Source organism: Mesocricetus auratus, unplaced genomic scaffold (genome assembly GCF_017639785.1).
Source record: "Mesocricetus auratus isolate SY011 unplaced genomic scaffold, BCM_Maur_2.0 Super-Scaffold_100023, whole genome shotgun sequence".
NCBI lineage: Eukaryota > Metazoa > Chordata > Mammalia > Rodentia > Cricetidae > Mesocricetus > Mesocricetus auratus.
This window is the reverse complement of record NW_024429204.1, coordinates 13,663,294-13,735,382: the sequence shown is the minus strand read 5'-3', so window position 1 is coordinate 13,735,382 and position 72,089 is coordinate 13,663,294. Positions and strand designations below refer to the sequence as shown.

Here is a 72,089-nt window from a genome sequence, read left to right as displayed (position 1 = left end):
TTGGTAAGTGATAACTATCCAGAAAATTGTCCATTTCTTTTTCATTTTCCAATTTTGTGTAGAACGTGTTTTCAAATATGACCTGAAGATTCTCTGGATTTCCTCAGTGTCCATTGTTATGTCCCCCTTTTCATGTCATTTTGTTAATTTGCATGTTCTCTTTCTGCCTTTGGTTAGTTTGGATAAAATTTTGTCTGTCCTGTTGATTTTCTTGAAGAAGCAAGTCTTTGTTACATTGATTGTTTGTATTGTTTTCTTTGTTTCTACTTTATTGATTTCAGCCCTCAATTTGATTATTTCCTGTCATCTGCTCCACTGTTATGAGTTTGTTTCTTTTTGTTCTAAACCTTTCAGTTGTACTGTTAATTCTCTAGTGTGACTATTCTCCAGTTCCTTCATGTGGGCACTTAGTACTATGAACTTTCCTCTTAGCACTGCTTTCAAAGTGTCCCTTAGGTTTGGGTATGTTGTGCCTTCATTCTCATTGAATTCTAGGAAGTCTTTAATTTCTTTCTTTCTTTCTTTCTTTCTTTCTTTCTTTCTTTCTTTCTTTCTTTTCTTTCTTGACCCAGGAATGGTGCAACTGCACATTGTTCAATTTCCATGAATTTATAGGGTTTCTGCAATTTGTGTTGTTCTTGCATTCTAACTTTAAAGCATGGTGGTCTGATAAGTTGCAGGAGGCTATTCCAATTTTTTGTACCTGTTGAGGTTTGCTATGTTGCCGAGCATATGGTCGATTTCAGAGAAGGTCTCATGCAGTGTTGAGAAGAAGGTATATTTTATGTTTGAATGGAATATTCTATAGATGTCTGTTAAACCCAATTTGGGTCATAACCTCTGTTAGTTCCTTTGTTTCTTTGCTAACTTTCTGTCTGGTGGTCTTGTCTAGTGGTGAGAGTGGGGTGTTGAAGTCTCCCACTATAAGTGAATGAGATTTTATATGTGATTTGAGTTTTAGTAATGTTTCTTTTAGGAATGTGGATGTCTTTGTATTTGGGGCATAGATGTTCAGAATTGAGACTTTTTAGTTCTTATAGCATCTTTGCTTTTCTGTATACATTTTAAATGCTTAATTAATTCATACAACAAAATCACTTGTATTTTGATAGGGATTTTTAAAAATTTTATATTGAACCCAGGACAATTGATGTCCTAATGGTATTTAATTATATAATCCAGGAACAAGATATAGCTCTACATACAGCTTTAAATAGATGTTCAAATTATTAAAATACAAATGCTGGGCCTGATGAGATGACTCAGCATTTAAAACCATTTGTCATACAGACCTGACAGTATGAGTTGGTCCTCTGACCCTATCCACTACCAGGAGATCTCCAACTCATGAAAATTGCCTTCTGACCACCTCAGAGGTTACACACGGGCACTTATCCTCAGATACACCCAATAGCGAAAAAGTAAATTAAATATATCAAAAACAGTAGCAATTTACTTACATTTAGCATATTATAGTTCGGCAAAATCTAGAGACTTATTGTCCACATAAGTTATATCAATTTTTGCTCGTCCTTGTAGAAGTTGTAATATTTCATTTATATACAGTGAAACATCACCCAAGCTGTAATTTTTTTCCTTTTTTGTCTGTGTATGTGTGAATGTAGCCTGCATGCCTCTGCATAAGCATGCTTGCATGTGTGGAGACACTTGTGATGGGTTTGCCATTTGAAGTTTTCCTCTATTGTTTTCCATCTTATATATTGAGATAGAGATCGTCTCCTCTTAAACCCAAGACTTGCTCATTTGGCTTGCCCAAGAAGTCAATTTTTTCAGTGGTTGAATTTCTATCTTTTGAGCACTGGTATTACAAGGTCACCATTTCCACTGACATTTACATGGGTGTTTTGGATCCAAATTCCAGGGCTTTTTTTTTCAGTAGTGATAACTTCTCCTTAAAAAAAAATAAAAGAAACACATAATCTATGGTACATATTGAGATATTTACCACATTGTGGCTTTACTTTATTCCCAAAACTCATGGTTTTCCTATATTGCCTGTCTTTCAATCCTAACCAACATCAACATTATTTATTCCAACTGATTTACTTGTGACACATTTGCAGTTTCTTTACAACTAAGAATGCCGTTCTCTCTGTCTCACTGAATTCTCAGGATTCAGGAGTCTGAATTGACAGACATTTTCTTTGTGCTGTTTGGCGATGTCAGTCCAGCCATCATCTATGTTATTTTATTGTAAAGCTATTTCCCTAAGAAAGATTAGATAGTTCACAATTTATGTCAGTAACAGAAGTATCTACTGCTCTGCCCCGCCCCCCAGCCCCGCTCCCATCTCCCTCTGTAGTGAGAGGCATGCTGCTCTTTGTGACTTTCTACATGTGTCTCTCTCAGATATTGACTTACAGTGTCCCAACACTTGGAAGATGAAAAGTTTCATATGCCCTTCTATTTTCATTAGAAGTTGCTGAGTTGATAAGGATCTGTGGATAGAGCAGAGAGTACATGCTACCTGGACTATTACATAATTTCTTCTTGATACTTTGAAGTCACAAATTTAAAAATACTTCACAGAAAATAATATAGGAAAGAAATTTCACAAAGTTTCCAAAATCTTATTATTCTACGAATTAATGTGTGCACAAATTCAAACTGATGTCTGTTGCACAGAAGACCCAGAGGGACAGGGAGCTTGCTGTGAAACTGTGTCTTCACCAATGTCAGAAGCTAAACCCATTTTTTTCTCACCTACATGACTATTTAAGTATGATCTGAACAAGAAGGATGCCAATAGACAGGCTAACAAGATAAGGGATGCTCACAAGATCTCAAACTTAGACAAAGACCTAGAAGTAGCTAAGAATAGTGAGAGTGGGAGACATAGTCTTCTGTAAGAAAGAACCCTCCAACTCGTTATTCAATGCTAAATGGTCAGTTCCACAATGGTATACATATAAAAGGCCATGAATTTGAAAGAAAGCAAGGTATATGGAAAGTGTTTAGAGGAAGAAAAATCTGACAGGAAATGATGTAATTATATTATAATATAAGAAAATAAAAATGGTTTTAAAAATTGTCTAAATGCTGGTGACTTCCTGTGATATTTATTGCAAAAGAAATTTAAGTAAGTGGTAAAACAATTCAGTTTCATGATTAAAGTTTGTCAGTCATATTTTGAAATGCAAAAGTTCTAAACACAATCCCAGTTCTAACAGGAGAAAGTTAGTGTAGTCCGTTCTTTCCATATCAGTGAAGTGTGAGGAAGTTTTGCAGGAACTGCACAAAATGAATTCTACTAGATCATGTGGAGACCAAACACAGTGAACCCTCTCTACCTATGGAGATTGTTTACCCTCCATATGAATATTGGGACTGAACAAACTATTAATGAACACTATATTTTCACTGTCGGTGTGACTGTTACTTACTGGACTTCTCATTAGTACTGGATGTTTACAATAGGATCACTACTCCTTGGTAAATCTTAGGCACTTACCTTCATTTGACAGTGAGAGAACAGAGGCTTGTAGTAGAAAAGGAAAGTTGCTCTATGCCAAATAGTTAAGGTGTATCAAAGGCGAAATTCGAACTCAGATGTATCAGCCTCCCAAACTCAAGCATTTTATCTTATCATACCTTTGAGGGCATCAACACTCACTGGAAACAGAAGCGCTGTCGGAAAAAGACCAAGCTTCTAACTGTGTCTGATATGATTAATATAAAACAACTGTACTTTAAGCCCTTGTCCATTCAAATTAATTATAACAACACAGAAACCTAACAGAAAGAATAGCGAACTCCCGTACATTCATTTGTGTGTGGAAATGACTTATTTAAGCAGTAAGGTAAAATTTAAACCTTACTCATATTAGATGTTAGCCGTCTAATATGTTACACAAGTCTTTAGGGCTCCTGACAGAGATGTAATTTACATACATTATTTTAATAATCCTCATAATTTTTCTTCTGGGAAGGTAAGTAGCAATTATTTCTCAGATTTCTAAGATAGTGAAACAAAAGTAAAAGGGAAAGAAATCTCTGCAAGTTCGTCTCAATAGATCTCAAATTTTATTTTTAACTTGGGGAACATTTTCTGTATCTGAGGACAATTATAACACAATGTGTCTTAGTTTTAAGTGGAAAAAGAATGACTAACTCTAGAGAGATATTTTGGGTTACCACAAAACTGTGAAGGGGGCCTATCAACGTGTGTGTTCTTTCTACAACTACAGAAAACAGGCAATAATTACTTCAAGAATATGAATGACTACACTCATCAAACAAATCATTTTAGTTACCAACCAATACATGTAAAGTGCTATAAAATGTTACTGACACAACCATCATGTTTCAAAATAGAAGAGGATACCTGCTATCTGTTCTACCTCATGGTGAAAGAGGCAGCATAAGAGTATTCATTGGGATGCTTGTTGTGGTACAGGAAGTCATCCCTGGGTGGGAAGAGACGAAAGGGTGTGTGTGAGAGAGAATAAAACTTCAAGCTATGTAGAGGAGGAAGAGATGATTGTGGAGCTGCTACATTTTTATTTGAAAACTTATCATATGGTTTTTATGAGTTTTCAAACAAACCAGAAGGATGAAAACAAAATGGAGTCAAGGAAATCTGATACTGCTCATGAGTCACTTTCTGTTTGAAGGACTGTGCCAAGCAGCGCTTTAATGCATCTGTGATGAGCCAGTGGTAACTTACTTGCACTAATTCATTGCAGACTTTTCCTATCAGTGGCTTATTTAGTCATCAGATCTATGTTCCTTGTCTCTGAATTGTTAAAGCTATGATTTGTCAGAAGGTTATACTCTTGATCTTTTCTTTGGTAAAATGTCATAGGATTGAATTTTATCATAGAGAAGCCAGAGTGGCATATGTGTACATAACAGAAAAGTAACCATAGGAAATAATTTTGCTTGGTCAAAAGGCAAATATGGATACAATGCTAATCTGTATGCGTCATTAATGCTTCATGAGCACAAACCATATGTTGGCACTTCAGATAAAATGCTAGACAAGGACAGTCACAGACTAAGGCACATTAACATCTAGAGGAAACTACAAGCATGCAGCAGATAGTGATACATATCACTTTAAAATTAGAAAAGAGGTGAGGACTATGCAGTTATATACTGGAATAAATAGCAGGATGTAAGGGCTTCGGCTATATAAAACTCCCAGTAAGAAGACAGGCTTGCAATGTAGTCTAAGGATGGAATGAGAATCCAACAGATAATCTAAGAAAAGGACTCTTAAGCAAAACTTTTTGCATGGATCCTTGGAAATCTTATTGCATGCTAGGCAACCAAATGAAGTTCAATATGGATGAAGCAGAAGCAGACAAGAATATTGCAGTGTACAAATATTTTTGCATTCAGTTGCTGTCAGGATACCACTGGAGAATTCTGTTTGTAGGTATAATGGGTGAACAAAGAATAGAATTACCCTCCTGCTTCTGACCCTACCCAAAGGGGCAGTCTTTAGGAAAACATAACAAATGCTGGGAAGCTGGTGGACAGGAAGGAGCTCTCTTCACTGAAGGTGGGTGAGAAGGCACAAGATCCCAGACTAAATCAACTTGGACATTTCTCAATAAACAACAATATGACCCATGTCTACTACTCCTAAATATTAACCCCTAGGACTCAGAGTCACCATGTCGCAGAGAATCTGCTTTGGGTTGCTGTTGGTATTGTTGTTTTGCAGTGTTTTTTTTTTTCCATGGGTGTTTGTCTGTTATTTTACGGCTATAAACAATAGCTAAGTTAGGGGAACAAACTTGGTCCTAAAACCATAGCAATGGATAAAGTAACTGTGTTATGTAGAGTGAAACATTTTTCAATAATAAAGAATGAAACCTTTCCATTTATAAGAAAATAAAGGCAACTGGAGACAATCATACCAAACGAAATAAGCCACTCTCAAAAAGGCATATGTTGTATCTTTTTCTTTCATTTGTGGTTCCTGGAATTTATGTAGATACATAAAATTATGTATGCATATGTGACTTGAAAGTAGAATGATGTTATGTTATCTAGCATCTCAGAAGGTAATAATGGGAGAGAGGAGTGGAAATAAAAAGGGGGTGTGGGAGTTATGGAAGGAATATGCTCAATGTAGAACATATACTTCCATAAAAATTAGCAATAAAAGTTAAACATACACACACACTCACAAATGGGTGAGGGTGTAGGAGAAACTGCTGGCCAGCCTACCCAAGCCTCAGGTGCCCAGGCCAGCCTGCATGACCATGTGAGGCAGGCATTTCCTCCCTGAGTCAAGCCTGCCTCTACCCCAGAGACTGCTGACCCAGAGACACCAATGAGGAAAGGACACACAGCAGAGTCAGAGCCTTAGCCAATGGGACCTTGGGAGGGGGTACAAAGTCAGGCCTAACTTCCTTAATAAACGAGTCTGCAGCCTGCTCTGCTACTCACTGACTCCCAGTGCCTGAGTCATTGGTGCTGGGTCTTCTCACCCCCTCCCCAAGGGGTGTCCGAGCAGGGTCACCAGCAACATGAAGATAAATAAAATAATGCTGTCTCAGAAATTGGGCAAAGGTCAGCCTGGTATGGAAGCCTCTAGGAAAGAGAATAAACTAAATGAGTGTATTCTTACTGCCCATCCTAGTGCACAGAGGTTTTCTAGGCTACATGAGTCCAGGGAGAGTGAACAAAAACAGAGCCTGCAGGAGCACTAACTTGAACAGACAGAGTTGATAAGTTGGATAGAAATAAGCACTGACAATGAGAAAGCCATCCAGAATAGGGAAATCCAGACATTGAAGTGGTGTGAAAATATATTCAGATCTAAATAAACTACCTGAGTCAAAGAAAGAACAACCAAGACCGCCAGTAGGTGCTTCGGGGCCTGGAAAACTCCTGAAATAGCTCAGAGAAATCAAAGTAATTATGTATAAATACATAGCAATGTCCTTTGAATCTGTGTGCTGAAACTACTCAGAAAGGTGAATGAATAAGCTTTAAAGGATCTAAATAAAGAGTTGTTTGTTTTATTGATAAGAAAACAATATTGATAAGATGTCATCTTAAAATACACATCCCATACAACCTCTATTTAGCCAAGTGAATACCTGTGACTAAATAGGTCAGGGACCCGATGAGAGAACACACTCTGTTATATGATCCAAGTATTAAAGTACCTGCTAATGACTTATTGTTATACCCATAGGTCAAAGCATCTCTCAATGATCAACAGAGTACCTTCTCCTTGAAGTAGAGGGCAATTAACACAAGGACCCTAGGTATGCAGAGAGTAAGACACGGTGGAGTATTCAGCTGCAAATGAACCATGCATGTGATAATCCCCTCCTCATGGTTTATGGATATGTGAGGAAGAGGGAGTGAAAAGTGTACATGACTTCAAGGAAGCAGTGTTTTCTTAACCAAACAGGAGTGTTACACATATGAACTCACAGTGACTGTGACAGCATGAACTAGATCTATGCAAGCTACAGTCAGACAAAATAAAAAGCCAGCATGGAGGCAGGGCATGGGCAAGGAATCCACTACTAACTCAAGAGATGTTGGTCTTTGAAGGTTTCTGGGAAAGTAGGGTTTTGTTTTCTTTTGTTTGGTTTTTTTTAATTATGTGGCCCTTGATAGGACCACCACATTCTAGGGTTGGCTCTATTTCCCCAAGAGTGGGTGAGCAACATAAAGTAAATTACATGAGGAAATAAAACAGAAAAAGAATAACAGAAAAAGGAAACTCAAAGTTGAGGAGTGTCTTAGGGTTTTCATTGCATTAGCAACCTGTGGCAGGAAGGGTTTGTTCCAGCCTACAACTTTCAGGGCATAGCCACAGTCCGTCATTAAAGGAAGACAGGTCAGGAACTCAAACGTGGCAGATAGTTGGAAGCAGGGTCTGATGAAGAGGCCATGGAGAAGTATCGATCACTTGCTTTTTCTTCATAGCTGTTCAGTCTGCTGTCTCATAGGACCCAGGACCACCAGCCTGGCACCGCTCACAATAGGCTGGGATGTCCCACTCTCACCAGTCATGAAGAAAATACACTATAGGTTTACAGGTCTTAAGGAGGCATTTTCTCTATTGAAAGTTCCTCTTCCCAGATGATTCTGGCTGGTGTGGAGTTGACATAAGCCTAGCTAACACAGCTGGGCAGGGAAGAGAAGATAATGAGAGTGGATATGAGAGGGATTGGTGGAGGGAGGTGAATATGATCAAAATACCGTATAAGAAATTCTCAAATAATTAGTAAAATATTATTTAGAATACAGAAAAAGGCTGATGCTGATGGTTTTAAATAACTATATGTCTTCAGAATTTATGTGAAGAAGATAAGGAACTAGACAGGTGAGACACAATTATTCTTAAAAGGGAGGAAAGGCTGGAGAATTCATGCTTCATATTTCATGACTTTTTATCGGTCTACAGTAAGATTATGTGATATTAGTCAAAGGACAGACACAAAGACTAATAGAATAGAATAGCATATGTGATCTATAAATAGACCCTCAAAAGTACAGTTGACTGAAATTCTACAGAACTTCAAGCCATTTGTAATTTGTCAAAGCCAACCTTTCAACAAACAGTACTAGAATGATAGGTTGAATATTTGTAGAGAAAGGAATTGTATATGTGCTTTATATAGTATATAAACTCAAAATCATGAATTTATATATATATGTACTTCAATAAGCCAAAATTTCTAGATATAACAGCAAAATTTCAGTCTGTAGAAGGAGAGGTGGCCCATTGGTCACAAAGGATCAAAAGAGAAAGTAGAAGTAATTTTGACTCAGTGAAAAGAAAATGAAAACACAATATTAAAATGTGCAGGTTATCATATAAACAGAGGAATGCAACCCTAATAACCTATAACAGAAAAGGGCAAAAATTTCCAATCTCTGATGGGTGATTCTACCCAGAGAAACTAGAAAAATAAGTTGTAGTGTTGAAAAAGGAAGGACATGAAATAATATAATAATGTAAGAACAAAAATAAAAACCAATCTATAAGAAAAGAAGAAAGCATCTCAGAAAAAAAGAAAAATCTAGAAGGTAAAGAAAAGTGGGAAGCGTGCAAATTACTAATGCAGAAATGAGAGGTGGCGATGCTTACACAAGCATTACAAACATAAATGAGAAAATGACGTGTTGTAGTAATGGTCATGTGCAAATAAATTCCACGACTTAAATGGTACATATCCAGTAATTAAATTTGATTTTTCAAACTTTTCTGAAAAGAAAATCCCTGACTAGAGCGGCTTAATAAATTGCTTCTATCAACTCTTTACCTAATCGTAACCTTAACCTGGGGGTTAGAATCCATCCCAGTGCCAAGGCTACTAAACTGTTGCAAATGTTGTCCAGAAGTGTCATAATTTTTTCTCTTTTATTGTGACAAATACTCTGACAGTCTTAGGCTTTTCATTGCTGTGAAAGAGACCCCATGGCCACAGCAACTCTTACAAGGAAAACATTTGATTGAGGGGGTTCCCTTACAATTTCAGAGGCTCAGTCCATTATCATGATAGTGGGGAGCATGGCGGCATGCAGGCAGACATGGTGTTAGAGGAATAGCTGAGAGTCCCACATCTTGCAGGCAGCAGGAAGTGGACTGACTCATTAGCTGGTATTTGTAGCACAAGAAACCTCAAAAACCCACTCCAACAGCAATACACCTCCTCCAACAAGGGTATACCCACTCCAAAAAAGCCACACCTCCTAACAGTGCCACCCTCTATGAGATTATTGGGGGCCAATTACATCTAATGTGATTGATCCAGATTACAAATTACAAACAGTGATCCAGAGAAAGTTGGGGGAAGAACAGGTTTATTTGGCTTCTGTTTTCATTTCACAGTCCCTGTGTGACTGAGCAAATGAAGAGCAGGAACCAAAGGCGGGAACCTGGAAGCAGGAATTGAAGCTAAAAAGCATGGAACCCTGCTTCCCGATTGGCTCTAACACATATCTGGGACCACCTGCACAGAGGTAGCATTGACCAAAGTGGGCTAGACATCTCTCCCATTCTTCATTAGGCTAGGAAATGCCACAAACGTGCCGGTAGAACTCTGATAGAATTTGAGATTTCTTCTTACTGTATGACTCTAGCTTGTGCCACTGCAATGGACTCCTTGTCAACCCGACACACAAAAATATCACTATTGAAACATAATTATCTGATTGTTTTGTTCCAAGTTTTCATGCTAATATCACAATATGAAATGAAGTTCAACTTCAGAAAACCCCCAGTCTTAAAAATAATCTACCACTTTAAATTTCAGGATCTCATTGAGGCAGGACCAAGGTACCCCTCCACCTGCCACACCCCTGGGTCTAGGCTGAACAATGCATCTCTCCATCTAGAATGGGCTCCACTAAGTAAGTTTGCTCCTTAGAGTTAGATCTTAGACCCACTGCCAGTGGCCTCATCATATTGCCAAAGCCACATCATTGCCACCTACATTAAGGGAGTCTAGTTTAGTCTTAGGTAAGTTCCCCATTTGTCAGACCATAGTCAGACTTAGTAGACTTCCTAGCAGAGACCTTATCCCCTCTTAGGAACAGTTGGGAGGTCGGGGGTTGGGGGGGATTGCTCTGGAGGAGTGGGAAGACAGGAGGGAGGGGAAACTGGGATTGGAATGTAAAAAATAAATAAATTAAGAAGAAAGAAAGTTCAGGGTCTTTTGACAGAGAGCTACAATTAAATCTAAAGAAATTTAATACTTATTGTTTCAATACTCACAGTTAAATTTGGATTAAATTTTAATCAAAATCTACCAAGTGTAAAATGCTCACTGATACTTGGGACTTTACGTGTGATCTTCTGGCTTAAAAGAGCTCTTGAGCAGTTCTGCTTATCCAGCTAGTCCTGTGCAATACTCAGCACTCAACGTGTGGCATGCTACCAGTGCTACCTCAAGGCAGTTGCTCCTATTCTGCATAAGAAAGCAAGACCAACAAACCATGGAGAGCAAGCCAGGAAGCAGAGTTCTGTGATTCACAGACTCAGGTTGGTTCAACTATACACCTTCTGGAAGGTCAGGGCTGTGTGTCTCTCTGACTGTTTGTGTCATCACAGATTGTGACAGTGGTAGGGTGTCTAGCTCTACGAACTGGGAAGCCTGAGGATAAGGAAAACACTAACAGGTCAAAATTCAGGTGAAAGCTACCTTCTCTATAGAGGAAGGACTCGGTGTCCTTGCCAGGAGAGGGGTGAAATAGTAAGTTGAACTAGTCACTGTATGAAACTCCTTTTAAAATAGCTTTAATTGCATTTGTTAAGCAGAAGCCATCAACATTTAAGTAACCCTTAAAGGTTCACTCAGTGAATAACATCATATTTCCAAAACCTGAAATTTGGAGAGGACACATGGGAACCAATATATCCTGACATCAAGATAAAAAATATAATGAGAAAATTACAGAACATTATTACAGATGGATATGATTGCAAATGACCTCAATATTTTTAAAAATCATTTCCATCATAACCAAATACTTTCTACTTTCAGTAATGTAAGGTTGGTTTAATATTTTAAAATCATAATAATGCTATAATAACAAATTAAAAGAGAAAAGAAAAGAACACATGATCATCTCAGTATCTGGGGGAAAACATTTAATAGAATTTAGACTCATGGTACAGACCTAAGGCAAACTAGGAACTACAATGACCAAAGTTTTCACTAGAAAATCTACAGCTACTGTTGTACTGAATCATGAATCACAACATGTTTGGCCCCTGAAAACAAAAATACTAAAATATCCAACCATCCACTCTGTTTAGCATTGGATCAAACATCCAGCAAGAAGGCCATCAGTAAGATGAACAGGAATTTAAATTGCTGTTATTCCGATACTACATGATTTTCTATACGAAAATCCTAAATGCTCCAAAGCTAACTAAAACTACTAAGTCAATTTTCAATTTTACAGGCTTAAACTTTTGTGTATGAAATCAATTGTATTTCTTTTATGTTGGCAATAAAACATGGAAAGCAGACTAAAAAATGTTATTCACAATTGCATCCGTGTATGAAACACTTGGAATAAAACGTGAACAAGAATATGTAACATTAGTTTTCTGAATCTCTAAAACACAGATTAGAGAAATTCAAAACATAATACACAGATGTCCCCTATTATTGATCTGAAAACCCAGTTTATTATAATGTCGTTTTTTCCCAAATTGATCTTCAATTTCAAAGTAATTGCAATCAAATTCTGAGATGGTGTTTTTGTAGAAGTTGGCAAGTTGATTGAAAATTTATATGAAAGTCGAAATGCCCTATAATATATGAACTTCGAAAAACCAATTTCAGGACTTATACTACCTTACTTCACAACTTGTTATAAAGCTATAATAGTGAAAGCAAGTTATTACTGTTGTAAAGAAATGTATATAGAACAATACATCAAAAGTAAGCACACACACACATATGACTAAAATCTTAAGTTGTTTTAAAAATCAGAGTTCAGTCAGCTGGATAATCAGGGAAAAATTATATGTGCATATTTTCTTCCCACCACCTGGTGATGCATTTTTAAATTAATCACAGACTTAAATATAACAAAAAATATAAAATCTTAAGAAAAAGAAAACCTCAATTATTTTGTTAGAAAAGATTTATTGACACATTAATGAGACAAAAAACATGGGAAAAGGTCATTAAATAGACTTTACTGTTCTAGTGTACAGAAAATGTAGGATGGGAGAATTCTTTTAATGCCAGTATCTGACAGAGGGATTAGAGTTTAAAGTTGAAGGTGATGGCCCCCAGCTCAGCCAGATGTTGCCACTGAGTTTCTACTATGCTCTTTGCTGGGGTTGCCATGTGTCATAAACAAAAAAGTATACATTAAATCTTAGAGATGTAGTAAAAATCAAATACTGCATTGTTAAACCTTATATTTTACCATGTATTAATATTAGAATATATTTGTATGATTGGCTAAATAAAATTTACTAATATTATTACCTCGATTTTTCACTGTCATATTCCGTGACTACTAATAAATGTAATAATACACACATGATTTACATACATAATGTTCTTCCTGGACAAACTTTATCTAGAATTCACAAATAATACCATATAGTAATGTGAAGTCAATGAACATACTGATGCAAAGACAGAATAATCAATACGTACTTCAGCAAAGAAACTAACTTGTAAAAAACTCATGGTGTGATGTCAACCTATGAGCCATCTGTAAGACAAAATGCAAAATGAAGTTACTTTGCCTGTCTTCCAATCACTGAAGGATTTGTTTAAAGCAATAGTCACTAAAAAACATGGAAAATTATATGTCATTTACTTCTAGTGGAAACTGAAAACCTCATAGCTGCTTCAAGTGATGACAAGTTTTATAAAAGTGAAAATTCGATATGCTCACACAATAGAGAATTGACATTCTGCTCTTACTTTTAATCTGTGAGAATTATAACACAAGCCCACGCAAAGTCTCTCCTTTCCTGTGGAAATAAAATCACGACTTCTTTCCCAAAGTAACATATATTTTGACTTCCATTTTGAAGTTAGGACATTTTTAAATAAGTAGGTTAGTTTAGTTTACCCATTTTCATAATACAATATGTTTAAGCAGTGATTGTTCCTTCATTAGCAACCAGAAAATCTAAAGACTGCACTATAACATACATAACCCAGGCTCTCTGAGTATTTCCCATCTTTATGTGACTTTATATTTTTATTGCTTTATTCCTTTTTTAAGGATTTTATTATTTTTTATCTGTTTTTTATCACAAGCCTATATGCATACTTTAAACATACTGTAACCTGTCAAGGGTTTTTTTTTCTGTCTGGATCTCTTTACAGAGCATCTGGTTTGTTCTTTGCTTGTATGAGACCAGTCTTAAACTGTTATGTTAGTCGTCAGCACTGCTCAATATCCCTGTTCATTCCCTGAGAGTGGTAGTACTGGCAGCAACCATGTTTACAGCCCTGAGAAGTTGTTGAGTCCACATTGTCACTGAGTAGTTCATGCTTGCTGCTCATAACTCCCATTTAAATGTTTGGTCCCCGAGCCTCTTAAAAAGCCTGTGTTTCAACCTTACTCAACAAAGCAACATCTGGAGGCATCAACCATCCCCGACCTCAAGCTCTACTGTAGAGCTGTAGTCCTGAAAACAGTTGGGTGTTGGCACAAAAATAGACAGGTAGACCAATGGAATCGAATTGAACACCCTTATATTAACCCATATGAACACCTGACCTTTGATAAAGAAGCTAAAAATACAAAACGGAAAAAAGAAAGCATCTTTAACAAATGGTGCTGACATAACTGGAGGCTGGCATGTAGAAGAATGTGGATAGATCCATGTCTATCACCAGGCACAAAACTTAAGTCCAAATGGATCAAAGACCTCAACATAAATCCAGCCACACTAAACCTCGTAGAAGAGAAAGTGGGTGGTACCTTTGAATGAATTGGTACAGGAGACAGCTTCCTGAACATAACACCAGTAGTACAGACAGTGAGGTCAACAATTAATAAATGGGACCTACTGAAACTGAGAAGCTTCTATAAGGCAAAAGACACAGTCAGCAAGACAAAAAGGTAGCCCACAGAATGGGAAAAGATATTCACTAACCCCACATCTGACAAAAATTTACAAAGAACTCAAGAAGCAAGGCTCCGAAACACCAAAGGATCCAATTAAAAAGTGGGCTGCAGAACTAAATAGAGAATTTTCAATAGAGGAATCTAAAATGGCTGAGAGGCACTTGAGAAAGTGCTCAACATCCTTAGCCATCCAGGCAATGCAAATCAAAAGAACTCTGAGATACCATCTCACTCCTGTCAGAATGGCTAAAATCAAAAACACCAATGACAATTTATGCGGGATAGGTTGTGGTGAAAGGGGAACACTCCTCCACTGCTGGTGGGAGTGCAAACTTGTACAGCCACTTTGGAAATCAGTATGGAGATTCCTCAGAAAAATGGGAATAAACCTACCACAAGACCCAGCAACTCCACTCTTAAGCGTATATCCAAAAGATGCCCATTCATGCAACAAGGATGTCTGCTCCACTATGTTCATAGCAGCTTTATTTGTAATAGCCAGAACTTGGAAGCAACCTAGATGCCCCTCAACCGAAGAGTGGATAGAGAAAATGTGGTACATTTACACAATGAAGTACTATTCAGCAGAAAAAAACAATGGAATCCTGAAATTTGCAGGCAAATGGATGGCACTAGAAGAAAACATCCTGAGCAAGGTAACCCAGTCACAAAAAGAGAAACATGGCATGTACTCTCTCATATATGGATTTTAGACATAGATCTGGGGAGTGCCAGCCTACAATCCCATGGCCAGAGAGTCTGGGAAACAGAACCTTCATTCAATGGCTGATAGAAGCAGAGGGAGACTCCCACAGCTAAACACTGAGCTGAACTCAAGAAATCCAGTGATACAGAGGGAGGACTGATGAGCAAAGGTGTTAAGACTGGGCTGGTTTAACCCCCCAGAAACAGCTGACCTGACAGGGGTTAGCTCTTGAATCCCAGACTGATGGCTGGGAATCCAGCATGGAACTGATCAAGACCCCCTGAATGTGGGTGTCACTGAGGAGGCCTAGGTAATCTATTGAGCCTTGGGTAGTAGATCAGTATTTATTCCAGGTATACAAATGGACTTTGGGCACCCATCCAACAATGTGAGATGCACTCTCACCCTGGACTCGTGGGGGAGGGTCTAGGTCCTGCCCTGGATGAAATGACAGACTATGGACACCCCCGTGGAGGGCCTTACCCTCCCTGGGTAAATGAGGGGATATTGGGGGGGGGTTGGTGGGAGGGCACGGGAGGAGAGGAGGGAAAGAGAGAGGGACCCAGAATTAACATGTGAAGCAACTTTGTTTCTAATTTAAATTTAAATTTAAAAATAAAAATAAAATATAAAAAAAACATAAAAAGCCTGTGTTCGCCTCTAGCACTGAGCCAAGTCTTGAAGGAGCTGCACCTCTGTTGCTAGTATTGAGTTTACTTGAGGAAAGATAGTCATCAGGGAACTATATTTGGTTCTTTTTTGTGAGCATGCTTAGAATCTTTTATTTTTTAGGTCTTGTTTTGTTTTGTTTGAATAACCACACTGAGACTTACTATTAATTATAACTGCCAATAACTCAGGTTTGTTACCAGCTAACTCTGACATTTTAAATTAACCCATATTTTTTAATCTATGCTCTGCCATGTGGCTTGGTAGCCTTTCACAGAACAGCAAGTTCATCTCTTTCTCTCCATGGCTCCTCTTGATTCTGAGACTCATCTCTTCCTCTTCATGCTCTCTTCTGTCTGCAAGTCCTGCCTCATCTCTACCTGTCTAACTGTTGCCCATATAGCGTATTTATTAACCCAATCACAGTGGCACATATTTACAGTGTAAAGGAGTGTTCACATCCATACTTAAGAACACTTCAAATATATTAATTCTACTGTACTACTTCAAGGAAATTATAATTCGGTAGAAAAGACCAAGAACATTTGCCGTACAGGTTCCTTCTTTAATACATATTAGAATAATTTATAAAAAGAATGGGGACCAAACCTAATCAAAATTGTTTTCCTGAATTTTGATGAGCCTAAGATCTCAGTCTTCAGAGATATTCAACTAGGAAGACTTTGTAGAATAAAGAATTACATGTACAAAACAGACAAGCCATATACAATCACATATCAACGTAAAGGTTGGCACAGTTTCATTCACAAGGCAAAGAAGACAAGAACCTGTCTCCTTCGCTTCTGTCAGTTGTGTCTCGATTAAGTCTGGACTATCTATCTGTCATCATCAATAGTATAGCTATTTCTCTTAGAATGCAAACTGGTCCATGTAACATACCTGTAAAATGGGAGCTATCTAGTATTTCCTTCCTCGTCAGCATTAAATGAGATAGTCCATGTAAAAGTGTTAGGACAGTCTCAGAGAGACTATTACCATCTCACATAGTCATGAACAGCTAACTACTAGTTAGAGTGCTGAGCACTGTGGTATGATGAAAGGATACATAAATGAAGGAGTTTTATGTTTGTTTCTGTCTTTAGGAATCTTACTGTTTGGTGGAGAAAACATGTATCCCACAATAATTATTATATGAAATATTTTACTAGTCATATCCACAAGACTCCATGTGGTAATACTGTGATACAGTTGTATACGAAATTACTCATCATTTTTCATCCCACATGTGTCTTTAAGGCTTCTTACCTTGAGCACGTCTGGGTTAATGTTTTCCTTGAAGTAGGTTCACTAGAAAGACAAGATGAAAACTCGCATTCTAAACAGAAGAACAGCTGATGTATAAGTGACATCATAACAAACTGAGGCCTACATGTAGGTCCTTTGATCAGTTCAGAAGGGCTAGCTAATAGACATATGTAGATAATGATAGATAATGGCGTTGAACAGAGAGGCAGAGGGCAGAGAAGCATTTTTGACTTTACACATATTTGAACTTGATCTAAGAGTCAAAGGGATCTTATCAAGTCTTAAGTCATTAGAAGAATTTAAACCCCGGTATGGCATAATCAGACATGTCATATATACACATCGTTAAGGCAGGAAGCCAAAATCTCAATCCTGTCAAAAAGGAGGAGACTAAAGCTGTCAAGGTGGTTTGAACCAGGTTCCGGAGAAAAACGCACACCAAGTCTTTGGCTGTATCAGTAAGTGATGCATTACATGATTTGTGAGCAACAATGCTACATTGTAAATGAATTTTTAGATGAATGTTTGCCAGAGATTTGCCTCAAAGCACTAGACAGCATGAATTGAAAGAAAAATAAGTAAAAGGAATACAAATATATAATGTCCCAACAATGCCCTGATAGAAATACATACAGGAGTCGGTTCAGATGTGACTGGGAAGACACAAAAAGAAAAGATTTGCGCCGGGTGGTAGTGGCGCACGCCTTTAATCCCAGCACTCGGGATGTAGAGGCAGGCGGATCTCTGTTAGTTCGAGGCTGGGCTGGACCGACAGCCTCCAAAACAATACAGAGAAACTTTGTCTCGTAAAAACCAAAAAAAAAAAAAAAAAAAAAAAAAGAAAAGATTTGTACCAAGACATGTATCTCACCAGAAACAGACATGAGATAATATATCCAAATATCAACCCTGGGGCTCTGAGAAAATCCACTCCATTCCAGTCTAGCCCTTCACGGTGACCAGGACAGCCCTTTAAAATCAAAGTAGGGCCAACCTTGATCATCTGCACTCCAGTGCCTAGCAATATTTGGCAATGAAGAGCAACCCTAAAAGTGCTCCACAGAGAAGATAAACAGATCAGGGAATGGGAACATGAAAGACTGATGAAGTATGATGATTGGAAAGGTTATCTCTCCTCCCATAAGCTCTGTATCCAGCCAGCGATGTCTTTTTTGGGATGTGCCTACAGGCGGACCCCACTGTGTTATGAACTCTTAAAGGCCAATGAGGTGACACTAGATAATTGCTTCTCCTTTTCCAGTGGCTTGGTCATGGCTGTTCAGTGAACAACCAAATGGGCTGAGGTGTCTACATACAGAGTCTGAGACTAAGCCTGCCATTGGAAGGAAGTAGGTGAGAACGGGTAGGCTAAGTACATAAAGCACATGCCAAACCTCCGTGTTGATACACAAATCTCCACCGTGTCTGATAACTCTGCCTTTGAGCATGGCCTCTCAGAAGATGGGAAGTACATCTGTCAAAATATACAGATAGGATGCATGTTGTTTTAACCAATTCTTAATTTGACTTATAACTTCCAAATGCTTGTATTTATGAGGAGTGGGCCACCATTCTGGTTCTGGCCCTTCAAATGTTGGAAGGTGGCCTTTTTATTAAAATATTTATAGTAATAATATTCACTATAATAACTCCTATGTGTCTAGCATGGAAGTTAAACTGTTTTATGATCGCTTTTTCTGCCGTCAACTCTTGAACAAATAATTTAGATATTTGACCTGTGTCATATTGGCAAGTCAAACAGTTCACCACAGAATTGTCAAGCAGCTTCATTCCTCCTATCCTTCCACTGAAAGACATCGTTTCACAGCCCCATCTTCTTCAACCGAAGGTTTCACTACGATTACAATTGATGTAACATGCATGTGTTTACTCTTGTGGGTGAAAATTTCTTTGCATCAAATATGCATCTTCACATGGGAAGCGTTTCCTCTTTAACATTTCTGCTCATTTCCATCCTGTATCTCAACTATCAGCTGCTTATATTTGAAAGGGAAGCAAAGGCTCTGGTTGCTGGTTTGTGAAAAAACCACAAAAAAATTAGAATTTTGCAATGAGCGCAGAATGCATGCCATAAACCATTTACACCTGTTACTCTGACCAATTATTGGCTCTTAGCAAATCAGCTATAACGCGTGTTGTTTGTCTAAAAATGGTGTAGCTGGCAGTAAGAAAACTTTAAACGGATGGATTCAAGGTGAGCCAGTTCTCACACATGCAGTAAGTGTTAGCTCTCAGAAGAGCAATTACTAGTAAACCCCGGGGTTCACTTCAAATGTCGTATTTCCCTGCCTAGTCTCTACCTTCTGAGGGACACTTCTACTTAGCTTTGGATGTCTTTGGCATTCACAGCTGAAGAAAAGTGGCCTAATTAAAAAAAGTCTGCCTTTAGAGGGGAAATCTCCTATTCCACAAAATGTAACTATTTAGAGATAATACACTCCATTTTTTTGGCTTTTTAGCCTTTGCATCGCATATGTGGGGGCCACGCTAAACTATGCGGCTTTACAGGGTTATAATAATGTCTCAGCGACGCCACGAATGTCAACTGATAACCAGCCATCGTTTTATATTTTTTTAAATTATCCTAGCATCCTGTGTCTGATCAGAAGGTACAGCTGCACATTGTGAATCGTCGCACTTTCCTAACAAGCCTGGCTTAGAAGGTGACACGGGGCCACTTGGTGATTTTGAATTTTCCATTTAGGTTCAATTCCTCTTCAGTTGTGTTTACTTTGAGGCCAGGGACACACACACACACACACACACACACACACACACACACACACACACACACACCCGGGGGGTGTACTGTCTACATTAATGCATGAATATTCTCCACCCACACGTAGTCTAGAACACGGCCTTGCTTATAGCGTTCTGCTTCTCCTCCCTCTCCTCATATTGGCTTATAAGCCTTTTATAAAATAAGAGTTTCGCAGAATAAAGAGCAGATAGAGATCAATTATTTGAGGACCCTGTGGGAAGAAAGGGACCACTACCCAACCTGAGGGCTTTGGAATCTGCAGTTCGTAAAACATTCGGCCTTCAGACAGTTTTTAGAAGTTGGGAGCCCTCCAGGTTTAAGGATCCGAAAAACCAGAAGATTCTGTTTTTAGCCATGAAAATCTGCATTGTTCCACCTGGTTGGGGCATATATTTTCCTTAAACTAGTGAACTTCCCGGCAGGTCCCCCCTCTGCCCAGATGCAACCCAGCTGGCTGGCAGAAGAAAATGACCACCGCTCCTACCCCACTGTTCACCCTGCTGGCAGAGCTCCAGGCCTGGTGCCAAGGTCCTGGCAGTTTTAAGGCTGTTTCCTGGCAGTCATTGGCTTTTCTAGGCCACGTGAATCTGCCCCTGTCTGTCTGGATTTTGCTCTGGGTTTCCTTAGGGCATGCTTTCTAAACGGCACCGGGAGCAGCAGCAAGAGCCTGGGGATTCGGCAAGGCCATGTTATCCGGGAACCTTGGATCCCTGGGCTGTCCCAGGCTCCCCTCTGCCAGCCGCTTGCTTCAGGGCTTCAAAGGGAGGCTCGGCTGCAGTACCCAGCATGCTTTGCTGCGGCTGCCACAGCCCCCTTTTGAAGCACCATGGTAGCCAACAGAGAGGATTCTGTGTTACGTACAGTATGACCCTGGAGGAGCCAGCCAGCTGCTGTGACTCAGCTAAAAACAGGGAACTCGCTGTAAGCAGGAGGGCATAAAGGGGAACGATGGCTGAGGGGGGCAGGGAAACCAGGAAAAGCACCAGCAGCTTATGATGTTCAAAGTCTGTCAGAAGGCTCCCTTCTGAAAGTCTTCTCCATGGACCAAAGGAGGCCCATCTCTGCTACTCCAGAATCTGCTTAGGGTTCGTATTGTTTTATATCTAACGAAAACAAGCAGGGCAAGGATTAGGGGGGGCATACTAAGAAAATACATCTCAATTCTCTCTTGTCTTACTCCAAGTTCCCTGAGGAGTAATTGGATTTTTCAGATACAGTCTGGGACCAAACACACTGATGAGGAAGGAAGGAGGGAAGGAAGGAAGGAAGGAAGGAAGGAAGGAAGGAAGGAAGGAAGGAAGGAAGGAAGGGAATAATTATCTAAGCACCGTCTTTCTTTCTATTTTCTTCACAGAGAGAGGGATTATGGTGGCTCAGTTGTCTATTCCGAAAGCACTTCTGAACTAAAGTGTCAACCGTGTATAAGACAGTACAGAATAAGGGAGACTTAGGTACACTTCATGGTTCCATCTTCTTTGGCTCTGGCCAAGTGGTTGGGGCAAGGATGACCAGTTAAAAGCAGACCTTCAACAACAAGCCCAGTCTTGCTTTGTGAAACATTTGCTAGAGTGCTTTGCTCAGTTCAAAGGTAGAAATTTGGAGGTGGAGGGAATGCAAACTGTAAAAGGTACTTTAGCTAAAGAAAAGTGGGTTTGGGGGTGCTTAGGAACAATCTGGAAATGAGAGGTCATAGAAAGGAGGCAATAAGAAGTAGTTATTAAATGAGCGTTTAAGTGAAGATCTGGGTATATGTACTGTGCCCAGCATCCTTGGATACTAAGGTCGAGACAATACAATGAACTGTGTGATCTGACAGAGAAGAAAAGCAAGTTTGTGTCTTGTCAGCCCATCAGCCTAGACCTGGGCGTGCCCCATGTTGGCAGGGTTTCTCAAGTGATAAAACCCTGAGCAAGTGGTGGCAGCTACCCTCTGGGAGAAAAGCCCGTCTACAGATTTCCCTCTAGCTGTCAGGAAACAGGTCAAACTGACGGGGATAAGCTCAGCCTCAGAAGCTCAAACCAAATGTCAGGCGTGAAGTCCCTATTTTTAGTATTTGTTTTGTCTGCCTCTGGTTGCTGTGTACACCAGCGGGCATGTTTCATTACAGAAAAGCCATTTTGAGATACAATTCACCCATAAACTTAGCTTACTCCAACCGGCTCCTCAAAGGCGCTTAAGAGGTGGCTCCAAGGGGCAAGAATGCTTGGTCTGAAAGAATGAGGACCTGAGGTAAGATCTTCAAAACCCATCCAAAGTCTACACATGGTCAAACGTGTGTGCCTGTAAACCTGGCTCCTGGCTCTGTAGGCATGGTGCAGAGATAAGGGGATCCCTGTCTCAAAGGGTTAAAGGAGAGACTGATGGGATAGGGCATCCAACTTCCTTCTCAGACTTCTGTCTGCCTCTAAATGGGAAACACCTGTGTGTAGGTGTGCACGCATACTCACACACACTCAGGATACTTAGCTGGCTTCCTCGGCAGCAGACTTCTTTGCTGTGAAGATTATGCTATTGATAAAAGACATCTGAAAGACTATGAGGAAACAAGTACTTTTGGTGAAATTTCCAAACTCTCTTTCCACCTAAGAAGGATCTCTTTAGCAGACGTTTGTGTGGATGTTTAAATCAGGATGAAAAAGAACAGTGGTTGAAAACATAGGGACTCGTAGCAGGGCCATGGTGGAGCACGCCTTTAATCCCATCACTTAGGAAGCAGAGACAGGTGGGATCTCTGTGAGTTCAAGGCCAACCTAGTCTACAGAGCCAGTTCCAGGGCAGCCAAAACTGCAAAGTGAAACCCTATCTTGAAAATCCAAACAAATAAACAAACAAAAATAAGGAATCATACTTCAGTTCATTTTAAATGTTCATAAATACATTCACTGAACCAAGTTGAAAGAAAGGGTATTAATCAGACTATCATAGGAAGGTTTTTAAGGAAGACACAGAAATGTCAAATTGAGAATTTTTACTGGGTGCCATTCTTCTAAATACCCAGCATAATGATATTGACTTGGGAACAAGAGCGCCATGACAAGAAGCAAAAGTGTGGATGAAAGGTCATATGACATGGCTAGAAGCCAGATCAGCTATGGACCTAGGATACCAGAAGACTTTGGGTTGACTGGAGTTCAGTACCTGACCACAGGACTTTGGATCCTGATTCATTCCAAGATTCATTTGCTCATTCTGTTAGTCATCAGCTGATCCTAGATCTTGTGTCTGTCTGTGCCCTTACAGGAAGCTTCTATTCTAAGTAATTCTCTTGGAAGCTTTAGAACTCTTGACTGAGTTGAGACGGCCCCTCAAAATTATGTTCAACCTGTGATCATGACTTTGGATACAAATAGATCTTCACAGACGTCAGTGAAATTTAAAATCCTTTTGGGTTAGTTGAGGTGGCCTTACATCCACTGACAAGTATTCTTGGGAGAGAGGAACGTGTCCAGAAATACACAGAAGGTGAAAGCTAGGTGAAAACTAAGACACACACTGCATCCAGGCACCCATAAGCCAAAGAACACTAAGGCCTGCCAACAACCACCAGAACCCAGGACAGTCAGGGAACAGGCTCTTCCCCAGAGCTTCTGAGGAGAAGCAGGGCCTGCTAATACTTTGATTTCAGACTTAGCATTTTGAGTTAAGTTTCCCTTTGTTTCTGCCACACATTTAGCGGTAATCTGTAAGACAAACCCTAGAAAACTAAGACAGGTCTTTATCAGCTGTGTGCTAACTTCATCACTAACTGTGCTAAAGACACATAAAATGGAGTAACATACAAGTGTTTTAGTTAGCCCTACTAGCACACATAACTATCAACATAACTATGTTCATTTTCAAAATACTCATAAGCCAGTTGGAACTTAAAAACTTAAATCTTGTATCAATGGAGCAACTGTTAATGTGTAGTTACAGGGCAGTAAAGACAACAGTTCCCTGCCTAAGGATGTTTATAATCCAACTGTGTGCACACATGACCAGAACTGCAAGGGAGATGGAAATTGGACTTTGAAGGATAGTAACACACTAGACAAAAGTAGTTCTTTGCAACGTCTATGAGTCAAAAGAACATTTATTTTCCTGTGGCGTTTTTCTAAGAAGGTCGCAGAGTGATTGGAGTATTTTGAGGTTGAGGAGAGGGATGTGAAACCATGTCATGTGACTACATGCATGAGGCTGCAGTTCCTCCTTCCCAGGAAGTAAGGATCTCAGGTAGATACTACATAGTATTCATTAAATCACAGATACATTTCCCTGATGCCGCACATTGCAGAGAGGGTTTTTCAGTGAGTACCAACACTCCTCTTTGTGGGTCTCTTGATCAGTATAGACAGCTCTGTTGGGAAATTCAGAGCTCCCGAGGGTTTTGGTAAGACTTTGAACTGGTGCTATTTCCTTGACTCTCACTTACCGGTGTTCTGTATCCTTGACTCTCACTTACCGGTATCTCTTCCAAGGTGCTGGCTGCTGTGCAGCCTCCAACACTAGCATTGGAAAGGACCCATCAGCACGATGGGGGAAGCCCCCGCTGCAACATGGGAAGTTTGCTCTTTTCACAGCCAGCACTGCTGTTGCTTTTGCCTGCTGGCTTACAGGAACTGGCTTTCACATTTCCTAATTTAGACCCTAGCAGTATGGAGACTTACTTGATGCATGTATATTTTCTGTCTGAGGCGAGCAGCGTTTGTCGTTGCAGAAATGCGGATGGCTGCCAGGTGCTTTGTGAGCAGAAGCAGTCCGCAGGCATTTCACGTTGGAGCTGGAGCTCTGTGCATGGGGAAATCCAGAGCTTGCCTATGACTCAGCTGGGACTGATCCCCTTCTTGGAAGAAATCTAATTAGAAGCCAGGATACTCAGGCTATAGTAATTATTCTCATTCCCAAGCAGTGGAGGTGACTAACCTTTCTACTTGTCCCGAATGTTTGAAGGGGCACCCGTTCATCAGAGTTGCCAATCCATCTAGCCAGTACTAGCACAGGGTAACTGATGCTGTAGCTACATATGTCCTGAGCAAAATACTGCAACACAATTGTAAAACCATTAACAGCATCAATACCATTACTAGAACTTAGAGTTATGTTTTATTTATTTACATAATGTGTACATATGTGTGTGTATGTGCATGCATAAGGCACTCTGTGCCTGAGGAGGTCAGAGGACAACTTGGTTTTCCTTTCACTCCTGTGTCTTCAGGGATTCAACTCATGGGGTCAGTCTTGATGGCAGGCACCTTTACCCCCTGAGTCATGTGACCAGCCCCAATCTCACTTGAACAGATAAAGCGAAAGCAAAGAGAGACTAAATAACTTCAAACGTCTTAGGTCACATTTGTAGAAGCAAAATGAAACCGGTCACTTATTTATGGGAAGACCGAAACTTCAGGTAACGTCCACCCTCACCTTCCTCCTATAGAAGACCAAAGCACACAAGGGGCAAGCGTCTACACGCCAGGTTGTCAGTTGGGCTTGGGTTTCCAAGAGAGCTCTCCATTTCTGATAAGGATATTTAATAACAGGGCAAGCTTGGCTAGATTTAGTAATCAACCTTCACAGCAGCTGGTGACAGGTGCTAAGTCCACCAAAACGGAATCTCGGTAGGGCAGGGGCAGCATCCTCTGCCGGCACTCAAGTGGCAGAACCTGAGTTCAAAGACCTTGTAACTCACACTCAGGGTGTTAAGGCTGAACTATCCAAAATCTCTTAGGGAGCGTCGCCTTTATCAGCTTCCAGAATCCAAGGAGTACACAGTTCTCTCTAAACCCCCCAAGAGGGTGTCTATGTGATTTCAGAGGTTTTATTTCGCAGGTCCAAATAGCTTGACCTTGAAGCTCCTCTAGGTGTTGAACATAATTATGCATCTTCACACAGCCCTACAGTTCTTGCCTGCGCTCCGCTATTCTCCTGCCTCCTACCTCCCTTTCCCTTTCTCCCTGAAGTCCATGATGAAGAGCAGACCCTGGGCAATAGCTTCATTTGGACATGTGTGCCGCTGCTCCTTGCAACTAGCAGTAAACAAGAAAAGAGGAAGAGAGAGGAAAACTTGTTAGCACCATGCTGTATCTAAACAAGCAATCCCAGATGGCATCCTTCATGCCTTCTGCCTCCTGCCTCCGATAAGGAAAGATTGAGCAGGAAAAATAAGCAACAGCTGACAAGCCATACCCAGAATGGAGACCAACAGGGAGAACAGATCCCCGCTCTGTGCACTGTCCTCAGTCATGGCTCGGCACCCAACCCAGAGACCTGCCTGGCTTCATTCAGATGCTGTCGGCAAGGCTGGCTTTTATGGAGCCAGGGAATCATGAGAGTTTGCAGGGCAAGCATTTTTCTTTTTAATTTGATCTTTCGTTTGCCGATGAAGACCAGGGCATAAATGCAGTAATGTATTTTATTTAAAGACATTGTGTTGTTAAAAAAAGAGAGACAATAAATAAAATTCAATAACTCTTTAGGACTGCTCAGTGTTTTTCCCAGAAACCCATGCTAATTTCTCCCTTAAAATGCTTTATTGCGATGCACGTGTCAGTGTGTGTGTGTTGTGTGTGTGTGCGTGCGTGCGTGTGTGTGATTGTATATGTGTGAGAGAGAGAGGGGTGTGCACGTTCTGATTTGAAGACATTATAATAACAACTTCGCCTGAAATATTAACAGCCATCTCAGTCATCCAAACACTTAGGACTGAATCCTTGCTTGATTGTTTTGTCCTCAGACATTCCCTGTACAATGGCAAATAGAATTTATCAATTCGTTCGGTGAACATTCAGTGAGAAAGACCACATGCAGATCTAAAGCACAGGAAGTATGCCTAGCATATACTAGACATTCAATGAAACCCATCCTTACTTTCATCTGTTCATCAACTCAGGAATAGAGGCACCTGTCTTGCTGTCCTGTGCTCTGACATAATCTGGAGCTCCAAACATCAACATAATCATCATTTTCATCTGCAAAATCCAGTTGTTGGAAAATGCCATCTTGGAATTAAGTGTCACTGATGATGCTTTACTATTTCAATGTGGGTGCTGCTTGTGGGAACTACAAGGTGGTTTTAACAGACCACCTGCAGAAGCCAAGTCAGCAAGCGTGTGTTTATTATTAAGGGCATGATGTTGCAATGAATCAACGGAAATGCTCTAAAATGAAATAGGAGGAGTATCCAAATGAGGCCACTAGGCAACCCATTGACGACAGTATTGCTATGCTTCTTGGCCAGTTGTTGTTTTCACAAATTAATAAATGTGAAATGCTCAGAGAGCGGGGTGAAACAATGAAGGCATTTTTAATGGAAACCCTGATACCAAAAGCCACCAGCCACAGTGCAACTTTTCTGATAGAAGAGAAACCACCAGGGTCCTACCCTCTGTGCTTCCTTCTGAAGCAGAGGATGGCCAAGGCACGGAGATCAGATGAAGACTTTTCTTGTAGTCAAATTCCAGAAAACAAAGGTTAGGAAGTCACAGATGACACAATTGCTTAGTGTGACAATGTAAAAATGCAGCCACTCTTTTAAAAAGAGCTTAGGATAATGGCATGGAAATGAGTCAGAAAATATGCAAATTAAATTCACTTGAAGCATATATGCCTTTAAAAATTAAGTGATCAATTGCTTTGTCAAACGATTTTTGTGTGTGATTACCACCCGCTTACCCCATATTCAAATTCTAGTTTAAGAGGGCTTTCTTAACCTCAAATTCATTATTTAGCAGACCAGAAAGGGTGAAGGGGAGACATGCTTCCATATATGAGTAGCTGTGTAGCCTTCAGTTCTGTGTAGAGGAAAGAAAAAGGAAGGCCATATAAAGAGAGCAGAGGTCGAGGAATCATGAAAATTCTCGTAACCTGGCCAGAGAGAAAGGACGCTGATGCTGTAATGACTGCAGTGTAAGACATTTCTTGAGATTAGTGAGAACTCTTTGACTATGCTACTCTCATTAGCTGTCATAAGGCTTAGCAGACTGCCCAGGCAAGAAGCGCTTGTAAGTGCAACATTTCCATAGATCTCAATGCACACCTTCACCACAAGTTGTCCTTACAGTTAAGCTCTATTTCTTATAGCTTCTTAGGAGATTAAAGTCCACTTGGTTTGAGAGATTGCTTACTTGAAACTTTTTAAATTATGCCATGTCTTGTTGATACCCATTGGAGGCCTGCGCTTTTCTGAACAGTAACAGAGGAAGGGTGGATTGGGGGGCTAGAGATAGGGGGTGGAGGGAATGGAATGAAAGGAGGGAGGGGAAACTGTGGTTAGGATGTGAAATAAGTAGGTAAACTTAATTAATAAGAAATAAATATATAAACATTTCGAATTGATAGCTACAGCAACTAATCCTTTCTGGGAAGAGCTATAACCTGGCCCAAGGAAGCAGTGGATAAGAGAAGCTATAAAACTTCAAAGGGTGTATAGAAATAAAGCTAAACCACGGGTGCAAGCCAGTTAAAGACGGTTAAGCTAGTACAAACTTCAGAAAACACGAAGTCCCAAGCTCAAAGGAGGCAGAATACAAGACTGAAAGTCAAAAGTATGGGATACCACAAACAGAGGGGGGAAAGAAACAATGCCCACTGAAGATAACACATGAGGAATCACAGCTCTGGTAACCTGGCAACAGCAATTTTAACCATCAAGACCTGACTCCCACAGGAAGCTGTTCATTACAGTCTTGTTTCAGTAGGTGCAAGAGACAACAGCAGAAGGAGGAGCAGGGAGAGGAGGAAGAAAGAAGAAGAAGAAGAAGAAGAAGAAGAAGAAGAAGAAGAAGAAGAAGAAGAAGAAGAAGAAGAAGAAGAGAAGAAGAAGAGGAAGAAGAAGAAAAGAAGAAGAGGAAGAGGAAGAGAGAGAAGGAAGGGAGAAGAGAAGAAGGAGAAGGAGGAGAAGGAGAAGAGGCAAAGGAAGAGGAAGAAGGAGAAGAAGGAGAAGGTCAAAATCTGCTGAAATCTGACAAGTCCCAAGTCCCTTCCCTCCCTTGCTTCTGACTTAGCACATTTAGTTATTGTGGTGGAACTGGTCAGCATATCCTGACATGTTCCTTGCAAACTGATGCACGCTTTCCCATTTACAGTAAATCCCTAGAATGCTGATAATGACTTAACACTTGTCTGAACTGAAAATGACTGATTCAGATTTCTCAGGATGTGTCCTCCTTTCTTCTTTCTCTACACATGGCATTTGGAGTACATGAAATACATTCCCCTGCATAATTTCTCCCTGTTTGCTCTGGCAGCAACAGTCACACATCTTTGAATTTTGTCACTGAACTTTCAGAGGTCTTAGCATGCCAGTGGATCAGAGTATCGGTCTCAAGCACAATTTCCAGACTTATTCTCTCACTCCTTTGAGCTAGTGGACTCAATTATTCTCTTGGTGAAAAACCAGAATTGCACAGGGTAAGACAAGACAAGGCTTTTACTGTAGTCAGATCAGTTGTCTGTACTATTTAAAACATCTTCCAGTTTAACAAAACGTCATTCATGTAGGAGAATGACGATTCATTGCAACGTCTTTTCCTCCCTGTGCTGTCAGGAAGTTCTTATGATCACAAGGTTTGATTTCCTAGAGTGTACTATTGAACAAGCTTACTCTACTTAAGTATAAAACATTTACAATTTATCTTTTTTTTTACTTATGGGTGCCCATATGAGTGTATGGTACACACGTAGCTGCTGCAAAGGCCCGAAGAGGTTTCAGGTCCTCTAGACTAGGACTTGTAGGTGTTTGTGATTCACTAGGCGCTGGTACTGGAAACTGAATGACAAGAAGTACTTTTAATTGTAGAGACATCTCTCCTGTGTCAACATTTTTCTACATAAATCCTGAAGGTATTCCAAGTCATTTGCCAATTTGACAAGTATTTTCAACAAATGCCATGTAACCTCATCTCTGTAAGTCCTGGCTGTCAGGTTTTTTCCAAAGTTTGGTTACCACTTTCTTTGAGCCAACTTTTATTTCTCAGCCTCCTCATGAAAACATGTGGCCAGAATGAACTCTCTATCTCAGGCCCAGCCTGGGAATTTGATGCCCTTTGTATGGGAACACTGTCATTGATGCAATCCGTGATTACATTAATTCTTTTGGCTTGGCATTGTACTGTTGACTCATTGAGTTAGTAATCATGCTGAATCTTAACTTCTCCCCCATCCACTTTTTTAAAAGGATATTTTTGAGTGATATATTTTCCTTCAGGTTAGCGGATTAGATAGATGGACAATTAATTAATACATTAAAAAATACAAGGTTCTTGAAAGTATACATGCTTTCCCTCAGCCTAAGTATAAGATAATATTCAAATAGGAGCAAAATAGAGGGAATATATTTTTATAATTAAAGTTGGTTTTGTGAAACCACACACTGAAATTAGTATTGATTTTCAAGTTCAGTAAATATGTTTCCTGATTCACACTGACTTCTTACATTCAGGTGGGTCTGATTTTTAATTTATACTTGAGGTCACTTACTTGGTGAGGTTTTTTGGCAAACTACCATGCTCAACCTGTAAGTTAGTATCTTTAGGTCACAAATTTAATAACAAACTAAATTTCTCATTTGTCAAATAGATTTGAGTTTTCACACAACATTGGGAGTCTATAAATTAGAATTTATTTCTGGAATCTCTGGTACACTTTGGTTGGAACTGATAAAAGACAATTGGTTTAAAATTTAGTATTTTAAGTGTGTGTGCATATGTGTGTGTATCCGTGTGTAAATGTGTGCACCTGTGTGTAAATGTGTGTGTAACTGTGTATGTAAATGTGTACGTATATGTGTGTGAAAATGTGTGCATATGTGTGTATATAAATGTGTGCATGTATGTGTGTAAATGTGTGTATGAGTGTGTGTAAATGTGTGCACCTGTGTGTAAAAGTGTGCATGTGTGTATATAAATGTGTGCACATGTGTGTGTAAATGTGTGTACATGCATGTGTAAATGTGTGCATATGTACCTGCATGAGTTTATTTTACCACAGGCATAAAGGTGCTTACAGAATTCGGAAGTAGGGATCACAGTTACCTAATGTGGGTGTTGTGAATTGAATCTTGTTCCTCTGCGAAGGCAGTACCAGATCTTGGCTGCTAAACCATCTCTCCAGTCCCTAGTATTTTCATCTTAAACTTGGAAGCAGATGTATTGATAAGCCGGAAATCAAGCACTTGTCTTATTATTTGACAGCATAGGACTACTCTGTTGTGTTGGACTTCTGTAGCTATAACAGAATACTTTATGTTTGCCAAACAGTTCTCTTACCTTGACTCGGGTCACATGTTTCAGGTCATCAGGGCAGGCGGTGTGTGACAAATAGGGGCAGCTCATATCACAGCAGCCAAGAATGGGGGCGTGAGGGGGGGAGGGTGGTGAGAAAGAGGTGGAGGGGGGAGGGAGATAGATAGATAGATAGATAGATATAGCTGTGTTAGCTTGCTTTCTCCTCTTCCCCTTTTATTCTATTGCAATCCACAGTCTATGAGGTGATACCACCGATACTCAGGACAATTGCTCTCCATTAGATAATTCTTTTCTAATATGCCCTTGCCGATGCACCCCAGTAAACTCTCCAATTTGCCTGTGCTCTTCATAATCTAACCAAGTGACCATCAAGATTAACTGTCACATGCAATTTAACTCTTAAAGAGACTGGGATAATTTCAACGTGGTGTCCTTAATTGCTCGTAGGCTAAAAAAGATGGTATTTTATAAAAAGATAACTAAAATAGTAAATCTGGTTCCTAACTCAGTAATCCCTTTTTTAAAATCTACAAAGTCTGGAATGGTAGAGGAAGGGTGATATTTCCCATTTCTGTATTTCAAAAACATGCATCTTTGAGTCTGCAGGATGAAAAAGGAGGATTGGATAGACAGGTCTACAGGAGAGAGACCATGGAAGACACTCTCCTAACTGGACATGATCACCCTCTATTTTGTTTAAAAAAATGTTCACAAATAAGATTATATGAAAAAAATCACTCTGGGCACTGAGCAGAGTTACAAAAGCTCAGATGTCCCTTTTTGCTGTGGGAACAGGACAGTGCAGCTCACTTCTGTCGCTTGATGAGTAATAATAGTATTCACTTCCACAGGAGCCATCACTCCTTTGGAGCCCTGTCAGTCAAGAGTAGAAGACAAAGGGAGGGGATCTGCAGATGCGCAGTTCCACAATGCACAATGGCTGTAAGAGATGCTGTAGAATGATCCCATTGTAGAAGAATATTCTAATAAATGTTTCCAGTCTGCGGATATGTCTCAGTCTGTAGTGTCGCATCCTCACATGCAGGTTAATTACATATCTCTAGATTTAATTTGACCACATAGTCCTATCGTGGGAGAGCAAGAGATAGGAAATCTGCTTGACAGTTGCAAGTGTCAGGAAGGGCCTTGAGCTGCATAATGAATCGCTGTTGTCAAATGAAATCGCACAAACCAGCTATTATTCTCTAGATAAAGGTGAGGCCATTCTGGCTCTTCAGGTGATTGCAAACAAGCCTTTTGCAATGTCCTGGACCAAGAGCAGCCAACAAAAGAAAGAACAGGTGTGAAGCTCCCGGGCTGTCTGACCACAGCCTGAGATGGAGGCAGAGAGAGAAAGATCTGCTTGTGAATCTCCTTCCACATTTACTGAGCCAAAGCACGGTGCTGCCCACGCCCATTGTCTTCTTGACTGGGAAAAGGTATCCCAAGTGGTCAGAGCTCCTTTCATCTGCTGCACTTACTTGCTTCATCGGGGGCCAACAGAAGCAGTGTGATCCCAAGCTCTAAGAGGAAAAGGGGAAAAGGGAGTGTACCACGTGGTGCTAAGCCTTGGGGGCGGAGGAGTGCATCCAGAAATGTCGAAACAGCTGTATTTGATGAATGGGCAAGGTATGTAGAGAATGCCGCTAAGACTAGCCACAGTTTCCTCAGTGGTATCCTTTGTAGTACATGACAAGGTAGGTACCAGCTGCCTCTGGTTTAAGCTTTCTGTGAAAGGGACTAGATGTCCCTGCCATTGTCTTTTGAGGATCAGAATATCTGGAAAAGTGAAGAAGCTAGTACAATCCAATGCTTGCAACTGGGATTTGATGCTTGAAGACAAGACGGTGACTCGGAAAACGTGACTCAGAAAACACTAAAGTGGACAACTAGCAGTATGATTGAAAAATGTGAATTTTTATGCTTCTCTCTACCCAAAAGCCAACTTCTCAGACCCATGAATTTCTGCAAGGCTTAATAATTATGAAGGAGTGAATGCATTGTTAGTATCCTTTGACTGATATGAGCTATATTCTAGACCAATACAGTAGTCATGAAACATGCAGTTATTAAAATTTAAATCATTAAAAAGTTAGCCATCATGTATGAGGAGCTCATTGTCCCCAGGGATTAACCTACAATTATTATTCTGCTAAATAAGCATAGCCTCAAGCTGACCTCTAAATTCTCACCTCTCTGTATTTCAGCTATTGCATCTCTCAAGTCTCATCAGAAAAATGTCTTTTTGTGCAATTGGTAGTATGATCACAGAAACAACTGGTTAAAGCCCAAAGAATAAGTGTCCAGCCACAAATGTGACATCTATATAATTACTGCCCCCTAAGGCCTATGGGACGTCACAGAAGATGGGGCATATAAACTGTAAGAGCCAGGAGTAGAATGAAACATTGAGTTCTGGATACGACATGACTGTTACACTCCTGAACTCAAAACAGCTGTGGTTGCCTGCACAAGATCTACACAAGACCGAGCAACTAAACTTTCTAGCATGGAAGGGGAAAGGGTTCACAATCCCCATCACTTACTGTGGGGTAGGGAAAGCCAGTTCTTTTAAGTGTTTGGCCCCTGTTTGTTGACTCTGCTTCAGTGGATAGTCTCACACCCAGGAGTATAAAGTGGAGTAGATGGATTCTTCTTAAAAAGGAGAGATGGGGGTGATGTTGGAGCGGTAAGGACGGTAGAGATGGGTATGGAAGAAAGCAAGGAGAGATGGGGGTGATGTTGGAGCGGTAAGGACGGTAGAGATGGGTATGGAAGAAAGCAAGGAGAGAGTGAATATGATCAAAATATAATGTATCAGATTCTCGCAGGGTTTGCAAAGATGGCTCAGTGAGCAGACAGTGGTACTTGCATACAGACCCGGTGACCTGAGCATAAGCCCTGAATCCTAAGTGGTGGCAGGAAAGACCTAACTCCTAGTTGTCCTTTGACTTGCACATACCTGTACACACACAGAGCGAAACACACATACATAAATCCACACTAAATAAAAGGGATAATCAAAAAGCATATAAGGGAAGTCAGAGATGGGTGGTTTTCTGGAACTCATGGGCCAGCTTGCCTACTTAAGTAGTGAGATGCAGACCGGTGAAAGCCTCTGTCTCAAAATACTGCACAAACATCTGCAGAACATCAACTAGTTCTCTGTTGACTATGTGCATATGCATAACCATGCATTACTACCACTCACACAGACACACCCACACAAAAAGAATCTCTCTCTCTCTCTCTCTCACACACACAGATACACCCACACAAGAAGAATGACACACACATAAACACATAGACATACCCACACAAGAAAAATCACATACATGCATAAACACGCAAATACCCACACGCACACACAGACACACCACACAAGAAAAATACACACACACAAACACAAGAAAATTTAAAATTGAATTCCTTAGCCTTAGCTCTGTGTGTGTGTGTGTATTCTTATATACATAGTTATATATTAAAAACATCCTACCAAGAAGTATTTTCAAGACTTGTGGAATTCCCTGGATTTTTATGAACAGTTATAGGAGACATAGCAATGAGAAAATGGGTGAAATGGGACTTTTCCATCAATACTCCTAAAAACTGGTGATGCTGTATGAGAATTTTAAACAGTTGAAAAAATACTACATCTTCTAACTTCTCTGGTAAAATCACAATATGTGAAGTTTCTGAGACTTCACAATGCAGAACCTCATCTACTATTGATTAACCCAACACGTACTTTAAAAACAACCTTAACACGTAGCCCTTATTTATAAGTCATCTATTAACTTTACCTAAAACTCAGCTTTCAAGGAGCAGTTTCTGGAAGAACTTCTCCAGGAAGGGCGTTTGTCTCAAGCCTCTAGCCATTCATCCACCTAAGGTCACGGCACACAATCAGGGAAGTTGTAACTTTGAGCAGCTTGGCTAAGGTCAGCCTGGCCAGAACATATGTATGTCTCCCGATTTGAGAAAAGTCAGATCATCAGGAAGAAAGGAGGGAAGCAAAGATAGGATCATGGATTCGGGGGGCTTCTTCTGGTGCTATTCCTGGAGTTATGACCAGGGAGAGGCAGCTCTTGCTCCAGTAGGTTGCTCATTATTAATTTAACATGAAGGCCTTCAAGTGACCCCTCCTGGCCTTGGTTCCAGCAGTCCTGTGACATGAAGTTGTCCGACTTCACAAACGTTTTGGATTTTGCTTTGTTGTTTTGTTTTGTTGAGCCAAACATCGTGTCAAGGTGGTAGCCCTCGTGACATTTTTCTGCAGACATGGTTGCCAATTTTTTATGTCCTCAGTGGACAGGCACTTAAGGTCTCTTAAGAAAAAGAGCAGAGTTCCCGAGGAAGCTGTGTTCGACGTGGTTAAACAAAGCGCTGCGTGAAAAGGAGGAAGGAGTACGCAGAGTGGGCATGCTTAGGTCCCCTGCGGTGGAATGGTTTCCTTCGTTCCGTGGAACGCGCCAGGGTCCCATTTTGTTCTCCAAGGTCTCATCTCTTACCTTATCTTATTTTTCTCCACCTTTCCTATTCTTGTGTTTTTAATCTCGTCTTCTCCTCCTCTCTTTTCTACCTTTCCCTTCCATCTCCCAGATCTTCCTTCTTCCGGTTCCCCTCTCCTCTTTCCATCCCTTTCCTATCCGCCCCTTCCCTAGCCTTCTCCTCATCTCCTTTTTCTCATTTCTTCTCCTCCCTTCTCTTCATTCTTCTCTTCTAGTCTTATTTCTAGTCTCTGCTGCTTCACTGGGTTATCTGTCTCTGCTGGGATCACTGGATCCAAAGGTCATCATTTTCCACAGTAGCCTCCTTTGAAGTACATTAGTGTGAATCAATTGTTGTTTAGAATCTTCCCTAGCTACATAACCAAAAGTTCCAGACTGACAGGCTTTTTCTAAATGATGGCAGCATTTGTATTAATAACACATTTGGGCACTTTGACTTAAAAACATCTTAAGGATTGTGTTTTCAAAACTAAAGGGTATATATTAAAAGAAAACTCAATGAAGTCTATGTTCATTGGATAAACTTATGTAACACCTGTGGTACCATATACATTTGGAGATTTAAAAGGTAATTGTTTAATTCTGACATGGGAATTTATAACAATATAGATCTTTGTACATTTCCTATTGCTATATACAGCTATAACTCTGAAGAAAATATTTGAAAATACTTAATCATTCAATAGTAGGTAATCAAAGCCTACTAATAAAATCATAGCAAAGGCAGTATCAGTATGGATAATACTATTAGGAAAAAAATCACTCATTCGTTTCTGAAAAATATTAGACAAGTCCAACTATCTTGTGGCAGGGAATTTCTTGAACTATCCCCATACTTTCTTCTGTGGTACTGACATCAATAAACACTGTCTCCCAGGAGCTGCAGATTTTCATATTTGAAACTATCAAGAATGCTGAAATACAACAGTTTCACAAGTCTCATTTGACTGTTGTAGCCACGACCTGGACCTGAATTGAGCTGGAATAAAAGCAACCACAGAAATCTGTTTCAAGAAAAACTCCACTAGCTTGCCCATATAAAACGACACTGAAAACATAAATATGATGTAGGGGTTAATGCCAAGTAACAGGAGAAAGTGTCCATTTCAATGGATGCCTCTTTTTTTTCTGCTTTTGAAGTCCTTGTGTGTGACAATAAACTCAATCTTCTATTTCCTTCGTCTGGTAACAGAATATTACTAGATTCCTTAATTTCAGAGGGCAGACTACACCTGTTTCATTTAGAGTCTTGAAGATATCTTCTACCACCTCACTCTTAACCTCACTTCCCAGGAAGCCCAAACCTTCTTTAATTTCAATTGCTTTCATACATGTTACATATTCCATAAAAGGAACAAAAGAAGCCAGGAAATGAACACTAAACATCACTTTGCCCTTTGATTTATACAATATAGAGCAGAGCCCACCAAGGAGAAGTCTTTGTAGTTATCGCTCATCAACTGCATGTCTCTGTATTTCTGCAGATACATTTAGCATTGCAAGGGTTCCTTTCTTGAGTCCCTCTTGCATAAGCTTGGTGTGGATCCTGGAATCTTCACTTGTGTTTTCATCATCCTGGTTCATGCTGAGGCTGCTTCTTGGCTAGCTCTGTCTTAATTATTAACCCATTTCTATTAATCTAAGTATTTCCATGTGGTCCTATCTTACCAGAGAAGGGTTGGAAACTTTTACCCCTTTGTGGTCTCACAGGGCATCTGCTAAGTGTCTCTGCAGAGAAGAGAGCAATTTCCTGTCTCCCCCTGTTTATATCCTGATTCTGCCCAGCTAAGTCACTTCCTGTCTGTTTGTACAGACCTCTGGACCCCTATAATTAGCTAGTAGTGAGTTTCTGCCCAGTTATGTCACTTCCTATCTGGCCAATCAGCCAATCGGTGTTTTATTCATTAACCAATAAGAGAAACAAGCACACAGAAGAACATTCCCCATCACTTGCCTGGCTTTGTTTACTAACAACTCCAACTCAGCACCTATGCATCTGTAGGACTAGACTTGGAATCATTTCCCATTTTTTGTAAATTCATCTATTTAACACAGCCAGGGTCAAATGCCAACACTACCTTTAAGAAGCCTTTTGATCCAACTTAAAATGAATTGCTAGTCTCTCTCATATATATATATATATATATATACATATATATATATATATATAAAATCTTGCTTGAATCTCATCTGAACCCTCCAAATAAGAAGCCTTTCTAGATGTTTTCATTAAACTAGCATTGACTGCATGTCCACAATAACTAATCACAGTTGTGTTGTGACTAGTGTATTTGCCCAGTTCACTTAACTCACTACAAACTTGAGGTCAGTATCCAATGTTGTTCAAATGTACTCTACAGGGAAAAACAAAATTAGATTTCTATATTAGTCTCAAAGTGAGAATCCATGCAGGATTACCACAAAAATACCTCATATACACTATGTAGTCTCCACTTACAATATGTTAACAGCCCTACAGACACATACAAAGTGTCATTGAATTATAAATAGCTTTTCAGTACTGTGTGATTCTTACTTAAGTTGGGTACATATAAGGTCTTTAGCCAGAAGTCACTGATTGAAAGATAATTTTTGATTCTATCTGTCATCCTGCACACTTACAAACAGCTTCAAATTCCTGCTGTGAACCCCATAAGAAACAATACTACCCTACATGTTTTTAAGGGATGATGTTAAACTTTTACAATATGCCTAGACTGATATTCTAGATCTAACTGGCCAACTTTAAACGTGTAGTGTTTCTGTAGAGACAAGCACTCCAGTTCCCTAAAGAATTACAGGAGGACAGGAGATGTCAAGTGCAGCCTCGGTTCTTAGAAATTTGTCTTTATAAGTCTCATAGTATTCTTGGTGACTGTTGAAATAACTCTTCTACAGGTCATGTAGGTTTTCGGTGTTGACTCTGTGAAAATGGATCTAAGATAACCAGGATGATGCCCCCTGACTTCAACTATGATTGAGGTTCTGTGTTTTCTATCTTATGCCTTGGCCTTCCTGAGATCATTGGCCCTAGCTTCTTAGCACGCCATGGGGCTGACGGGGAAGTGACAGGGCTTTGAAATTGTTCAGATACATTGTGAAAGGGAAAGCATGAGGCACACCCCTCCCTGAAGGATACTTGTGTGAAAGAAGGTTGAGCTACTCCATCAGGTTAGCGTCCTTGACTTCAGTGGATGGCAAAAGCTGGGAAAATAAACTAGAGAGGGAAATGATGGGATTTTGGATGTGTTTAAAACACCCAATGTAATAGGCCATAGAAATTGATGAAATGGGGGGGGGAGGAAGAAAATAGAATGTGCGTCCAATCGTCCCTTTTCAGGCCAAAAGAAGCCAGTATCCTCTCAAAAACCTAAGGCCAAGCACCTTCACTGACAATGCTACAGGCTTAGTTCCCTAAAACAAAGCCAGGACTCAACAAACACTCATTGACATAAACCATGTCCTCTTTATTTATTTATTTATTTACTGTGTCCTCTCAAGGATGACATTTAATGAGATCAGTGCCTACATCCCTTAGACCTGAAAAACTGTTTAATTCATGTCACCCATGCATTTCTATAGCAGCCATGCCAGTTCAATATATGAAAATAGTGTGAATCTTTTGTGTAGCTCTCTCAGATAGAAAACCTACATACTGGATGGTGTCCCATGAGATGCAGGAAAGCTATTGATGACATCAATGGATTTGGGTGTACCAAGTAGGATCTCTAATATAACATATATTACATTTCTTGTTGGGAAGAATCATTAACAAAGATACTCTCCATGTATATTTGTATTGTCTTCCTTTTACCTTAGTCCTGTAGTCATTCTGGATAACAATTTCACTATTGTATATTTGCTATCCTAGTGTTGAAAGAAAATGGCCCCTAAAGAGACTGACACTATTAGGAGGTATGACCTTTTAAAGTAGGTGTGGCCTTGTTAGAGGAAGTATGTCACTTATGGAGATGGGCTTTGAGGTCTCATAAATGCCTAGTGTCTCAGACCATGTCCTGTTGCCTCCATATCAAGATGTAAAAACTCCCAGGTCCTTCTCCAGCATCATGTTTCACCATGATGATAATGGACTGAACCTATGAACTTTAAGTCACACAATTAAATTTTTTCCTTTGTCAGAGTTGCCATGGTCATGGTGTCTCTTCACAGCAATAGAAATGTTAACTATGACACTTATGCATCCAACTGTTTCACATGTAACTCAAAGGACATTATAGCAACCTTTACACCCCCCTTTACTAAACCAATACAGAGAAAGATCTTAATGCATAGTTTTTAGCTACAATTGTAGGCATGGTCTAAGTCCTTAAAATTCTCTCAACTCCTTGCACAACGGCTATTGCACATGGGTCTTGTGTGGAAGTCGCACAAACATTCCATTCTTTTACTCTTTCTTCAACAGTGGAGCACCCATCCCTCCTGCTGTTGCCTTGAGTCTGCCCACTTTATTTAATCGTTACTTAATAGTCCTCATTTGTTTTCAGGGTGGTGCAACCAGTAGAACATTATAAATACCACTTTCATTCTAGTTTTTAATCACGATTACTCATCTTCCATCACTGATGGCTTGGTGATATCTTGTCAAGAAAGAAGGCATGGAGTGAGGATGAGAAAGAAGAAAAAAATGAAGAAGAATGACACAATAAGAAATGACTGAGAAACACTTTATGGTCAAATACTGTTTATAATTCATAACCAGAGCTAGTTACACATGGAAAGGTGTAAATGAGGAAATTAAGAGAAACCTAAGTCCTCAAACTGAAGCAATTAATCTAAAGAATGTTTGTCCAAATGAACTTTAATGGTATTTCTATATCAGAGTGAACAAATTGATCATTAGCATTGCATAACTGGGTCTCACAGAGCCCCACCCCTAAACAAAGAACTCCAGGCAGCTAAAAAAGGCTGAGTGTGGGAAAAAATGATCTTCCCTAAGAATGAGGCCCATGATTGATTATCCAATACTAATTGGTCAGCCTTAAAATCATATACATAAATTCAAAACTAAATGAACTGAGAAAGACTTATTTATACATTCATGCATTTATATGTGTTTAACAATAGCAAAAAGAGGCCTTGAATTTGAGAGAGAACAGGGGAGGGGCATGGGAGGAGTTGATGGAAATAAAGGGAGGGGAAATGTTGTAATTATATTTTAATTTCAAAAACTTTGAAATGTAGGTGTATGCGTTGAGCCTAGACTCCTATGACCTGGTGATTTTCTGAATGTACATCACAGCTGCTACATCTATGGCTCTTGTGGAAGAGGGGACAGGAAGATTGTGAGAGTCAAAACATCAGGCAGTCTGCTATTAAACGATTTATCCTAGAAATGGCTACATAAATAATACAGGATCAACAGCAATACCAACAAGCATTTTAATGTGGAAGGGAGCAAAGTTTTTGAGGTCTCATTCACAGACAAAGAACTACAGACACCTGCTGACTTCTGGGAGAAGTTCAGTTAGCTTCTTGTAGGAATGAGCCCTTTATTGGTTGTCCCACGCAGAGCGGTCAGCCCTGTAACTGTGTTCGTACAAACAACAAAAACAGATGCTTCAGGTTGTGTATGTGTATGTGTGTGTGTATGTGTATTTGTGTGTGTGTCACACTATTTACCAGTGAGCTGGATATAGATACCACACTAAAATGTGGTGTATGTGCATGAAAAACTGACACTCTAAGAAAAATGAACAAATTATTTCTACATACACATATATTATGCAGAAATAATAACCAAACAAAAAGAAGCTATGATCTTGAAAGTGGAGGGACATGGCTGGGGTTTAAGGGAAGGTAGCTAGGAGGGCCCGGAGGGAGGAAAGTGGGGGGCTGTAATTGTTTTTCTGAATTTTGATATTCATGACAACCAGCAAGATAAACAGTGATCAATTCTTCTAGTATTACAAGGAATTAACCTGGATCGTGAAGGATCTGATACATTGAGATCTATCTTAGGAGAGAAGCAATCAGTCTCAACACTGTACTTTGAATTGCTTCTAAACTCTTTGTACTCACGACCTCCTTCAGAGTAGAAACTCCTGCAAACATTCTCCAGTCTTATGAGGACTGGAAAGAGCAGTTTTTAATCCAGTTTCTCTTCTCTCCAGATCACATATTAACCACATTGTATCTGCTATCATTGCCTAAGAATGCTGCTTGTCTCCCGCTTTCTGCTTATTTAGATTTTTATTCTGATGTTCTCATTGCAGGCAGAGAGGTGCAACAGTTTTCAGTCTGTTTAAGTGTGGATGTTAACAAACATCCTTGATTCTTAATGTGTCAGCGAACATAGGAGGGTCAGGAATTAGGAGTCACTCATCAAATATTTATAATCTATCCGCCATGCTAACAGTTTTTAGCGCCATGATGAAAATGATGGACAAATTTGTGTTCACTCAAGACCAAGGTCAAGAGCCACCTTTTCCCTGCCGAAGCATTGTTGATGTTTTGGTTGTTTGCTACTTTTTCTTCAAACAGCTTGAATTTGAACTCTCAGAGCACTTTTTCTTTTTAATATTTTGTTAGCGCTAGTATTTCATTCTCAGTGTATTGCTCCATGCGTGCTTGTCTTTTCTAAGATCTTCTCCCCATGCAGTGTTGAGAGCTGGGTATATGTATAGATAAGGCTATGGTAACTATTTATCACATGAAGAAAGGCAAGGTCTGGCATCCACATTAAAACTCTCAACTTCAAACGTCTAAATATCTACCCCTCCACACGACACACACCTTACAAGGAAGCTGCTACCAAGGAAAAGGGTCCAGTGCCTCTTCCAACTCCCTATGGTTGACAGCAAATTGTTTTCTGGTTGTTTTTCTTTATTTGATTGTTTGTGTTTCTCTGTGTAGCTCTGAGTGTCCTGGCACTCTCTCTGTAGAACAGGCTGGCCTCAAACTCACAGAGATCTGCCTGCCTCTTCCTCCCAAATGCTGGGATTAAAGTTGTGCACTACCACCACCCAACCGATAGCAAATCTTTATAACTGAACATGGATTTAATTTAGGGAAATGGGAGTCATTTTGGAGCCTGGGTTTATCTACCATTTGCTGCTTAGAAAATCATTGGTGTTTGTATGGAAGAAGTAAAGCAAGTCTCAAAGGTATATGCGTCCATTCTCTTGTCTGTTTTTTAAGTTAGCTATAGTGGCAACACTAAGGGACGGTGACACACATTTTACTGAATGGCAACACGTTGTCATTCTGTATTTCTTTTAAAGGTGAATAATACAGGGAGATGATTCAAATTTCAATCATAATTCCTATTTTTTTCTAAAAGAGTTTATTTTCTTAGACACATATTCCCCATTTCATTTTTTGAATCTAAAAATGCTAAACAGTGAAACATAAGCAGAAAAATACTCTAAATTGCTCTAAATCTAGTAGCCTTGGCTTCAACCTTATCTTGCCTCTAGTTCAGTGACCTTGGATGGTAACCTAAGCCCCCTGCATCTCAGTATCCTAACCTCCTTAGTGATAGGGATTTGGGTGGAGAACAAAGAAATTAGTACATGTGAAACACTATTGGCAATAACCAGTAAGTGTCCAATTAGAAGTAACTGGTCAGTATTTACTATTATTATATTATTTTTAACAGAATTGTGCTTTTTACCTCAAAATTCAAATTATATCTTAAAAGGTCACTTTTCTGCTAAGCAATGTGCTTAAACTTCATGGAAAAGGACTTGAGTCATAATTTCTGTGCCAGCGGCTCTGTGTAGCATTTGGGAGCATGGACAGCATCATTGCGAGCAGTCCGTGAGTCAGAAGGCCCTCAGCACACTCCGGTGCTGTCTGTGCTTGGCATGAGACAGCACAGACATAAATGGACTTGGGAAAAGGCAAAGGAAAGTATGTTGGTTCTGGATGAAGACGCCCATGCTTCTCAAACTGTTTGGAAGTGTCCTGGTGCCTCTATAATTCCTCCCATTGATGCTACACTTAGGGCCACACTTATTAGTTATTAGCTATCAGTTAGCCCACTCAGGGAACTATGAATCACTTCTACCGCCTACCAATGCCCTGACTTGTCATAACAGTCACAGACAAACCCGAGGTCACGGGAGAGGTACCCACATCTGTGCAGTGCAGTGGCGCAGAGTAGGGTGTGGGGGTTACCATTGTTTTCTCATGGACCCTACAGCATCAAGGACAAGAACACCCTCACTGCCTTCTAAGGCCAGGGATATCTGACCGTGTGAGAAGGAAGTGCCTTTGACCTTTCACAGATGGGGCAGCTGCCCCCACTTCCTGCCATCTGGAAGTGGGAGGTCTTCAACCAGCAACTCATTAATGTTGCAAACATGTACTCTGTGGAGTCCATCATCCTGTTTAACTTGGCAACACCTACAACCACGCTGACATTTTATCAATGAGAAGACTGCCAAACTGATAACTTTCTGATTCAGCGGCTCTTAAGCCGTTATCTCTAAGCGCTTCGTGGTTGATTGTAATGAGGGCAGATCTTGCCTTCGATCTTTTTTTTTTTTTAAGTTATACTAAGTTTTCCCTTTCTGTCGAAGAGATTGAAAGCTATGAAAGTCATTCCAAAAGTTTCTCGGGCTCTGCGCTGGCATTTTCAATGGAGGAATTGGCAAGGACTTATGTGTGAATGAAGACAAAGAAAACCAGTGAGCAGTCGCAGCCCTGGGATTGAGCATCTGCTTGCCCACATGTCAAAGAGGAAACGTGCAAATCTTCCTTCAACTGCTAACAGAGTATGTCTGCCTGAAACTCATGAGGTCTGAAGCATTTTAGGAATTTAAACAGAAGAGTGAGGGACGGGGAGACTTATAGCATTAATACAAACTTGTCTGGAAATTTTCCTCCTTCAATAACTGTGGCCAGTCCAGCCCTTCCTCTGCTGCAGCCCCATAGAAAAAATGGGAGTTATGACACAGGTAGAGTCTGCATAGTGCCAAGCATCTGGGTTCAATTCCGCTCTGGTGTTTTGATCTCAAATAGACACAAGGCTATTTTTTTTAAAACACCATCTGCAGTGCTGACATAATCTCATCAGCCAGGATAGTGCGATCACCAGCCTGCAAGGAATTTTACCGGATCATAAAAATGTCCCCAGCCTTTCTTTCACTGACTACTGTTTTATCATGATAACAAAAAATGCTACTAATCAATCCCTTCTTCATGTAAGCATCTCTTAATGTTTCTTAATGGGATGGGCGGTTTAGAAATGAGATATCCAGTAATCATGATTTAATGGATCTGTGTGTGATAAAAAGTTTAGATGGCTCACCATCAAATTCAGGAGAATCAGCCAAGCTTTTACTGCTCATCTCTGAATCTGTGGACACGACTCACAAAACAACAAAGTATTAGAGAAAGCAGTGAAGCCCAGCATAACATTACGGGTTTTGGATTCAGATAAACTTGTTTATAAATCCCAGGGCTGCCCTGTGACATTGCACAAGCCGTTTAACCTCCTGAGCTGTAATTTTCTCATATGTAAAATGGGGTTATCTTGAAATTACGTAACAATTATAGTTGTCGCTTGTCTACTGTGTTAGGTGATAAACCCTCAAAAGCTCAAGCAATCATTATGTACACTGTTTTTGTTAAAATAAAGTTAGCAAGAGAAATGCATAAGTACTCATGTTCTTAAATTGCTTAATCCATTAGTAGAGATGGACATGAGCGACAGGTTAGCAACAAAGAGAAAAGATCACTGGACTAAGCACGAATTCTTAGTAATTTCTGATTGTGGTGAGCTTGGGCAAGGGCACGTTGGTTTCCTTGTTTGGGCTTCATGTCATTTATCCTTAATCATGAACTGGTTAGATCTGTATCTAAGATCCCTTTAATCTCTGCTACCTGTATGCCAATGCTCTTCATCCACCTAGACCTAAAAGGGTTACTAGAACACAGTTCCACCTACACACCACTTTTGGAATCTGATTGTGCGTTCCCAAGATTAGTCACCGAAGGAGACAGAAGCAAAAGTCAATCAAGCTGGGCCTTTCGCATGAGTCTTTGTCACTGCATTCAATACTGCAGCCCATTGCTGTTGCCCTTCAGATACTTCTGTTTTCACTCATGTCAGTGTTTCAGATTCTTTACAAAGATTTCCGATGCTCCGGTTGACTCTTGCAATCTGATTTTGCCACCTGATTCTGACCGGAAACCTTCTGTGGCAAAGTCAGTGCCTCCTTTCTTTATTTCACTCTGCAGTCTCTTGAAACTCTGGACAATATGGATTGTACTCACTCTGAAGTTAGTGGTAACTGATGTTGTAGTTTTACGGAATTTGATTTTTAGTATTTATGCAGACACAAATTTTCCAAATGTTCTATCTTGGCTGTGTTCACTCAGGACAGACATGATTAGCCTTCATTATTTTCTTACAAGGAAGGACACATCCATTGGGAATCTGTTCCCCTGGATGATCTAACTGTCTGAGTGGCAGCATCTAAAGTCCTCTGTGTATATCTCCTATCAACTGCTTCCATGGTATCAGTCACTAAGTACTTGACGCTTATGTTTTTGTACCTGTATTACTATGTTGGGATTTCTCTTCCCTCCAGTGAATTAGGGGGTGTTTTGAATTCTAAGTTTGGAGATGTCCAAACATGTTTTCTCTGACAGATATTGTAACAATTCCCAGAAGAAAGCCCATATTTTGGGCTTTTTTATTTTAATGCATTACTTGTTTTGTTTCGTTGTTAGCCAAGAGACGACTTTTTCCTCACCGTCATCAAGTTTTTAAACACACGTTGAAGGAGGTGCTATGAAATGTACCTCAGAAAAAAAAATCTAGGTAATATTACAGTGACCTTGTTCTTAAAGATGTTTGCATGCATGGCCAGGATTTGATTTTCTAGGTACCCATTCAACATAAAACTTATATGCACTTTAGTAGAGAAGATTTGTTTGTAAAACCAATGAGAGTTAAAGGTAAATGTGTTTAAAACTAAATGTAGCATTGGGAGGATTATTTCCAAAACTTCTAAAATGATTCCTGAATATTAGTGTATAAAGATTATTAGCAATGCTAAGATTAAATACAATGGTTTTAAAATAAGAGAAAAGTCTCACAGACATGCAGACCACCTAAACAATGAGCAGTAATATCCTTGCCTGGAGGAGAAGGCAGCTTCTGAACCCAGGCATGATGAAGCCAAGTCCTTTTTAATAGATTAGGATTAGGAATGTTTGTAAAAGTGGAGACCTGTCAAACTTTAATTCTCAAAGTTAACAGAAAATGTCATTACTACTTTTCAGTCCAAAATATTAGTACTTCTCTTAGAAAATACTAGAAGTTTCCAGGGAATTAGTACAGCCATTTGACTAATACCAATGAGCTACACTGGTCAAAAAAAAATCTAATGTGGTGGGAGACGTCATTCTGTAAATCTGTCTCTCTTGTTGGTTGTTGAATAAAGCACTGTTGGCCAATAGGAAAGCAAGATAGGTGGGACTAGAAGTCGAGGAGGATTCTGGGAAAGGGAGGCACAGTCAGTCATGATGTAGAAAGCCAGGAGTAAGAGGTCCAGACCCTGTTCTCCAGTAAGGGAAGACCACATGGAAATACTATTAGCAATTATGGGTTAACAATGAAATCAGAGCTAGCTAGTAAGAAACCAAGTGAACGGCCAGCAGCTCCATAATTAATACAGTGTCTTGTGTGTTATTTGGGGACTGAAGTTTCAGCCACCAGCAGGGCCCAGGTGGCTGGCAGGGAAGACAACACGTTACAATAATGTAAGTCTACTACTGCATCTCCTTTTAAAATTCAAATTCTTGCAATTGTTTTCTTTTTCTTCAAACATTAGCAATGCCTTTTAATGCATTTAATATGGTTTTATTGTTTTATTTTGAAGCACATTAATATATTGTATTGTCTAATACCATATCTTTATACCATCTCTTTTATGTTAATTTTCTTTGAAATAATGATTTAAATAACACATAGTTTATACATATAAATGTATAAGTAAATACATACATATGTACATAAATGCATACATAAACATGAAAGAGTAAGCTAAACTACATTCACTATTAAATTCCCAAAATCAGAACTTCTTTGTTTATATACGAAACAGGCATAGGAAGAGACTTATCTGTGCAGTCTTCATCACCACAAAGATGCTTTTAGAGGACCAGGTTACGACAGCCTCTCTCATCTCCAACATGTAGCTTGTTAACACAGTTGTCCTGATTTTCTCCATGACAGTCTGTGGGGGAAAGAAGGAAGGCAACACATGCCACTCCTGACCCTGTCCCTCTGGAACAATCTCTGGCACATGGCCATGCCTGACTGAAAAGCAGTCTGAGAAATACTACTCAGTTATGTGCCTGGGAAGAAGGAAATGCAGTTGGGTTCCTGACCACCAGTATGTGGTGATTGACATCTTACTTGTACAAATAAAACCTTCCTGAAGACCAGAGAATGGAGCTTGCCACTAGCTAACCATAGAGGCTTAGCATATCTGACAGACATTTCTGTGAAGCAGGATATTCTGAAGGACTGGACTGCCTTGTCTTGACAAGGTTTGCTGTCACTCTTTTTGGTGTTTTGTTTGAAGATCTCGGCAGTGTTTGAAGATGACCTGTACCACACCAATACTTACTGTCTTATTCTCTTCCCATGAGTAGCTGGTTCTTACAAACATTCTTTACTTTGACATTTTTTCTATTTTTCCCTTCTGTGTCCTAGCTGCTGAAGCTTATTTTTAATGGGGAAAGGGGAGAAGAAATTCAACCTAGGAAACCAATCCTGAGGTAGTTCTTTGATACAATTGAATCTTCTATATGCTATTGATATGCTGTCAATAAAGGGGTTTAAAGTAGTCAGCACCAATTGTCTATAACACTTGTGAGAAAAAATTTAACGTAGATCCAGAGATAACTAGATAACACTACGTTATGGCAGTTCATTGACATTCAGCAGAGAAGTGAAGATTTGAAACAGGTTATCAGAATTTCTGGTAAGTTAATCTTTTTAGTTCTCATAAGTATATACGAATTCAATAGTATGCTTACATAAAAGTGACTATACTTGATGTTTTTGTTAAGTGAATGTAATTCTCTCTCTTGTTACTTAATGACTTTGACTAGTACCTACAAAAGTAAGATCTGGAGAGAGTGTGGTAGTTTGAGTGTTATTATCCCCCATAATTTCATGGAGAGTGGCACTATTAGGAGGTGTGGTTTTGTTGGAGTGGATATGGCCTTGTGGGAGGATCTGTGTCACTGTAGGTGCAGGCTTTGAGGTTTCCTATGCTCAAGTGTTACAGTTGATGTCCTGTTGCCTGCAAGATGTAGGACTCTCAGCATCCAGCACCACGTCTGTCTGCACACCACCATGCACCCCATCATGATAATAATGGAATGAACCTCTGGAAATTTTAAGAAAGCTACCACAATTAAATGTTTTCTTTATGAGTTGCCATGGTCATGGTGTCTCTTCATAGCGATGAAAACCCTAAAAGAGAAACCTAGAGATTGTACAATAACTCGTAAATGTTCAATAAACCTTAGGAATTGTTACTATTTTGTAATCAGGTATTTCTTTCTCTCTCATTTTTCTATAGTATTACCTATTTCTGTTATAATGGTCTCCAGCTTCCTTCACCTTAATTAGGGAAGAGGAAAGTGAGTTTAAACCAAATATTTGCTTTGTGGCCAAGAGTTGTATCTCAGTTTAGTTATATCACTTTTAAAAGGGACAACAAGCCTCTGGCACCTGCCTGGCAGTGTTCTTCTGCAATCAAATGTAGCTTTGCATGTGAAAGGGGACTCTCAAAGGAAACCTAATAGCTCTCTGACTTTCACCAATTAAGTAATTTGCAACTGACCCCAGAACACCTTAAGATAGACATGTTCCTAATTTTGTTTGAATACAAATTTGAATTCATATTTCTCTTAGTAAAATAGACTAGTAATTTAAAAAAAACAATATAAATGTAGTCAGCTCTTGTCAGCATGGCATATCTAAATCAGGGCTAGCAGGTGTTTCTGAAGAGACTACACCCTAGGAGTGGATAAAGGGAACCCAGACCAACCTCTTTGCATCTAACTCCCCATCACAAGTGCTGAAGTCCTTTCGAAGGACAGAGGAGGAGAACCCTGGGGAGAGTGAAAACCATGTTTCTAAGTAGCCTGGGCTTATAGACAGTGAGGAAGTATGCTGTGGGGTCAGTTCACTGGAAGAAGTGATGAGGAGGACCTGAAAGCCTAGCACCAGGTGACCAGGACCATCTTCCTGGGACACTCACACACATCACTGGAATGGATCAGGTTTTGCTCCCTGGTTCTTAAAGGTGCAAGTTAGAGGCTGCACAGGTATCTTTGGATTTAGGTTTTTGAGGTCTCCAGGGAAAACCTTCTCCAAGTATGAAAGGCAATATGTACATCACGAAGGCTTGACTACACCAGAACTTCCTATATTTGATCAACTTTATACTAAAATAAAAAAAGCTATGTTTTCTGATGCGAGTTTTTGTAATGTTTATTATATGGCCATTTAGTTGAAAATAATATGTTGTCTTTTATTCATAGCTCTGAAACAGAGACATTAATAAGAAGAACATTGAGTAATAGCAGATAAATGTCAGTGTCACTGTAAAGTATATAATTAGTGGGTTTCCAACCTGGACTGTTTATATCAGTCCAGATGCATAACAAATGGGCAGGCAATAGTCAGTGCTTTGTTCTGAGGTAGGACATGTTTATTTTTTTAAAATAGACAATAAACTCCTCACTTACTAGATCAATATTTGCTGTGCAAATGCTGAGAAGAATATAGCAGACAGAGGTAGCGGACGGTCAGGAGGGAACTGTCTTCTGGACACATCAGCTCAGCTGTACTTGTGAACTTAGTGGTTGTAACAGCAGACACAGACTGTGGAAGTCCAGTCCAGACCAAGCTCAGCCTGGAGAAGGATGTTAGCAATGAAGTCCCACCCTCTAGCTGAGAAACTGTTGACAATAAATAGCTTCTGGGAGTTGGAGAGTCCATATTTTCTAATAATAGAGCCCCTGGGAAGTTGCCTTTGCTCGAGTGGAAGACCACACAATCAAGAATATTTGGGCAGTACAAATTCGTCTTGTTGGGAAAAAAAGTGTTTGGAAGAAGTTCGCCATGGACAGGAAGAGAAACGAATCAGCAATGGAAGGGAATTTACAAGAGCAGACGACCTTCAAACTTGAATTGCCATCAGAAGACTGCTTGAGTAGCCATAGTGGACTATGACAAAGTCCTACCTGTCCAAACAAAGGTATCTCCAGATCTTCAGATGAATCCTTCTCTTGACTGATTATCTGTGGCATCTCTAACTTTAGCATTCCCTTTCTGAGATAACCTCATTTTGTTCTCCTGGCATATGCTCATTCCGCTCAAGTGTCTCAACTTCAAAAGGCCTTGTCTCCTGGGTAGTGGTGATGCCATCTTAATTCTAGTGCTTGGGAGGCAGAGGCAGGCAGATCTCAGCAAGTTCCAAGCCAACATGGTCTACAAAGTGAATTCCAGTATATCCAGGACTGTTACACAGAGAAACTGGGTCTCAAAAAACAAAAACAAACACACATAAACAAAATAAAACAACCCAAAACAAAACAACAACAAAAAACAAGAGGCTTTGTCTGTCCACTCCATCTAAAGAAAGCACTACCTTCTATCATTGGCCCCTTTAATTCATTTTGAAACCATTTATCCTAACTGACACCAACTTTCCCATTTATTAGCCTATATGTTTATTCGTCACCTCTTCTCCTAGCATCTGAACTTCATAAATTTAAAGAATCTGTCATATTCCCCATATCCCTTTCCATGTCTAAATTAGATACCCAGGATTATGAGATGAGCGAACGACATTTGAAATCACAAAATTCAACTCCTACAATTTGGCTTTACTCTCTAAGAAGACATTCTGAGCCTTATATGGTTAGCAAGATTTACTCTGCTTCTAAACGTATGTGATGTTCCAGTTGGATTGTACATATAGAAAGGTAGTGGGAAACATATCATGAAAATTAATGAAGTCCTTTGCTCACAGTTGTGAAACAATACAAATGTCGTTGGACCTTGGTTTCAACTAGACTTCAAATGAAGGCTTAACTACTTGATATGTTGAATAACTTTGAGATATGCTGTAGCCTCCCAAGGCCTCATTCTCCTGACTTGTTATATGAAAATAAAGTGAGATACGGCATATTCAGGGAAGTATATTTTTTTACCATATGTGACTATGTGTAAAAACCACTAAGCTCATTATGTTCCTCCCTGTCACATGTAATTCTTTATGCAAAAATGACAGAGTGAGTAATACAACTTACTCTGTGGCTGCTGGTGGTTTCCTAGACATGGGAGGGAAATTTTTAAAAGAATAATCCCAAAGTGAGTAAACTCAATTATTACATGTCTTCTATGCTCTGGGTGTCATTGCAATGTCAAAACTTAACTTCTTGATACTTTATCAGTAAACTCGCTGCAGGCAATGGTCTAAGATTAACCAATTGCCTGGAATTCTTCAGCTCCACAGTCCCTGTGACAATCTTTGACCACTTAGGTTCATGTTAAGTCACGCGTGGATTAATCAGACGAGGAGGCTTCAGTCTTGAGCCTATTTCCAAGATCTGCTCTATTGTGTTTCCGTTGATGAAAAGCATAAGAGGGAGAGACGGGCTATGATGGGATATCCATCCACTCTCATTTCACTGTTCTCCTCAAACAGTTCTTGCTCTTTAGAAACAATGGGAGTTTGCCCAAAATGATGAATAATCAGAACCATTTATTGAGCCTTAATTCTATTCCAGGGACTTCATGAAGACTCTTGTATACATCTTTACAATTCATTCCCCAACCCCCTTGGGGGGATTCTGAGGGAGATTTTAGTGTTTCCATTCCACAGAGGAAGTAAGTGAGACTCCAAAGTGGAAATTGTTCTCCTGTGATTACCTAGGGAGAGGAGCAAAGCTGGGAGAATCATAGCACAAGGTTTTCAACTCCCCTTATTCCTGGCTCCCTTAGATGCTAAAGCTTGGTCAGAGACTGAAGGGTGTAGGATAATCCTACTATATTTCCTAGGACAATTTCTGAGATTCTTCAAATTGGGATGTAACAACCCAAACTACTGAAGTTGACTGTGACAAACAGCAGTACTTTCAGTTCTTATGTGGTGTCTTAGATTATCAGTACTTCTGTTAATCTTAAATTTGATTGCCAGATCCAGTACAATGAAAGCCAAATGCAACCTTGGGATTATTGATTCAAACAATGTCATGAAGTGTTGCTAAAGTCCTCAGCTTTGGTCTTAGGTTGGGGCAAGGTGTGTCCTACACAGCTAATGAGAGTTATCTACAATTGAAACTGGCATTGGAATTCTAGTACCAGTTTTGGAGTCAAGTTTGGCCCCAACCCAACCCCTTGATCTGAGATTTGGAGTAATTGCAAAATCTTTCAGTTGCTGTTCCTTCACGGTTTGAATAAAGATGATGAATTCTCTGACCTGACAATCTTACTTCAAGGGTTGAATAAGGTAGTACCTTCAAAGAACTGCTGTGAGCAAATAATACAGATAAAGCTTATAATATAAAGAATATAAGGCAGAGCCCAGGAAGTAGTAGTTTTAATAAATTTCAGCCACATTACTTCCATGTAATGAAGGGATGTTCTTCTGAAGACTTAGAACTATTCTGTACTATTTTTCATAAGTACAAATATCTATCATTTGTTCATTCATTTGGAAACCTATGTTTCTACATAGGATTTGAAGTCACTGGGTCAATGTTTTACCAACAGTTGGCCTCTAAATAAGTAACAGTCAATCTTCTACTCTTTGGAAGGGAATATTAATCTCTTTCACCTGAATTCAACCTGCAATTGCCCCTGGCATTTTTCCCTCCCATTTCTCTTAAAGAAGAGAAAACAAAGCAAAACTCTTCCTTCCAGATTAACTAATTATCCGCAAAACCTATAGGCATTTCATAAGATATTGCTACATTGCTTTCCTGCCCAAAATGTTGTCTTCTTCACTTTTTTATTCTGTGAACCACAAACATTTAGGCTTAAATGTCCTTTGCTCTTTTCAACTCTGAACCAGAAGAACTGGCCATATTACAGGACAGGAGGTTATCATTTTTAATCCAGTTTTTTAATACTCATATTTTTATTGTGTGTGTATGTGTTGATTACCTATTAGGACACTAGTAGGCAAATTCTTTTGTGGCTTCTTTGAGACATTCAATTGTACTTTTTAAATTTCATAAATATTTATTAGGTAGCAAATAATTATATGAATATTCATAAGAATTAGGTAAGGCAAGCTGCGGAGGTGACTTCATGAGTAAGAGTACTTCTGGAAGCATGAGGACCTGGGTCTGGACTTTAGAACCCATGTTTAAGCTGGACATGGTAGCACACACACACTCTCTCTATATCTGCTCTAAGTAGTGGAGATAGGTAGAGCCCTGAAACTCATTGCCTGGCCAGCAGTAACATTTTGTTATTAGGCAACTTAGTAGAATAGATCATTCAAAATAAGTCCATATTGCAGGCAAATTTGCCCTTTTTCTCACATTTATATGGGGCAATATAGTACTTGGTGGATTTCCTGAGAACTAATATCTTCATGTATTCAAGCAAGCAAGGCACTCTGACAGCATGAGAAATGTTGGCACTTTCTGTCAATGAATAATGGTTGAATCCAGACAGAACTTGGGAAAAATGTAGGAAAGCCAACCATTAGTTATGGAGTTTATATAGCTCTAACCTTCTACAAAGCACACAGTTATATAGTTCTAACCTACAAAGCACACAGTGTTCAGTTCTCTACTGTGTGGATACCAACTTTAGGCAAGCAACTTTGGAACTAAATACCTTTGGAAGTTGCTTATTCTGATCTCTGTTCTGTTACTTGCACCTCCAGGTACCATGAATATGATGAGTCTTTAGTAAATATTTGTGAAAAAAAGAGGAGGATGAGAAGGAAATAATGATACGTTGAGTTAGTAAGGTTTGGTTCAGGCTAATGAGGGTATACTTTGCCTCATAGCTGTCCTGCCTTCTCCATGGTTTTGTCTTATTTAACATTCATTTTCTCCATTTTTCAAGCCTTCTCCCAACCCCAATGGACCCACAGGGGTTGCCTAGACTCTAAACTCACATACAAAACAAACTAATAATTTTATTCAGGAAGACGGCTTAGTATTATACCTTCTCTGGAGCCCTTGTTCTTAACAGTCAAATCCAACATGTCAATCATTAATACTGGTGTTAGTGATAGAGAAGAGATTTCCCTATAGTAAATGGCAATCAGTTCTACTTTTATAAAACCAGATAAACCACTACCATGTAAACAACAACAACAACAAACAAATCAGTCTATCAGTTTATCAGTGAGTGAGGCTAAATAAATAAGCAATGTTTATTCATTTTATGCTTGTCCATCATAAGTTGTATGTAGGCTTGTTATAGTGGCCAATGTAAGCTTAATCTGAGAAAAGAAATCAACAAGCTTCATTAGAAGTGAATGATTCCTTTGGGTCGTTTGTGTTCTTTACATCAACTTCTGAGAGACAGGATTGTAAGATGTGACTGTTCTTTAAGCCACCGTCATTGACTGGAAAGCTATGAGTAAATCAGGTCATCTTAAAACTGAAAGGATATAAGATTCCTTAGAGCAGTTAGTCAATTTTGTAGGCAATCTTTGGAAATTTCTCCCTCTTCCCTGAGTCATCCAGCAAACCTGAAGCAAACATTCTCTATGAGGCACTGGCCCTGGGGACATAGAGATGAAAGCATCCCCTCCCTAAAGAAGGTCACAGTCTAGGGACAGACAAGAACAGGCAAATTAACACTAATAATACAGTGATAAGTACAGGGTAGACGTAAGCAGAGTGTACCATGGCAACATAGAGGAGGGGCACCCACCCGAGCCCCGGGCAGTGGGTAAGGCTTCCCAAAGAAGACAGCAGTAGGTGAATGGGAGCAAACCAGGTGAGGGGTGTGGACAGGATGGGCTTTTAGACAAAGGAAAAAGAAGATGCAAGGCCTTGTGGGGGGGGGTGAGAGGGTGGCAAAATACTTCGTGGAAACCTAGGAATCATGAAAGTAAGGACTTTCTCTGCTTGAGGGGTAACAACCCACATGAGGTCATTCAGTAAGGGCAGTTTCTGAAACACATGTCTGGAGAGCCATGGATGGACGGAGAGAACTTACAGCATGATGAGAGTGGCCTTGTAGAATGAGGTTCCTGAAAGGGAGGATTACTGACAGGGGAAAAAAAAAAGGGAACGGGAGTGAAAAGAGACAAAATAGTTCTTGATTTTATGTAGGCATATGTAAATAGATGAACACCACATCTATTTGTGTGTTTGTTGTCTCTTGCAGACACTGTCGCTCTTGAAAAAATAAAACTGTAGACACTTTCTAAGACATACAGCACAGTGGCACAGCACATAATTAGTTTTAAACAGAAAGGTGGGAGTAAAGTCAGGGCAAGGATATATAGAACCTGAAATGAAATGGGATGCAGAAATTATACTATGCACTTATAATGAATAGCTAAGAGCACACAAATTTGGCTCTAGGCTTCCTAGGAGCCAATGATATATTAGATCCAGAAGTTAGACACATTTATCCAGAGGTAATTATTCCTCGTACAAAGATGTGAAGGAATATCGTTTAAAGCGTCTTACTCCAAGCAAGTCTGAACAGATTTCAGATTTCATTAAAATCCAGCATCAATGTGTGTAGGAAACTCTCGAGTGCCATACGCTCAATAGCTTCAAAGGAAACATTCACGCAAGGAAGACTCCATAACTGTCTACAAACGAGTCCAAGTGTGAAGGAGAATAAAGGAGACATAAACCAGAGTGTTTACCCTGAAAAACTGAAGCAGAAGCCATGGGAAAGAACATCAGCACTGACTGTGACTATAAGATACCACAGCCAGATGATCTATAAGAGGTATCCAAGTTTTCACTGTTAGCATTTTGGATAGGGAGATGAGACGGGTTGGGCAATATGGATGGGGTCACAGTCAGAGCTTCAGCTCCTCAAGACAAAGCAAGGTATCATCTTTGATGGTCTTTGAGGAAACGGCAGGTTTGGTCCTAGAAAGGAAACCTAGAAAAAGCATGATGGCTTTTATGTAACAGGGATAGGGAAGCATCGCTATTGTGATTCTTGTCATGTGACAAGGGCCATTTTTTTTCTCTGAACAGAGGAGAGGGGCTTGGTTACTGTGTGGCTCATACTGTGTGACAGTGATAAGGTAGCTTCTGATTCCCAGGCATGGGTTCTCCTGTTACTGCTCTCTCTGCAGCCCTCTCTGCTTATGGGCTGCAGAGGTTGTGTTCCCTAACGTCATCTAGAGTCATTCATTCAAACCAGAAAATCAGATCTAAACTCTCTTATCACTTCAAGGTTAGAAAACCTTGAGAAGGAAGGGAGGAAACTTAGACCACTCTGTTTTCTCTAAACTGGCAGCAGCTGGGTGAGCATGCTAAGAGAAAACCAAAGCATAATCGAGGGGGTTTTATCCAACCTGTAACTGTCAGAAAAACATTAGCAACAACAATGAAAACTACTCAGAAAGAAAATACACTCAATTCTCAATAGGCTGCCACTTTTTCTGAAAGTTTGTGAGTAATTTTAGAAAATCCAGGAGAACTGTGGACAGTGACAACTTCATAGATTCCTCCAGAAATATGAAATCCTCCATTTTAAGTCTTTGCCAAGCAGCTATAAATATTGAATGACCTTCCATGGCAAGGGTCTCAGGGCAGCCATTTAGCTGTACAATTCCAGTTAAAATCATATGCCACACTGTAGGTGTGGTTGATAACGTTTTGAATGCATAGCAAGGCCTGTTTGCTTATGATGTTTATATATAAGGAAGGGCATCCAATAAAGTCAAGATACCGCGGAGAAAGCACACATTTATTATATTATAAAATTCTACACAACGTGACATGACCAGAACTTTAAACTGAAGAAGTATGAAGCTGATATGCCCAGTAACTCCCTTAGAGTAACACCATGGGACATTTTGATTTGAATAATGTAAATTCCAGATACACTTTTGACTCCACAGTCACTGAATACAACAACTTGGTCAATGGGTTTATTATTAACAAGGAATTTAAATGTAAAAAGTAATAAAAGTATTGACTTTTACTCTAAAACAGTGACCCACAGCCTCTCTTCAGAACAGATGATATTCAAAACAACCATTTTTTTTCCTGTGGAAGTCAGTCTAACAGATGAGAATGAAACTGTATTCATATACTTTCGTTGGCTATGGAATAATAAGACAGGAAAGGTGTGATACAAGATAATACATTAGAAGGAACCCACACAAGGCCTGCACAGAGCTTTATTCTTCATTAGCTTCATAGAAAATTCTGTCATACAGCAGGCCTGCTCACTAACAGACTAGAATAAGGGAATGATTTTTGGGGTCAATGATAAAATAAATTTTGGATATGTCAAGTTCTGGTGAATCGTCAAATTGAAATGTCCAGTAACTAATTAGATGTATAAATCTTGTCTTTAAGGGAGAAATCTGAGTGTGAAGTTGGTAATTCAGGAGTTATCATTTAAATTCAAATCTACAGAAATGGCTTGGAGGGAGATCTGTACCTCATTATTGAAGATGGAAGCATATCCCGGCACAGGAGAGAGAGGAACATGTTGTCTTTGCAACTACTGGGAAGTCACAGGCATTATTAATGGGTTGAGAACACTGGTGGAGGTCATCCCCAAGAGTAGCCTCAACTTCTGATACCATGTCAGGGAAAATTGGAGACTCCATTTCCAAATGGTGGTTTGATTATCTATAGTCACAAGGCAGAACAAATCAAAGGATGAGAAAGGCATTTCTGAGAAAGAATAATTGGTGCAATAAAATGTGTAGGTTGGAGGAGGTTCATTTACATGAAGATCACATTAGCACATTGAAGCAATGACATAAGTAACTGTGACTTGCTTTTTATTCTCTACCCTTTGGAAAAACTGGCAAGTCCCTTGTCTAGATTTGTCAATTTGGGAAGTCAGAGTTGGCCCAGAAAAAAAAATTATGCAGTAACCATAGTTTTGTTTTTACATTCCATTGTACCAGATCGAGTCACCTTACCTTTTAATACTCCCTGTATGAAGTAATCAAGGGTTTTTCTGCTTGTCTGTATGTTTTCAGATTTAGTACAATAACCATACAAAATAATTTATATCAATAGGTTCATGTACTATCCCTTAAGACATTTTTACACAGTGTACATTCTGTTTGTATCCAGCATAGCCTGTATCCCACAACAAGACAGAAAACAAGACAGACAAGTCCCTCCATCTCATGATATTTTTTTCCATTTTTTAATTTAAATTAGAAACAAGCTTCTTTACAGGTCAATCCTAGTTCTTTCTCCCTCCCTTCCTCCCCTGCCCTACACCAACCCCTTATCTCATGTCCTTTCTGCTCCCCAGGGAGGGTGAGGCCTTCCATGGGGGAGTCTTCAAAGTCTGTCATATCATTTGGAGCAGGGCCTAGACTCTTCCCCATGTGTCTAGGCTGAGAGAGTATCCTTCCATGTGAAGTGGGCTCCAAAGTCCACTTGTGTACTAGGGATAAATATTGATCCATTAACAGAGGCCCCATAGATTGCCCAGGCCTCCTAACTGACATGCATGTTCAGGGGGTCTGGAACAGTCCTATGCTGGTTTCCCAGCTATCAGTCTGGGGTCCATGAGCAATCCCTTGTCCAGGTTAGCTGTGTCTGTGGGTCTCTCCATCCTGACCTTTATTCCTTTGCTCATCACTCCTTCCTCTCTGCAACTGGATTCCAGAGTTCTGCTCGGTGTTTATCTGTGGGTGCCTTCTTCTGCTTCCATCAGCTACTGGATGAAGGCTCTAGGATGGCATATGAGGTAGTCATCAATCTCATTATTGGAAAAGGGCATTTATAATTTTAAGAAGATTTTATTTTACTTATTCATTTATTTTTTCAAAGTTGGGAATTGAACCTAGGGCCTTATACATGCTACGCAAGTTCTTGAACACTGTCTTATATTTCTTGTGTTTAGAAATAATTGAGGTTCCCAACAAAGAGAACAAACAAAGCTTGTCACACACCTGCGATCCTCACACATGCCTGATACTTTTCCAGTTGTCAATAATTTCAGACACCACATCACATCATTACTATCAAATTTACTACAATGGCATAAAGTTATCTCCTAGTGTTCATAGTTTCAGCTCTAAGTTGCTGTGATACACTTGGAAGATGTCAAAAAGCATGTAGTATGATTGCAACACACAGTGTGGTTTCACTGCCCCAAGAGTGCTTTGTGTGGAACTTACTTGTGTTGACCTTAAAAGGCAGTAAGGTCTAGAGGTCGGTGTTTTGGGTAGGTGAATTTATAAATAACATCGATATAGACAGAACAATCAGTAGAGGACACACACAAAGATGCATAGATGGGTAGGTTAAAAACAAAGGAAGGGTAGGGAAAGTAGGCAAGTTGAATAATATATTAAAGAGGGCAATAGGGGAAGCCAGAAATAAAGAGGAAACTGCAGACACGGTGGTCATAGATTAGAACATTGAGCAGACACTGTGAAGATATGAAGGAATTGGAAAAATAAAAAGAATAGGGATGGAATCCATGTGACAGAGTGAACAGCAAGTGTGTGGCAGATTGTATTTTCTGAAGCTGGCCAAGGCAGGATATGTCATCCAATATGTCCCCTACAGCATGACTCTGTCACTCCTCTTGGGATTTAAGCACTTCTTTTTAAGTGCTTATGCTGAGCGTGATGGAAGTAACACCAAGTGATTTTTTTTTTACATCTAGACCATGAAGTTGCAACACCATGTCTTCCCATCCAACTGAAGTTCCTGCTTTCATTGCCAACTTTTTATCTCGTGACAGTGCCTCTCCAGCTACACAGAAAAGCCTGTTTTCTACCCCGAAGTCCAGAGTGGGTTACCAGCCAATAGCTGCCACAACCGCATACCCATGAGTAAAGATTCTTTTGGGCAGTACCAGCTCTTCAGCCTTTGAGTCTTGTTTTCAATGGAGACTCCAGCAATGCGGAGCATGGGAGAGCTATCTCTGTGGTGTCCTCCAGAATTCTGGGATCCAGAGATCCTGTAAACATAATAGGATTGTTTCCTGTGCTTATAGCTTGGCAGGTGGCTCGCAGTGCTGGAGAAAGAAACTGAATTCTAAACACTTTAGACGGACGTCAGCACTGCATGTTCCATGATCGCACAAGGGCCATGCAATCAGTGGGGGAGGTAAGCAATAGGGAGGCATGTAAGGCTTCGGTTTTCCTTCTCTGATTTTCTTATAGGACAGAAACATAAAGGTATGATACAGCAAGTACTATGGCCTTAGGGCCATATTGTATATTTTCACATAAAATATGCTATTTTGGTACCAGTGACTCCTAAGATAATATAGACCATGGCTGCTGCTCTTGATTGCCTGTCAGAAGTTGAATGAAGGTAAGCCCCTACTGCTGGAGACATCACAGTCGGAGGACACAGGACTTTCATTACTACAATTAGATCTAAGCTGAAAGCTTCTTCCCTTCTGTGTAGGTTCTGTGGTTCCAGACAACACTATGCAAGCTGTTGGGTATACTCTGGGTGTGTGTGTGGGGGGATTAACAGTTATACATCTCTGTGACAGCTGTGAGCCACAGCAGTGAATGATCAGATAGCAATATATACTTATTGGCACAGTAAACAGCAATAATGTCTTGGTGGAGACAGTTGCCTAATTTGACTTAATAAGAGGAAAACTGTACCTAACACTAGAAACCTAGACCACTTCTAGGGTGTAGTCAAGGATTTTAAAAGAGAATCTACTACTACCACTTTCTGTCAAGCATAACTCTAACTGGGTCTAAATCTTATCTTTATACCCACTTGTTTGACAGTTAAGTTTAGCTGTCACCCTTCATCAAAGCGGTCTCTTTACAACACATGGAGATTATCACAGAAAATACACTGGACACAATACAGAAGTCAATCATTTAAGGGGAGTCCTGACCCAAAGGATACATCTACATCACAGCTTCTGCATCTACGACCCAGGGAACACCAGGGACGATGGTTAAGAAGGACTAAGAGCTAGAATATCTGTCAGTTGTGAAACAGTCTTTCACAGAAATGGCTTCATAAATAGGTTCTAAACAATGGCAATATCAGCAGACATACTAATGCGGAATCTCGAGTACTGGGCAAGGAACTACAGATAACTGATGAGTTCTGAGAAAGAGAAAATTAGCATGTCCAGGGGACAAGGCCCCTCATTGGCTGTGCAATACAAAGGAGTCAACACTGAAATGATATACACTGGAACAGTAAAAAGGACTCAGCAGATTGTATCTATGTATTTGTGCATACGTCTAAATATATAGCAATAATAATTAAGGAAGAAAAGGCTATCACTCTGAAAGTAATGGGGGGCATGGAAAGACTTATGGGGACTTGGGAGGGGTTGGAAGGAGGGAAAGAGGAAAATGATGAGCTTATATTTAAATGTAAATGTCTAAAAACTAAAAATTTATAATTAAATGTAAGGAGGAAAATGTGTCAATTTTCAGATTCTCAGTATCAGCAGCGGAGTAGAAATGAAAATAGCTATAACTCACTAGTGCCTTTCCAAGGCTCAAATGATATAATGTGTGAAATCACTTGGGAAAGCAAGAAAGAAATTCATTTTAAAATTTGGAATAATGTGACCTAGACAAGATTTTCAAATTCTAGGCAGTAAAATTAATGCATCAAATTCTCTCTCATAATTGCCTTCTTGCTAATGGATCTCACCATGACTTGCTACACGTAATCCTTACCTAACTTGAAACGTCTACATCCCATACTTGACTTCGGGTTAATTGTCAAATAAAGGAAGTGGTATATCTGGTAGAGAAACGAAAGGCAAAACCTCCAAATTTTGTTAACGGATGGGATGACTTTTAAAACAGACAGGGAGGAAAGAACAAAGTGAAGCTTCTTCCAGAAGCTTCAACAGCTCTGAGTAACTACAGGGTTCATGGAGTCAGAAGGTGTAACACAGGTAAAAACTTGAACCAGGAGCACCACGACGATCTTCAGAAATCCCAGTTGTAGAGTTGGTGTACCTTTTGTTTGCATTAAATAGACTTACACAGATTAAAACCAATGCATATTAAACACCACTTTCCCCCAAGCCCAGGAAAGATGTTAAGTAAAAATGAGGTTATGGGTGTAACTGTCTGTTTCTTCTCCAGAAAAATGAATGGAGCCTATATCACCATTCCATCTTTGGGAAGATGATTCCATGTTCTTCCTATGAAAGAAGAACAAACACTGATATTGATAGTGGCTAGTACCAACTGCCTTTCATTAATACATTTCATATTTGTAAAAGTTCATTGGTATTTGGGTACTCAATAATCTACCATCAATTTATGGTTGACCAAAAAAAGGCTTAAAGCAATTAGAAATATCCAGGTCAGTTCAGCTGCTAGGTGTTATATTGTGATTTGAGTTCTAGTTTTCTCTGGTCCTGAAGATTGAACACGAACACCATCTCAGCTGAACACATTTGACATACTGCACACTTGGACTCAGCTAAAAACAAAACAAACAAAACAACATACAAACAAAAATCCCAGCCCCCCCCCGTTTAGGAGATATGAAACAAAATGCCAGAAACTGGGATATTTCCCTGGGAAGTACTGGGAGTGAAGAAAGGACTAGCTGTGGAGGTTCACCCCCACTTGGGAGGCTGAGAGAGGAGGATTAGAAAAGTTCCAGGCTGCCGGGCCGTGGTTGTGCACGCCTTTAATCTCAGCACTCGGGAGGCAGAGGCAGGCGGATCTCTGTGAGTTCGAGGCCCCGCTGGACCAACAACCTCCAAAACAATACAGAGAAACCCTGTCTCATAAAACCAAAGAAAGAAAAGAAAAGAAAAGTTCCAGGCCAACCTGGGCTATGTATCCACCCTATAACAGAAAGTAATACAAAGGGTGACAATAAGGGGGGAGCGTCTTTGCTTTGCTGGTGGTTTCCAAAGACCTGCATGTTTATCAAATTTGTCTGCATGATACTATTCCGGTGTCCTCATTTTTGTTGCAGTCCACCATTCCTTGAAATTCTGTATGTCTCCTGAAGTTAAAAACCACGGCAGGACATTACCCGATGAGATCCTTTCATAAATATCTTGAGACTCTCCTCCCGCTGCTTTCATGCCAAGTGCTCAAATCCCATCATTAGCCACTCATTCCTTGAGGTGGAGCCTGGTCCACATAACGCCAGACATTCAGATGATAGCAACTTTTATTTTTTCCCCGAGAAGTCTGGCTTTGAAGACATAGATTTCCTGAATCATCTCCTTCACTATTTGTGATAATAATGGACATTTTGACTGGGGCCTGTTCTAACTCAGAACTTGGTGCCGAGATCAGATAAAAGGCGAGCTGACTGGCACAATAGAGCTTTCAAAGCCTGTTTAATGACCAGTTTCTAAATATTTTACAACGTTGGGCAGTGCCAAGTTGGGCAGAAGACAGTCCGGAGGCAGTGGAGTACAGATCACTGTCCTTCGGCTCAGCTCTCAGCCTGGAAGTGAAGACATCAGAACCTCACTTTTATTTCTCAGCAACTGATAGCTGATTGTTCTGTCATATGCAAGTCAACCCCCTCTCTCCTCTCTTCCCCTCCTCTTCCTCTCTCCTCTCTTCTCTCCTCCCCCTCTCTTATCAGTTTCCATGAATATGTAAGGTTTCTGTTATTTCCGGGTGTGTTTTCATATTCTTTATTTTTTGGATTTCATTTTACATTCCAACCACAGTTCTCTCTCCCACCCCTCCTCTTACCCCCTCTTCCTCCTCCCACTCTTCCTCACCTCCCCCCTAGCCCACCCCCAGTCTGCTCCTTCTCACCTGACCCATGAGGAGTCAACCTCACCTGGAAAAATAGGTTGGGGCAGGGCCAGGCCACTCTCCCTCAAGTTAAGACTGAGCATGGTATCCCATCGTAGGGAATGGGGTTACATCTGGTCCTGCTGCCACTGAGCATGGCATCTGTGGAAGTGACCTGACACCTCACTCTGCAGTTATCACCTTTCCTGATGTAATGACTTGCAGAGAATAAACCCTGGTCCCCCTTAAGTTACCCGTCATGTGTTTGATCACAGTCATGAGAAAGGGAATTAATTCAGGGGGCCTCCGAGAAAGAAGTCTGTGGTTCAACTGTTAACCAGAATGTAAACCCAAATGCCCAATTCAAAACTTGTTGGAAGGTAGAGATATAAAGTCGGGAGCAATTAATGTCATGATAAAAGGGCAGGTCTGTTCCCTCTTCCACCATGGCCCTCTACGAATCATCAAAGAGACCCTGGTCATGTCCTAGCAGCTTGATATTGGACGTCCTAGCTTCCAGGAATGTGAATACATGCATGTGTTTTCTCTGATAAATCATGCAGTATTTGTTATAGTGTCACAAAGTAGAATGACACAGACCCATGGCTATTGCATACAATAAAAGGGAGAAAAATCTGTCTCGCATATGTCCAGTAGATGTTACTCACTTGCAAAAAGATGAAGCATTTATATTCCTAAGCATAACCCGCTCTCTCAGTGCTATTACTTGTTTGTGTGTTTCAGGGATGCCTGTCTCATATCTGATAACCAATTGGTCTGCTCTGCCTGGGGAGGGCTGTGTCCATACTCCCAGTATTACCTAGTTACCCGTGACTCTTTGCATAGTGTTGACACCTTGTGATCTTCCCCCCATTCAGTTTGGTGTGTCCATTTTTGATGTCCTTGTCCAGCGTGTGTGCTGGCAGTCATGCTGGTGAGATTTTTGTGGGTAAAGCTTTTAATAATTCTAGGAGACATAGGCTCACAGCGGACTCCCTTGTCCTGTGGTTATTACAGTCATTCTCTATTCCCTTCCATAATGTTCGCTGAGCCTTAGGACGAAGAGTTGTCTTTTATATCTAGATAGAGCTGGGCTCCACAACTCTACAGTTTGTTTGGTTGTGATTTTCTACAATGCTCTTTATTAGCTGCAAAGGAGAGTTTCCTTGATGAGGGGTGAGGGCCACACTTAACTTTGGGTATAGGAACAAAAAGTCAGAATGTAGTTAGGAATTTTGCTGGTTTAAGAAGTGTTGATTGTAGATTCTCCTTCCAGATCCATATCCATATGCATATAATAGTAATTTATGGAAAAAGAGGCCACAAATTTGCAAGAGTATAATGAGGGGGTATATGGGAGGACTTAAAGGGAGGGAAGGGAAGGGGGCAAATGATGCAGTTGTATCTCAAAAATAAAAGAAATAGTTAAAATAATATAATGTTGAATGCCCCCTCCATTATAACAATGAAAACACACTACTAAAATTTACTAATGTGAAAAAATGACACATCAAGTTATGCTCTTTTTTATTCCTTTGGACAGTTTTGTCTGGATATGAACATGTGGATACTTGAACAGCCGTGTTGTGAATGTGAACAGGGTTGAGAGAGGGTTGAGACAATAAAGTACTAAGACAGACGACAGAGAGGACCTGGATCCAGGTAACAGGACTGAACTTCAATGGGTTTCCTCATGAAGCTTGTTTTACCTGTGGAATCCCATGCATATAAGATGATGAAGAACCTTATTACTTTTATCAATTAGGGTGGAGATTTTTTACTACCACTGCGGAAGCATTTCCAGGGACAAGGGATAGAAGAAGACATCCACAGGAACCCATTGTAATTAATCTAAATAAAAGGCAGAAAAGACAGAACTTCATGTTTAAGAGATTAAATCAATGAAACTGAACTAGAGAAAAGCATTTGTGTTACAGAAAATCATGAACTTTAACAAGTAAGAGGGAAAAATACATGTCACATGCAAGCTAGAAAGATAATAATACGGGAAACCAGAGGGTACAGTTCAGGCCTAGAAATAATAGTCATTAAGAAGTGGGGTTTTTTTTTCAATATGAAATGCTATCTGAGATAGTGCCCAATGGGTCATGGAGTTGTTGCAGACACTCAGTGTAACTTGAAGCACAGAAAAGAAAAGAAATTGCAAAGGCAGGAATCAATGTTTAGGGACAAAGAAGGATACTTAATACATTTACAAGTAAAAAGAAGTGAAAAGTTACCCTGAAGTTTGAGGATAGTAGACTGCTATAAATATTGAGGAGAGTTTCTATTTTCTGTTTATATTATTTATAATGAGTTTCCAAGATTCTCTCATAAAGTTGCCCCTTCTGAGTCTTACTGCAAATATAAGGACCCACAACACAACAAAAACAACCAAACATAAGGGCCAGGCATGGTTCTTTGTGCCTTTAAAACAATTTAATTTAGTAGTATTTTAAAGTGAATGTTTACTACTTCCTTTGTAGATAAGAGTAAAAACTTAATAGATTTTGTGATTTTTAAAGGTCAAAATGATAATGCATGCCACTAAATGTTTCTTAAAATTGAAGTTGATTTTTCAAATACACAGATATAAAAGTGAAGCGAGCAAAATTTTAGCTAATTGTTTAAAGACTTGTTGATGTATGTGTATGAGTGTTTGACTACATGTGTGCAAGTGTACTACTTGTAGGCATGGTACCAGAAGAGGTCAGAGTAAGGTGTTGGTTCACTATGGAAATGGAGTTACAGTTGCCAACTGTCATGTGGGTGCCGGGAATCAAACTGAGTTCCTCTACAAGTTCAGTAAGTACTTTTTTTTTTTTTTTTTTTGGTTTTTCCAGACAGGGTTTCTGTATTGTTTAGGAGGCTGTCCTGGAACTAGCTCTGTAGACTGGACTGGCCTTGAACTCACAGAGATCTGCCTGCCTCTGCCTCCCAAGTGCTGGATTAAAGGCGTGCACCACCAATGCCCTTCCAGTAAGTACTCTTAACCCCTGAGCCAGCTCTTCAAACCCCCTCCCCAAGCCTTTAAAAAAATTAAGGTAATAGTGGCAAGATCATGCAAAGAAAATGTGATACCTTTTGGAATTTTGAAACTAGATCAGTTAAAGAACGAAAGAAAAGTATTAATGAAATTGCTTTCTCTATTACTAGAACAAAATATCTACGACTAAATTATTTATGAAGGAAATAAGTTATGGAGCTCAAGGTGGTGATGGTTAGACTGCCAAGATTGAATGACAAGCTGATGGGGATGTGTGCTGAATCATAGCAATAGTAAACCAAAGAAAAAAGATGTGTAAGAGATAATCCACAAGTGCCAGCCATACATTTCAAGAGTCCATGTTTCTGGGATCCAATCTAGTCCCCGAAGAATGTCATTAAATGGAGCCCTCAGAATTCAATCACTTCTCTTTAAGCTCTACCATCTCTCAACTTGACTACTCTGGGGAATGAAGTTTTATGTCAGGTTGTGGCTCCAATCAAAACCACACCACTGGTTAATACCTCAGGCCCAGTGAGAGTAGCACCATTTGATCAATTCTGACTTGCAAATGGACAATGCCTCTGGTTTGACTTGAGATATTACTTATCACTTATTAATATAACAAGACTGAAAGTTTAAAATATGCCCATGAACCTATACTGCTTTCTATCAAACAATTGCATTTAGAATATTTATCACCACCACTAATTAAGGGCATAAGCTTTGATTCATAATTATTCATAAGCTTCAAATCATGATTATATGAATAACACAAGCTGCAACACCCACTAAGAGGCTATGAATTAGCATCTTAAGTTTTCTCTGGAATCACTATTACAGAGAAAAGGGTTAAATACAGCATGCATATTTTGTAAAATATCCATCAAATTTTGTAATATTGTCATGAGAAATGAATTCATAATTACAACTAATGTATATCTATACATGGTGGTGCTTGCTATGGAGTGATCCTCAATTATTAAACATAATTCTTGGGACCTATCTACTGAGTCCTGTTTTTTTACTATCTTTCCCAAGACTACAAGATAAAAGTATCATCTGTTGCTTGTATTTACATTATTAAATATTGAGATTTTCCTATCTCTTGCTCTAAAGGAGAACATAGAGTACTCTTACTGCATCCACAATTTTAGAATTCCAAGTTTGCACTGACTCTGTCTAAAGCAGCCTTGGATTTTTGCATTGCTTTTTATTCCTTCTGCAACATTAAACATGCAACACATTTGGTGTTTTTGGATATTGATTTGTTTTTATAATATCCAATAATAACAAACAGGGTGGGGAAGTATTCAGTTTGAGTTTGACCCATGCTTTCCAATGAGTATATAGGCAACACAAACTGGACTTGGAATTTCCTTCCTTTCTTTCTTCCCTCCTTCCTTCCTTCCTTCCTTCCTTCCTTCCTTCCTTCCTTCCTTCCTTCCTCCCTTCCTTTCTTTGTCTCTTTCTTTCTCTTCTCCTCCTCCTCCTTGTCCTTGTCCTCCTCCTCCTTCTCCTCCTCATTTTTCTTCTTCTCTGGGGGGGATCACACTGGTTAGTAGTAGACCTGGAACAACTGGGTAGTAAATGTGATTGGAGTGCATTAGTGAAATTTCCAAATAATCAATGCAATATTGTGCTAATTAAAATGTCATATTGCTTTCTAGACTTACTTCCCTTTCTATTTTCAAACAGTACAATTTCCATTGAGATTGACCCAATAAGTATTCATTTCATATTTTACTACAAAAGGCATACAGGATTTGCCTGACATAATATTTCTTATGAAGATAACTAAATTTTAAATTTTATTTAAAACAAATGTAGTGTCTTTTCCTTTTCTTTTGGATTGTCAGAGTCCCATGCTGGCCTCAAACTTTAGATGTAGCTGAGGATGGCCTTGAACTTCTGATACTCCTGCTTTCGCCTCTCAAGTGCTACGGATTACAGCCATACAATACTATGCGTAGACTGGCTGTGCATATTTTAACATATAAGCTAACATATTAGCCGCAGTCTTTAAATAAGTGAGTTAGTAAGGCAATATTTCAGCAGATTAGATAATGTTTACCTACAGTATCATGAGCAATTTACCTGGCTTGGAGTTCTTCCATCTAAATATAAATATCAACCAAAAATATCTCCATGAAAACATGTAGAATAATATTTCACCAGGTACCTGCATGTTATGGGCCAGCTAAATTAACCTCCAGCTGTAACACTCACTGGGAAGAGTGAATTTGCTTCTATAAAAGCAGTCTGCTCGATCCCTCTGTAAGATGAGCCTTGACATAGTTGTGTACATCCACACTGTGTGATTAGAAACCAGTGCTTAGAGATGCAATTAATATGAATTCATGTTGAGTCAGATTCATGGTCAACATGCTGAAACGTGCAGTTAATATGTGTGTCGCAAATGTGTGTTCCTTAAAAAGAAAAGAAAAAGATAATGCCAAGAAAACAAAAGGATTGTGATGCCGAACTGTATTCGTGTTCCTTATGGGATATGGTGTTGGGAAACATCTATGACTAACCACAGGCCCACCTCATGCCCACGGGATACTGACAGTCTAGCTGGGTCATATGTGAACCTGCTACATCACTACATCAGCATCTTCAGACATTCATTGCTATGCTACTGTGTATCACCAGCTAAAGAGGAAGATGAGACATGATACAATTGGATTTTCTTCTCAGAGTATCACAAAATGCAGATCAAGGCACTGGTATGAGTCCTTCTCCGTAGGATCAGGGACCAATGCACTTCCAAGCCCACTTCTGTTGCTGACAGTTTGTTCTTGGTGGTGGTAGGCTATGATTCTTGTCATCTTGCTAGAACTCAACAGGAATATTTTTCAGCTCTTGCTGCTTCAAAGACTTAGGCTCAATAATATCTTAATTTGAGGTAAAATATTTGTTACACACAAAAAAATCAGTTTTCCAAGTTCTTTTTTCTTCATGTAGCCCTGGCTGGATTTGAACTTGCTATGTAGTTAATTATGACTTTCAACTCCAGAACTCCCTATTTCCATATCCTAAGTACTGGGATTTCAGACAAGAACCACCTGTTTATACAGAGCTAGGGATTAAGCCCAGGGACTAATGCATGCTAGCCATATACTCTACCAATGGACCTATACCCACAGCTGTTTTCTAATTATTTATTAACCAATTTCATCTGCACATTCTAATAAGCATTATTAATAGACATCTCTGATAACATGACTTTGAAGATGAATCTCAATTTTCAAGTTAATGACATCCAGATAGACCATAGTTATGTCTGTGGAAGAATATAGTAATTGACCAAATTAGTTGAGATAGGAAGATCTTCTCAATGTGGGTCACAACGTTCCCTGGGTTTAGATCTTTGGTTATGAAAATGGGCGTGTGGATTACTAGCATTCATCATTCCTTGCTTCTTTGCTGTGAATACAATGTGTCCTTGACTTCAGGCTCCTGTTTCTACAACTTCCTCACCATGATGCAGTGTGACCTTGACTTTTGTTTTTAAGGTGCTTTGGTCAGAATCATATATCACAGCACAAGAAAAGTAACTAACTTTCTCTCAAACAATAGGTACTCAAAATAGAAACTAAGAAAATCCCTCATCTTTTATACTACCTTATAAAGAATTAAGTTGATTTATTTTCAATGAGGCAATTTTTAATGGAAATACACATGAAAAATTAAGACACATGTGACATCCCATAAAAAGTAGAAGCAAGTTTTATCTGTAGAAGAGATGAGTTTAGTGCTTAAAGAATTAGTTAGATGGATCCATACAGAAGAAAAAAAGAAAGGAAAAAATGAACAATCAAAATATTACAAGGAGGAAAGAGAATTCACAAATTCACCCTTATTGTAAGGGTGGTTTTATTCAGCAGAAGCACAGAACGGAATACATGTGTGAAATGGGTCATAAAACCAGGGGAGTGTGCTGGAATTAGAACTAACCCTGAAGCAGTAGGGGGCTTCCCGAACCTTTAAACAGAAGTGGATTGTTAGCTATGCTTAATAGCTAAATATCACGGAGTCACTCAAAGAAATATAATATTGAAAGTACAATAAAAGTTAGCCCTGCAGAAAATAGATTTCTCATCCACATTTGCTATGCATACCAATAACTTGTTTTTATGTCTATTTTCTCTCTATGCTGTAGACATATTATTCAAAGCTTCCTACACAGTGACCTTGCTCAGGCCCATCCATCCCCCTTTCAAAACTTCTCTTGGAGAAAGAAAGGAAACCTATGAAGGATATATTTAAGTATGAATTAAGTCCATTATAACAAATGTTATAATTCTAGAAGTCAAGTAAATATTAGAGACACATTTCAGAGGCTAGTCTATGGAAACACACATCCATGTTCAAAAAACATACCATAGTAGATGACTCTATAATTGTTTTCAGTTGGAGTGGAATATTGAGGCACTTACTATTCAATTAGAGAAGAGTAAGAAAGAGGGGAAACTGGGAAAATTTAAGGG

General features: G+C 39.7%; 1 long non-coding RNA gene across 1 annotated transcript; it reads left to right on the top strand.

Annotated features, from left to right (window-relative positions):
• The first annotated feature begins 20,893 nt into the window (after positions 1–20,893).
• On the top strand, positions 20,894–60,738 carry LOC121133739. The gene is made up of 2 exons (XR_005870715.1): positions 20,894–21,073; positions 60,548–60,738. It is a non-coding gene; the product is annotated as an uncharacterized LOC121133739 (long non-coding RNA).
• Positions 60,739–72,089: the final 11,351 nt, after the last annotated feature.